At 42.9% G+C, this 60,948-nt stretch overlaps 1 protein-coding gene across 2 annotated transcripts; it reads left to right on the top strand.

The window, feature by feature from the left end:
• The first annotated feature begins 272 nt into the window (after nucleotides 1–272).
• ZC3H12B (zinc finger CCCH-type containing 12B) lies at nucleotides 273–59,798 on the top strand. 2 transcript variants are annotated; one of them, XM_072123340.1, is made up of 6 exons: nucleotides 273–595; nucleotides 53,624–54,439; nucleotides 54,688–54,827; nucleotides 55,168–55,402; nucleotides 57,074–57,180; nucleotides 57,431–59,798. In XM_072123340.1, exons 2-6 carry the CDS (start codon nucleotides 53,790–53,792, stop codon nucleotides 58,864–58,866), a joined length of 2,568 nt encoding a protein of 855 aa, XP_071979441.1. In that variant the 5' UTR covers nucleotides 273–595; nucleotides 53,624–53,789; the 3' UTR covers nucleotides 58,867–59,798. The 2 variants fall into 2 exon arrangements, with proteins under 2 accessions (XP_071979441.1, XP_071979442.1); XM_072123341.1 differs by lacking the exon at nucleotides 273–595 and adding an exon at nucleotides 37,788–37,912.
• Nucleotides 59,799–60,948: the final 1,150 nt, after the last annotated feature.

The following is a 60,948-nucleotide window of genomic DNA, read 5'->3' as shown; positions in this document are numbered from 1 at the left end:
CCTAGCTATATTTTACTGCAATAAATTCCACTTATTATCCATCATTTTCAAACATACCTCTTTCACACATCATTAATTCTCTTCTATTTCATATATGTCTCATAATTATAGTCTTAATCTCTTAGTTACTCGTGCATTTTTATAAATACTCAGAAAATGTTTATATTCCATGTATACAGGTATAACCTGTAGTGTATGTACGTTTGTATCCCGGTGCACTTCCCCCTCCGTCCAGTAGATGTCGCTGTGCTGCAGACTAGTCAGGCCCGGCTGCCGTTGCTAGGAGACTTGGAGCGGGCGGTGTGTGGGCAGCTGCAGGCAGCGCTGGGGAGCGGGTGCCGCGGGCTCGGGCTGCTCGGTGAGGAGGAGGAGGGAGCTGCGGGGCCTTGGGCCCGTACCTGGATGAAGGCCGGTTCCAGTGTGAGGCCACCTGTCCAGGGTCTGGCTGAGGCCTCTCCGGCCTGTGTCGTGCCTCTGCACCGGGGTATACGGTGTCGCAGCAGAATCCCCGGACTCTGTGATGTGCAGCCCCGGGGCGCACCGCACTTGTCTCCGTCATATGTCCACATCCAGCCCGGAGATGAAGAGCCTTGTGGTGAGTGTTACCCTCGTGCCCTGCTGCAGGGTGCCCACCCCCCACAATTGTATCCATCATAGTATCTGCCAGCCAGGGGGGCTCAGCCCCCTCCTCCATGGGGGTCCCCAGAAGACCCCTCAACTTAACTTTGCAGTGTTTTTCAGCCACCCCCAGGTCTTCCTCCTCCTGAGCTGTGGGGGCACTGGCATGTGCCATGCTGTGTGATGTGCAACCTGTAGCATGTCCCAGCATAACCTGCCGACACCAGTTGTCACTGTACTTTAGGAAGCCTCCTCTGGGGATGGAGATTCCCATAATCTCCTGCATACTTCGGGTGCCCTGCAATGTCGCTACCTGCTTGATTGTTAATGTGGTTGGAATAGGCTGTGCCTTTAAGAAGTCATGTGATGATCACCCCTCTCCTGCTTATTATAGTCATTACTGTGTCCTCCTCCTCCTCCCCCTGTTGATCAGCCATTCTTCTTAATGCTGTTATCTGTTCACTCTGCTCCTGTCATCTAAAATCTTCCCTCTAGTGCACAACATACATCTCACAGTAAATGCATTGTGCAAAGCTAAAATACCCGCTGTTCCAACTTTAAAACCTGCGTTCAAAGGGTTTGTCAAACTTGTAGGAAAATCTACTTTAGCTCAGAATGAAAAACCGCTCCATGTCCCTCTGTTCCAGCTCATTCTCCTGCAGCCCCTATGTTGTAGGAATTTTCTGTGCATCTCTTTTTTGAGGCCAATGTGCATGAGTATGGGAGACGGGCCTCAACAAACAGGTATTGTAGGAAGTTATCAGTATGGCTGTGCATCTCTCCATCCCACCCTACAGTTGCTATAGTGGTGGGGGTAGGTTACCACTGCAGCCAATCACAAGCTTCAGTAGTGTGTGTGTGATGGCCTGCAGTGGTCCTGTCGGAGGGAAACAACATGACAGCTGCAGTGTGAAATGGAACTGACCCTGGAATTGAGGCATAAGTCATGTTTTGTTTTTTTTAATTTAATTTAATGCAGAAAATAAGTTTATGCACAGAAGTTGTACCTAGCGTGGTGTACTGCTTACTACTATCAAACTGTATCAACTGTGACTTTTAGGAATGTACAGTTTATTTAAATTGCTTTTATGCATGTCATCATGTGGCGCTCCCTTGCAATGTCCTTCTTGGGTCCTATTAACTTATAGGGTCATGATATCTGTATCCTGGGTGGTTTTTGGTAGTAGAAAACAATAGGGTCTCACTGAAATGGGAAATTAAGAGTCCCTGTATCGCTGCATAGATAGTGGTGGAGATTTTCCAAGCTGAATGGAGAGCTTAGTGGGAAGAGGGGATGAAGGTGTTTTCCCACAAAAGGTGCTGATTGGTGGGGGTCTCATCGCTGATCACGGAAACTAGGGGTCTGAGGATGTCTTAGTTACCTCAATAGGCCCCTGCGTCGCTACGGGATGACCATTCTGCTCAATTCATTGCTATGGAGCTGACGGAGATTGCTGAACCTGTTGGACCCCTCGTTTTCTTTATTTGTGTAGGTCTCATCACTTTAGGCCCTATGCTATGGATAGGGCCTAATTTTGATTCATGGGAAAATCCCTTTAAGATAAGTGAACAAGAATCATCCACTGTGATAACTCTGGTGTACAAAGTCAGGACTAGTAAACCTTTGCTACAAAGTACACTCCACCTGAAGGATGCCCCTGAAGAGAATACGCACATTACATGAACAAACTGTGATGGGATTCAAACTCACAACCCTGCGCATTGTAGACAAGAGCTCTACCAGTAAGCTACAGTCTCAACACTGACCTCTGTATTGACAGGAAGAAGAGAGGTTAATATACCCCTCCCTGCACCACCTACCAGTGTTTTCCTGTCTCTACGGTCAGAAAGTAAGAGTCCTCCTTATGGAGACTGCCAATTAAGGCCTCCATGTGGGCGTGTGGAGTCTTATAGCCATGGATGCTCCACTAGGGGGATTCTGGGAAAATATGCAAAGTTTAACAGGAAAACCACTCCTCTTTTAGCTACCTTGTAGGGCAGCTCTCTTGACATCAAGCATGACCTACAAGAGGCCTTATGACATGATACAGGATTAAAACCAAACCAGTATATCTATTGCATATTTTCCCAGAATCCCCCTAGTGCAGCATCCATGGCTTTGACTCTACACAGTGGCCTTAATTGGCAGTCTCCGTAAGGAGAACTCTTGCTTCCCGACCCTAGTCACAAGCCTCGCACCCAGCCAAACCAGTTGCTGTACTGATGAGACCCAGTCAGGTTTAAACAGTGCTGCGGACAGTTGGGAGTTTGTTCCTTCTGGAATACATATACTGGTTTGGTTTAAATCCTACATCATGTCATATGGCCTCTTGTAGGTCATGCTTGATGTCAAGGGAGCTGCCTTATGACCTAGCTGAAAGAGGTGTGGTATTCCTTATCCCAACTGGAAAACTTTGCATATTATCCTGTCTCTACCTCAGTCAGATGAAGAAAGCATCCTCTCTCCCACTCACCAAGATGCAACAGGTGTTCTTACAGGCTGCTTGAAATTTAAAAACAGTATGCAAGAACTGCATTGATAAATTGATAACAGGGGAGAAAACGCCTTTCATGGATAAATTAAAGAATGTTATTAAGGCAGAGGTCCAAGGGGCTCCTACACACACATAAAAACTTGTCTGCACGATTCTCCTTTGGATTATGTATCCGACACCCCATCATGTTCATGTAGAGACTCATGTGACTAGGATCGGACAACTAACTGAAAAGAGTCTGAAACCAAGTACTTGTTCTTAAGCAAACATTTGAATACCTTTTTAAAGCTATGGAAGATACTTTGAATACAGAGGACGTTATTCCATAAACATGAATTCAAGATTATTAGGGGTGGTTAAAATCCAAGCAAAAACGGTATTTAATATTTTTGGTACACTGAAGGAAATTATCTTAGCTGATTGGTGTGATTTAGGGTGCGGTCACACGTCGCGTTTAACACATGCGTTTAAAAACGCATTGCAATAGCTGGAGAGTGATTTGCCTAATTAAACAGCTGCTAACACCTGTGTTTATAAAACGCAACCGTTAACGCATTGTTAACGCATGCGGTTGTTAACGCATGTGTTTTGTAAACACAAGTGTTAAGAGGTGTTTAATTAGGCAAATCACTCTTCAGCTATTCCAATGCGTTTTTAAACGCATGCGTTTAACACGACGTGTGACCGCACCCTTAGAGAAGAAACACAAAACAGCACTCTTTATAGTTGGGAACCTGTTCCTTATGAAATAAATAAATTGGGTTGGCTTTTATCTCACATAATGTCATTAGGCTTCCTGAAAGTCATGTTTGATGTCAATAGGACTGCCTTATAATTTATCTTGGAGGCAAATTTGCATATTTCCCAGAATACCCAAGCTGTAAGTCTCCAAATGAATGCAAGGCAACCTTAACTGGTTCACGACTGCCCGCCATGTATTCACGGCGGTGGTCATGTCCCGCTGCATGGAGAGGGCTCACCGGCTAAGCCCTCTCCATAGCTGGTAAGTATTTGCTGCATATTGCAGCAAAAGCTTACGGGTAACACCCGCGATCGGTGATAGCACCGATCGTGGGTGTTGTCACAGCGATCGCTGCCGGCAGCCTCAAAAAGATGGCGCTGCCATCTTGCCTAAGGCCGGCGCCACACAGGGCGCTTTGTCTGCGCTTGCAAACGCAGACAAAGTCTCGCCCACCGGGGCGGACCTCGGCCCGATCGCATCGGCGTTTCTATGGAAACGCCTGCGATCGGGAACGAGCTGCCGGTGTTTCGCGTTAATTTAACGCAAAACACCGGCGGCTCGTTCCCGATCGCAGGCGTTTCCATAGAAACGCCGATGCGATCGGGCCGAGGCCCGCCCCGGTGGGCGAGACTTTGTCTGCGTTTGCAAGCGCAGACAAAGCGCCCTGTGTGGCGCCGGCCTAAGATCGTCGCTCCCCGTGACGTCATCGGGGAGCGACGATCCGTTTCCATCTTCGGAAGACCCGAGGCTATTTCGTTTTAACCCCTTCATTACAATGTACTGATAGCACATTGTAATGAATGAGGAGGAAAATCCCCATAAACTGCCATACTGTAGTATGGCAGTATATGATAGGATCGATCAGACAACCTAGGGTTAACGTACCCTAGGGAGTCTGAAAAATAGTAAAAAGAAAAAAAAAGTAAAAAAAAAAATTATAATAAAAAACCCTAAAAATTCAAATCACCCTCCTTTCCCTAGAACTGATATAAACAAACAGTAAAAAACATAAACACATTAGATATCGACGTGTCCGAAAATGCCCAATCTATCAAAATATATTAACGTTTTTTCAATGCGTTTAACCCCGTAACGGAAAATAGCGCCCAAAGTCTAAAATGGCACTTTTTTGCCATTTTGAAAAATATAAAAAAAATCTATAAAAGTGATCAAAAGGTCGTACAGTCCTAAAAATGACATCATTGAAAATATTATCAAATGTTGCAAAAAAATGACACCAACCACAGCTCCGTACAACAAAGTATAAAAAAGTTATTAGCGCCAGAAGATGGCAAAATAAAAAAAAAAAAAATGTGTACAGGAGGTTTTAATTTTTGTAAATGTATGAAAACATTATAAAACCTATACAAATTTGGTATCCCCTTAATAGTACCAACCCAAAGAATAAAGTAGACATGTCATTTGGGGCGCTCAGTGAAAGACGTAATATCCAAGTCCACAAGAAAATAGCGCAAATGCGTTTTTTCACCATTTTCACTGCATTTGGATTTTTTTTCCCACTTTCGAGTACATGGCATGGAATATTTAATACCATCACTATGAAGTGCAATTTGTTACGCAGAAGGCAAGCCGTCACACAGCTCTTTACGTGTAAAAAATAAAAAAAGTTATAGATTTTTGAAGGTGGGGAGTGAAAAATGGACATGAAAAAACAGGAAAGGGCCCGGTCCTTAACTGGTTAATTGGCAATGTCTCTATAGAGAGCTCTTACTTCCCAATAAAGATATTGAGGGATATTTATCACAAGGGTCTGAAAGCTTTAATTTTTCCACAACAGTTTATAAATTATAAGCTGAACTCTAGTTGTTTTGAGCAACTAGAAAAGTTTTGTTCTCCGCCATTTCTGATAAATCTCTTCCCACTCTTCCATTGGGTCAACAGAGAGCATGCATCCACTGAGTATAATGACCCCAAAGGCATAGATGAGTACTACAATAGTGGTTCCTGTCATCATGAAACAAAGGCCTCAGGGCCTGGCTTTATTGAATGAGCATAAGTCAGAGTTACATACATTTCAACGGACATACAGCATATACATGACATATACAATAAATTAAGATTCACACGTAGTGTTGACAGCACACAGGAGTATAATCCTCAACTGTGCCATGAAAACACTATACTAGCACACAGCTCGCCCAATTGACCTAACTAAACACGCATTGCATCTCACTTACGGCGACGACAAAGTGTAAAAACGGAAAAGGGTGCGGGGGGGAAGGGGTGGGGGTAACACTTGCCCGAAGCTTTATTGAAAGACAGACACAGAAGGGGAAAAACAAGGAAGGGAACCTAGCAAAAGTCCACTTCCTGGTTTGGGTCGTTTGCATAATGTATGCGTGACCCAGAAACCCCTGTAAAAGTCCAAATCTGGTGGAAAGTGAGTGTTTTCTGGCCTTTGCCTGATAAACACAGCCTGCAATTCCTAAGACACCTAATCTAAGCAAAGTCCAGCATTTGATACAAACGTCCTGAACATGTGCAAAGTGTAGATGTCTTGCAAAGTCCAAAAAAGCGGCTTTCGCCTGGATTCTCCCTGAGGGAGGCGGTGGGCGCCTGGGGAGGCGATCCTAGCTCACAGCAGGGGGTCCAAATCCAGCTAGGCATTAGCCTGTCTTGCTCTTACTGTGTCCTCACAGATAAGACATTGACTCCTGCTGAGGCACTGCAGTGTCGTCGCTGTCGCTCAGTATACCTCAGCAGAGGGGGGAGGAGCTTCCTGTGAAGGGGGCTTCTCCTTCTTGTCAATGTCTCCCTGCTAGGGAGTAATCCAGCAGGCTGTTGAGGACAAGTCTGTAGCAATCTGGTGTCGACAAGGCTGTCTTGTGCTAAGTGAAGAGTCTCCTGGCGTACCAGATGGCGTCCTTATAGCAATTTATAAGGAGCCAGGCGGCCTGGATATCCTCAATCGCATGAGTGCCCTGGAACAGCCCATAAAGCACCGCGTGGTGGGTCATGGAGCTCCTTGGCACAGAGTCTTGGAAATGGGGCTCCAGGGTGTCCAACAGGCTCTGAGCAAAGGGGCACCCCCAAAACAGGTGCAGGGGAGTCTCCTCTGACCAGGGGCACCTGGGGCAATAGGGGGTGTTGCTCAGTCTCCGGGCATAGGTGAAGGCCCGCAGGGGCAGCCCCCCCTTGGATGGCCATCCACGAGATGTCCTTGTGCCTGTTGAGCAGTCGGGCCCAGGACATGTTGGCCCAGACCGCCTGGGCCGTGTCCTGGGTGACTCCTGGGACAAATTCCAACAAGTCTTTGGCTCGGATGAGCTTGTGCACGGTCTTTGGTTTCCACAGGTCGGGCTTGAGTCCCTCCAGTTGGTGCTCCCTCACAAAACGGACGGCCTGGCCGTAGTACCAGGGCGCGTCCCAGTTGTAAGGGATGGAGCTGTCCCACTTGTCCCAGCCCAGCCCCCTCCAGAGGGGCAGGAGGAAAAAACGGGACATGGACTTTCCCGCGGATCTTGCAGAGTTCCTCAGGGTCCTGCGCACGCAGTCGCAAACAAAGAAGATCCAGAGCAAAGTGGAGATGTCGGGGACACCTTTGCCCCCCTTGCTTGGCTCCTTGAACATGACCGCTCGCTTGACCCGGTCCATCTTTGAGCCCCAAACAAAATGAAAAACGGTCCTGGTAACGGCCTTGCAGACGGGGGCCGGGGGCGGCCACGCCTGAGCCGCGTACTGGAGTACGGGCAGCACCTCGTTACGCAGGACGAGCGTCTTCCCCTCCAAGGAGAGCTGTCTGAGGCTCCACAGGGTGACTCTGGTGTTGACTTTGGCCAAGCGTTCTTGCCAGGTCTTCAGGGCTGCGCCTTCCCTCCCGAACCAAACCCCCAGGACCTTCATGAAGTCCGGCTGAATGGTGAAGGGGAAGGGGGCAGAAGAAGCAAGCTGCCAGTCTCCGAAAAGCATGGCCTCCGACTTCCCGCAGTTGACTTTTGCCCCCGAAGCCTGTCCGAACTCCTCGCAGGTCTGGACGAGCGCCGTCACCGAGCTCCGGTCGGAGCAGAAGACGGTCACGTCGTCCATGTACAGCGAGCACTTGACCTCGTCGCGCCCTGGTCCCGGTGCGGTGATCCCTCTGATCCCTTGATTCTGCCGGATAGACTCTGCGAACAGCTCTATAACGCAAACAAAAAGAAGGGGTGAAAGAGGGCAGCCTTGCCTGACCCCCGAAAGCACAGGGAAGGGGTCAGTCTTCCAGCCGTTCACCAGCACCGAGCTGTGGATATCAAGGTACATTAGTTCGACATAGGAGCAGAACGTCTTACCCAACCCGAACCTGCGCAGGGCCTGGCTCATGAAGCGGTGAGAGACACGGTCGAAGGCCTTCTCCTGGTCCAGGCTGACCAGGGCCGCGCGGACGCGGCGGCTTCCGACGTAGTGCAAGGTGTCCCTCACCAGGGCCAGGTTGTCCGCGATCCGGCGGTCCGGGTGGACGATCCCTCCGATGACTCCCTTCAGCCTGTTGGCGAGCACCTTGGCCAGGATCTTGTAGTCCACGTTGAGCAGAGAGATGGGGCGCCAGTTCCGCAGGTCGCACCTCTCTCCCTTGTGCTTGTACAAGACCGTGATCAGTCCCTGCCTCAGGGACGGCGGCATCCTACCCTCCACCACCATCTCCTTGTAGAGCTCCAGCAGGTCCGGGCAGATTAGGTCCCCCAGCGCTACGTAGAGCTTGGCCGGGAGACCGTCACCGCCCGGGGTCCTGCCGGGTCTGAAGGATTTAGCGGCAGAGAGCAGCTCGGCCGCCGTCAGAGGGGCGTCCGTGGCCTCGGCACCTGCAGGATCGAGGGTGTTAGCGATACCTGACAGGAACCTCTCGGCGGCTTCGTCGTCCGTGGGCTTGCGGGAGTAGAGGTCGCCGTAGAAGTCGCTGACGACTCCCATGACGGCGTTCTTCCCCCTCTGCACGCATCCGCTTTCGTCACGTAGTTCGTTCAGGGGCGTGTGGCCGGCGTGGACTTTCCTGAAAAAGAAAGAGTTACACTTCTCACCCTTCTCCAGGTTGTCCACTTTGGCACGAAAGATGATTCGCTTGGATTCCTCCTCAAAGTGCCTCTTCAGGCCCTTCTTGGTGTCCTCCAGCTCCTCTCTGACGTCCCAGCCGCAGCGCTGGAGGTCCTGCAGGGATCTCAGCTGGCGCTGGAGGTCTCTGAGGCCCCTCTTGGCCGCGGCCGCCTGCCGCCTGCCTTTGTCCTGAAAGAAAGAACGGATTTCAACTTTAGCGTATTCCCACCATTCGCTTACAGTTTCAAACAAACATTTGTCGTTTCTCAGGACCATGTAGATGTCCCTCAGCTCCGCCTGCACTCCCTCCTCAGCCAGCAGGGCACAGTTCAGCTTCCAGGAGCCCGGGCCCGGCGGGAAGCCGTGGCCCAGGGCGCACCTTACCTGTACCGCCCTGTGGTCGGAGAAGAAGCAGGGGACCGTGGAGGACCCGCACTGCCTGATCGCCTTGGAGGTGAACACAAAGTCAATCCTAGAACGGGAAGCGCCGTCGGAGCTGCTCCAAGTGTAATTCACGGAGCCGGCCCCGACGGCGTCCCTCAGGGATGCTTCCGTCACTACCTCTATCAGCAGTTTGGACGTGGCGTCCAGCTTGCGCCACTCTTCCTCTATGACGCAGTTGAAGTGCCGGCCAACACCACTGCCCTAGTGGTGGCGAGTTGCGGCCTGAGGTTCTGGAAAAGCTCCAGTCGCTCACCCCTGTCAGGGGAAGCGTACACGCTGATGAGCCGCACGGGCTCACCCGCCCAGGAGCCGTCCACGACCAGAAGTCGGCCGCAGACTAGCTCCTGGACGGAATCAAGCGTGAAAGCGCTCCCCCTGAGAAGGATGGCGGTACCAGCAGACCTGCAATCGCCCCCACCGGACCAGTAGGAAGGACTGTGACTCCAGCCCCTGGCCAGATGGTCGTAGGACCTAGAGGAGGGGATACCACATTCCTGTAACATGTAAACATCACACGACTGGGAGGCAAGGTAAGTTAGTGCAGTCTGACAACGAAACTTATCTCTAATGCTTCTAACATTGATGGAAAAAACGGTTAGGTTAGCCATCATGAGGGAAGAAAAAGAGGGTTAGGTTGGGACGATACCGCCTTAGTTACCTGTCCGGTCGGGCGGCTTGCCTTCGGTTCCGTCCGGAACCTTTTTGAGGTTCTCCAGCACCTCGTCCAGGTGCTGCTCCTCCGCGGTCAGGTCGATGGAACTGGAGAGGGGGCAGTGTTCCCTGAAACCGGCTTCCATCTCCTCGAAGAACTCCTCCTTTTCTGCGTCCTGTTCGGCCGCCGCCTCCTCCAGCGGTTTCTTGCTGGTGGAGTCGCTGACGGGGCTGTCCCTCTGTTTCCTCTTCCGCCGACTTGGCTCTGGGGAGACAGGGTTGGAGACAAGGGCCTGGGAGAGGTAGGGGAAGTTTGTCTCTGTCATGGCAAGAGGAGAGGCGGCGGGGGAGGAGGTCATTAGTGCCGCCTCTCCAAAGGAGGTGGGGATGGACTGGGGCGGGAGTGTTGCCCTAGGGGCTGGTGACAGAATTTCTGAGATGCTGGCTAGGGAGGGGATGGCAATCTCAGCTGGGGAGAGGGGGGAGGGAGGGTTATGGGAGGTCAGGGAGGGCTGGGAGGTGGAAGGTGTCACCTTCTTTGTCTTACCAGACCTGGGTTTTGGCGCCTCCGACTGCTTGTTCGCATTCTTTGACGCCTTCTTCCTGGGCTGAGGTGTCGACACAGCGGGCGTCCGAGCTTCAAAGCCCTTGGCCGGAGCCAGTGCGGCGACGTCTGCCCAGGTCCTTTTCCTCTCTGGACAATCCTTGTAGAGATGTCCAGCTAGTCCGCAGAGGTTACAGGTTGTTCTCCTCGGGCAATCCTTAGAGACGTGGCCCGTCACCCGGCAGTTCTTGCACGCCTCCTCCTTGCAGGCCTTGATCACGTGCCCTTCTTGTCCGCATTTCCGGCAGGTCCGCGGCATGTCCGGGTAGAAAATCAGGCCGTAGGAGTTCCCCAGCGTGAAGGACTGGGGCAGGTGCTTGAGTCCGTCCTTGGCTTCCGGGTCCGGCAGGAGCCGGACGGTCGCCGTCCACTTACCCATCCAGAGGCCGTAGCAGTTCAGGATCTTGGACGGCTCCTTCACCACTATGCAGTACCTCGAGAGGAGGGTGTTGATGTCGCTTCCGGGGGTCCGGAGGTTCCACATGGACACCGTAATCTTCCTCTCTTCCCTCTGCAGCAAGCAGTTGCCGACAAAGTTGGAGAAGGGAGAGTCCGGGGCCGCCGCCTTGATCGCTTCCCAGTACCTTCTGCAGACGCTCACCGAGATGAACGTCACGTAGAAGAGACCGGTGACCATGGCCTGGATTCCGAAGATGTCCGAGGCTTTCACCCCCTGGTCCAGCAGCATTTTCTTGCAGAACACTTCCTTGGTCATGACCGGCACCCTTCCGTCTACCTCCTTCAGTCGCAGCGCCACCGTGTCCCTCATGTAGGGCGGGAGCTTGGGGGGCTCCTGGCTGGTCTGCTTAGCCGCTGGGGGCTGCTGCTCAGAGGAGGAGGCTTCAGGGGTAGAAGCAGCCGCTGGGGCCTGGGGCTCCTCTTCCATCCTTTCTTCCTGGGTGTGCTTGCTTTTCTTCTGTTTCTTTGTTCCGGTGGCTTTGCTTGAAGAGGCCATGGCTTCTTTCAGGCTTGCTCCGGAGGTGTGAAGAACTTCCAGGGAGGCTTGCTTTGCTCGGCTTCCAAGAAGGGGGCGGAGCTATGCAAATCTTCCCAGCAGAGTTTCTTCTCGAGGCGCTTGTTCTTCTCCGGTTCTCTTCAGGTGAATCTAGATCTAAGCGAGTGCTTGCTCTGTGTTCTTAAAAGAACAACACTGCGCTTAATCTGCAGAAATCCTCCAGTCTTCAAGGCGAAAGATTTTTGCGTTTTGAAGAAGAACCAGAGTTGGTGAAAGAAGAAGAACCAGGGCCTGGGAAAGAAGATAATAATACCTGCTTCTTTAAAATCTTCTTTTGTATGGAGGCTGCAGAAGAAGAATATGAAACAGGGAGTTCAAGGATTCGTTCTTCAAATTACAGAGAACTCAGAGCAGCATGGGAAATATTAAAATCTAATATTAACCTGCTGAAGAATCACCATATAAAGGTGTTTTTGGATAACACAACAAGTGTCATACATCAGAAGACAAGAGGGTACCTGGTCTCTAATGCTATCTCTCTCAGATTTTTAATTGGATAGAAAACAATTCTCCCTATCAGCTCTTCATTTAAAAGGTTCAGAAAACCAGGGAGCAGATTTCCTAAGCAGCAATAAACTGGACCAGAATGAGTGGTTTCTTAACCAGGAGGTCTTTCAGTATCTGACAGGACTCTGGTGTGCTCCTCAAATGGACCTGCTTGCAAGCAGGGAGAATGCAAAATATCTTCATTTCTTTTCTTTAGACGTTGGTGAACCAAAAAAAAAACTAAGACACGTGGCTAAGACAAGCCATTTCCGCATGTATGGACTTCAGAACAAGACAGTTTCTGTAAATCTCGGAATCCATTCGACTTGGGCAATGGTAACCTCTTGGGCTGAAACCAGAGGAGCTACACTAGATCAGATATGCAATGCGGCAACATTCATCAACATTCTCCAAACACTTTAGATTGGACAATCCAAAACATACTGACTTGGCCTTTCCTTGGAAGGCAAGTTCTACAAGCAATTATCCCACCCTTAAAGGGGTTATGCCACAAAACTATTTATTACAAAATTAAGGTTAAGATATTTCAAAAATCTATTTGTAATGGTTACCTGTAAGTAAAAATACCTTTCTATTTGTTATTATGATGCTTGTTCAGCCTCTATTCTGCTCCCCACAGAAGCAGATGTGGGAGGGGCCTAGCGATCAGCCTGCAGAGTCTCCTTCCACCTGCTGTGCTCAAATAGTCCCTGCATTTACTGATCCCCAGCACAGCAGGAATCTGCTATTGGTGCTGTGTGTCACCTACCAAAGCCCTGACACTGCTTCCTCTCCTTTTAATCATTGTCAATATATACTTGAATAAGAAATTACATGACAAATTAGGGGGCATTCCGGTGCTCAGTCTGACCGTGCGCCAGATTTAACATGCAAAGTCCAATAGAAATGTGTCACACGCCCCATGTTAAAAGTGCAAAAAAAGTTTGTGCACTCTGTTGGGGCAGTGCAGGGGGCACCAGATTCATGAAGAACATGCAACAAAAATCCTGAATCTGGCACCCCCTGCACACTACACAGGACACTGCACATAGTACACACTGCACTGTTTTTAGTAAATTTGCACCTATGTATTCGCACAGCATCATGGTCGGTCAGGCTGACATGCATGGCAGAAGTGTAGGTGGGTGCAGGGGAGGCAAACCCGACGTGTATCGTCACTCCAAAGTGACTTCGACGTGAGGATACGCATGGAGTTTGCCGTCCCTGCATTTTTCTAGACCTCCGACATATTTACACTTTACTGTCCGCCTGACCGACCATGATGCTGTGAGAATACATTGTTTTGCTCTACTTGTATGCACTGAATTAGGTGCATTAACATGAACCTTTTTAGTTGTTTTTATGACTTTTACTAATAAACTTTTGTATTTTTGTATTTTACTTTGGGGCCGTTAATTTCATCTCTTTCTGTGAAAGAGATAGATAGAGAGGGATGGATGGATAGACATGAGATAGATATGAAAGATAGATACATATGAGAAAGAGATAGATGGATATGAGAGAGAGAGATAGAGAGATAGATATGAGATAGATATAGGATAGATAGATAGATGGCAGGTGATGGATAGATAGAAGATATATATGAGATAGATTAATAGATGACAGGTGATGGATAGATAGATAGATAGATGACAGGTGATGGATAGATAAATAGATAGATATGAGATAGATGACAGGTGATAGATAATAGGACTTGGATAGATAAATAGGGTTCTCACATGTTACTGATCTTTAGCTACTTCCCTGCTAGTCAGTGACAGGGGCCCCTTTGCAGGACAGCAGTGTAGCATGGAGGGACAGTGCATGGTGGAGAGTACAGGAGGAGGACTGCAGGACAGCAGTGTAGCATGGAGGGACAGTGAATGGTGGAGAGTACAGGAGGAGGACAGCAGTGTAACATGGAGGGACAGTGAATGGCGGAGAGTACAGGAGGAGGACTGCATCAGGAGAGGTCAGAGCCCAGCCTGTTACTTGTGTTATCTCTGCAGCCTCCTGTGTGACCTGACTAATGGTGGAGGGAGGAGAGGGCTGCTACATTGCTATGATCCATGTTAGGGGAGGACTCCTCTGTGCAGCAGATAGTCATGTCTGGCTGCAGTTACCTTGTATCTGCTGCTGGAAGCACCTGTAGAGCTGGTAAGCAGTGGACATCACAGCACAATCTCTGCCCCTCCTCCTCTCTCACCTCCTATTGGCTGCAGTGTGTCAGCTGATCTCTCAGTGTGGAGAGGAGCTGTGAGCCCGTGGAGTGATCTGTAGTGTAGAGCAGCTGCTGGCTCCTTGTGCGCAGACTCGGCCAGATCAGCTGTAGCTCACGACGGGACACAGCTACCACTAGAGGGCGCCAGCAACCAGAACAAGAGGAGTTATCTCAGTAAGGCTGTGGATTTTGTAATAAGTGTAAATGGTGAAAGTACTTGTCACAATGCATTGGACCCAATTACAGCCATTTGCTATGGTGACACAACCCCTTTAACTATCTTATTGGTCACATTTCCATGTGCCTTACCCGTAATTTGGTTTCCGTTACTCTACTATGATCTATTTATTTCCCCTGCAATTGCTAGTACTTGGTGTGTGATATTAACGTGCTAATAAAATGGTGTGCTTTTTTGGTAGTCACTGGTAGATAATGGAGGGAGGGGCCTTATCTCTCTTCTTCTTGTCCCTTCAGAGGTTAAAGGGGTGGCCGTCATGGTGGACAAATGAAAACCAAATTACAGGTAGTTCCATATTCCAGGATTCCATATTTTTGTTACTGGTAGATGCATTCACTTTATTAGTTGTATACCTGTCTGTATAAATGGAAGGAGCGGAGTGTATTTTGAGCAGCTATGTGACTTTTCCACCATAATGCATTATACTTTAGAATTCACCATTATTGTAATTACCATACTATTTAAAATATTTTTTATTGCCTATTATTTCCATGACTCCATTTATTCACGAGTGTGAATATATATGTTTTCACACATATAATATAAATATTTTTTTTTTCTTGTGGCAAACAGGACTACTCGCCACCTCCACTATCTCTGTGCCCATCTTGCCCTTAACTCAAATAATACAAGCGCTGGAGAGTGAATCATAGTCACGCTCGCTGCATATGTAACCTAATTGTGCTAAGTCACAGATTCTCGTCCTCTTACAACTTATGTGGGTGGCAGGGAAGAGGAGGAAGCAGACAGAGAGAGAAAGAGGCAATAAGCTGCACAGTCTTGCGACCCGGGATGAGGCGATTAACTCAATCATTCCTGCAAGGTCAAGCTACTCAAAGAGTGGCAGACCTCTACATTGTTCTGAGTTATTTCATGGTATAGAATTATTGCCCTCAGTAGAAGAAACCAAATAGTCCAGCAGTTAATATCCCTTTTACAGGGGTTTTCACACTAATCACATTCACAGGGTAGAGGAAATGTGTCAGATGACTCGAAGAAAAGGAATTATCCAAGTTCCCTTTTTTGTTTCCGACAGACATGTAGCAATGTCAGACTACTACAATGTCAGTCGATACATGATAATTTCAGTTGTGACCGTAAATAGAAAGTTTGCTATATAGTGATGTAAATGCAACCAGATGTCTGTGACGTGTATATACTGCAGACTGTATGTGGGTTAGTACATGGAATCCCCTTCTCTCTTGGGGGATACTGATAATATCTCGGTGCACCTGTGCAATAGGCTCCAGAGGATGCCAGGGGCAGTCCCAATCTACAACGTATCATTGTGCCCTACACCAGTATCGGCAATTAACTCTCTTGGCCTTTGTTAAAGACTTCTATGCCCTGGCATCTGAACTGCTTGCAGGGTGGGGGAAGTTCAGTATCTCTGTATAATAGATATATTTTGTATGATGGTCCATTTGTAAGCTGAGCGTCTCTATACAGTGGATGTGTCACAATACGGTATATGTTTGTAGATACATTTTGGGCTAGATGCATTTTTTTACTTTTTCGAGGGCACATAATATAGTTTATCCCCTACATTCCTCTTCTAGCTGTCCTAATAGTTAAAATATATATGAAAAAAAAGCAAACAGATGTAATAAATGATACAAGGTATAAAACACAAATGGACATCAAAATGTGTATCAGATTACACATAACAGACGCGTATTGTATAACATTGTGCTGTCCTACTCTCAAAAGAACAGGGATATCTGTACTTTATATCTGACCTAGATTCTTTACTTTTTATGGAGATTATTTTGTGCATCTAGATGATGATATAAGATTTCCCTTGTTACACAAATTGCCAATTTTATGATGTGTCTTTATTTTATTCTAGGTTTTTCTTGAGAAATGTCAGATTGCAGATTAATGTGCGTCTCTACCTAGATAATTGTTTTTGCACTATTAGATAAAAAATCGTCATAAAATTCAGGCTTCTTGAGTTTTTTTTGTTTTATTTTTGTCCCAGATTTGTTACAAGGATAATGCTTCATCCACAAGCTGCAATTTTATGCTCATTTCCGAAATTTCTGCAGTGGATTTTTCTGCAATGTTTGTTTGGACAAAAATGTACAAAAATGCACTGTTTGTAGTATCAGGCTGAATCCTCAAGAAGCGCACCTATTGTCTATTTACATATCCATATCCTTTAAGGGTGCGGTCACACGTCGTGTTTAATGCATGCGTTTAAAAATGCATTGGAATAGCTGAAGAGTGATTTGCCTAATTAAACACCTCTTAACACTTGTGTTTACAAAACGCATGTGTTGACCGCAATGTTAACGCATGTGTTAACAACGCGTTAACATCCGCATGTGTTAACCGTGATGTTAACGCATGCGTTAACAATGCGTTAACGGTTGCGTTTTGTAAACACAGGTGTTAGCAGCTGTTTAATTAGACAAATCACTCTCCAGCTATTGCAATGCGTTTTTAAACGCATGCGTTAAACGCGACGTGTGACCGCACCCTGAGAATGCTCAGAGAGAATACACTGAGGCCTATAGTTCTGACATTTCCCTCACAAATACTCCTAATAAAGCAAAATAATTATGGGATGCATCGAGAGAGGAATAGATTCTCATGATAAAGACATAGTTTTGCCCTTATACAAATCCCTGGTCAGACCGCACATAGAATATTGTGTACAGTTTTTGGGCACCAGTGTATAAAAAGGAGATAGTAGAACTGAAACAGGTGTATAGGAGAGCAACCAGGATTATTAGGGGAATGGGGGGGGGATTAGAATACAATAACAGATTATTAATTTGGGGTTATTCAGTTTAGAAAAAAGACAGCTGAGGGGAGACCTCATTACAATGTACAAATACCTGAACGGACAGTACAAGGATCTCTCCAAAGATCGTTCTATACCAAGGCAAGAGGCCAAGAGGAGAGGCGGTTCTACCATAGCCTGGAATTCTTTACTGTGAGAATGAGACTGCAGGAGGTTGTTATGGTGGATACTTTGTACATGTTCAAGAGAGGTCTAGATACCTTTTATGGAGAGCAAAAATATCACGGGTTATGGGGAAAAATTTATGGGGTATTCCTACATGGACAGTGAATTAGAAAATGTGTTATTCTGTTATCCTGAGTATATTTATCCTGTTATTGACAAACATACAGCATTTTACAGATATAATTCCAACCTGTCTCTATGGGCCGTTTTTGGGCCGTTTTTACTAAGTGCGTTTTCAGATAGTAAAAAACGCATGCATTTTTGTCCGGTTTTCCGAATTTGCGCAATTAAAAACGTTTTTTACGATCTGAAAACGCACTTGGTAAAAACGGCCCAAAAACGCCATGTGTGTCTTCACCCTTAGGGCGCGTTCACACGTTGCGTTTTGACCTGCGTTTCCATTGCGTTTGAAACGCATATACAACAGCTGAGGAGAGGTGATTTGCCTAATTACATCACTGTAAACGTTTTCATTTACAAAACGCATCGTAAACGCGATGTTAACGCATGCGTTGACAAAGCATTAACGCATGCGTTTTGTTAAACGGTAATGTAATTAGGCAAATTACCTCACATCAGCTGTTGTATATGCGTTTCAAACGCAATGAAAACGCAACCAAAACGCAACGTGTGAACGCGCCCTCAGGGTTGCAGCAATACCAGAATTTTGAGTGTGACAATTGAAAAGAAAAAAATTATTCGGGTGCGGTCACATGGGGCGTTCACATTGCGTTTAGAAATGCAATGCAAATGTCTGGGGGCAGGACTCAGTCTGATCACATTTGCATTTCCTTTGAAACACATGTGATCAGTAACGGCCACCAGTGATCTGCCAGGAGAAGCTAAAGTGCTTTATGACACTGTAGTATATATATTGTAAAGGGTATCCTGGTAATGTTAATATAAAATAGTATACTAAATCGTATAATTCAGCTCTCATGTAGACGGGCGTTTTTGATGTACGCATGCTATCCTTTTTTTTACGGATGGCAAACGAACCCACTGTTTCCTATGGGACTGTTCACATGTCCATTTTTTTCATGGATGTGCAGACAGTGAGGAAAAAAATTCAGCATGCATTATTTTGTCTCGCATGCTGACCACGTACATCCATAGAAGTCAATGGATCGGCATATGCATGATACCCATATGCAGAGTGATTTTTATTTTCTTCAAATGTTGCAACCAACTGGGCAGGAAAAGAAGTAGATTAGAAACCCATCACCCTTTTTTGCATATGTGGAAAAAACGTATGGCGTATGGACGTGAAAAAAACCTAAACAATATGGTCTGAACACAGACATCACGTCCGCATTTTTTTGCAAATGAGCAGCAGACAATGTCTGAATGACTATGCTTAACCGGTTAAGGACCGGGCCATTTCCCGTATTTTTACACGTAAAAAGCTGTGTGACGGCTCATTTTTTGCGTAACAAATTGCACTTCATAGTGATTGCATTGAATATTCCATGCCATGTACTGGGAAGCGAAAAAAAAATTCCAAATGCAGTGAAAATGGTGAAAAAACGTCACGGGGAGCGGCGATCCTCGGAAAGATGGCGGCGATCAGCAAGAAAACACCCGCGATCGGTGCCGGCACCGATCGCGGGTTTTACCGGTAAGCCTTTGCTGCAATATGCAGCAGAGACTTACCGGCTATGGAGAGGGCTCGGCCCGCGAGCCCTCTCCATGCATCGGAACGCGACCGCCGCCGTGAATACACGGCAGGCGGTCGCGAACCGGTTAAAATTATTATAATCTCCATAATAATAATAATAGTAATAATAATCATCATCATCTCTATAATAATAATGATCTCCTTAATAATAATAATAATAGTAATAATAATAATCATCATCTATAATAATAATAATCTCCTTAATAATAAAAATCTGAATGATAATCATTCATAATCAGGCTCTGTCTCTATGGGAGGTGGAGTGTGGAGGTTGTGGGTTCAAATCCCGGCTGGGCAAAATAAATTATTTAACGGGTTATTATTATTGTTATTACCTTCCCGTTTTTTCATTTCCATTTTTCACACCCCACCTACAAAAATCTAGAATTTTTTTTTATTTTTACATGTACAGAGCTGTGTGATGGCTTGTTTTCTGCGTAACAAATTGCACTTCATAGTGATGGTATTAAATATTCCATGCCATGTACTCGGAAGCGGGAAAAAAATTCCAAATGCAGTGAAAATGGTGAAAAACGCATTTGCGACGTATTTCACTTCACGCCCCAAATGACATGTCTACTTTGTTCTTTGGGTCAATACAATTACAGGGATACCAAATTTGTATAGGTTTTATGTTTTCATACATTTACAAACATTAACCCCTTAAGGACGCAGGGTTTTTCCGCTCATTTCTCTCTCTCCAACTTCAAAAATCCATAACTTTTTCATTTTTACGTGTACAGACCTGTGTGAGGGCTTATTTTGTGTGTAACAAATTTTACTTACCCGTAATGTTATTTATTTTAACATGCCGTGTACTGCGAAGCTGAAAAAAAAATTCCAAATGTGGAAAAATTGAAAAAAAAATGTGTCACGTTCTTGTGGGCTCAGTTTTTTCGACTTTGTGCACTCAAAATAGCACCTCAGCTTTATTCTTTGGTTCGGTGCGATCGCGGTGATACCAAATTTATATAGGTTTTATTGTGTTTTAATACATTTTCAAAAATTAAACGAATGTGTACAAAAAAGAAAAAAAATTTTTTTGCCATCTTCTGACGCTAATAACTTTTTCATACTTTGGTGCACGGAGATCTGTGAGGTGTAATTTTTTGCAAAATGAGCCGACGTTACCATTTTGAGGATTGTGCGACATTTTGATCATTTTTTATTTCATTTTTTATGTGATGTAAAAAGGTGTAAAAGTCGCATTTCGGACATTTGGGCGCCATTTCCCGCCTCCGTAACCGTTTTGATATTTTGATCGGGCATTTTGGGTCGCGGCAATACCTAATATGTTTGATTTTTACGGTTTATTATGTTTTATATCAGTTCTAGGGAAAGGGGGGTGATTTGAATTTTTAATATTTTATTAATTTTTTTTATTTTTTAAACTTTTTTTTTTCTTTTTCTTTTTTTCCACTATTTCTTAGACCATCTAGGGTAAATTAACCCTAGATGGTCAGATCGCTCCTACCATATACTGCAATACTTCTGTATTGCAATATATGGCATTTTTGCAGGTCATTCATTACAATGAGCCACTGGCTCATTGTAACGAATCTGCAGAAGCCATGTAGCCTCGTGTCAAAAGAAGACCCGAAACTACCATGGCAACCGACGTTCGGGGGCGCGGCGATCGTAAAAAAGATGGCGGCGCCCGTGCGCCGCCTTCTTTTAAACGCCATCGACGACTTTGCCGGCGGCAATGACAGGGTTAATAGCTGTGATTGGTGCAAGCACCGACCGCAGTTATTAGCGGTGGGGGTTTTCTGCAAAATGCAAAAACCCCCACCTTTGTATGAAGAGGACTCAGCCCGTGAGCCCTCTTCATACACTCCTTATACCTCTGCGGCGTAGAGCTAACTTAGGCCAAAATAAAAACTAAGTACATACTAAATGGCAGCCCTGTAAAGCCACATTCACGTTTTGGGTTATCCCTCTATCGTAAGGATATGTTGGGTAATATACCAATGTCTCCTTAGGCCGCAGTCACATGTTCCGCTAGCGATGCGTTCATAACGCGTCGCTAACTCACAGGGGCCGGGCCTTGGTCCCATCGCATATGCGTTTCTAGGGAAATGCATTTGATAGGTAACCAGGCCCCATTGTCTTGTATTGTTTAAACACAAGATACCGGGTCCTGGTTACCTGTTGCATGTGTTTCCCTGGAAACGCATATGCTTCCGGGCCCAGGTCGCCTTGGGCGCTAGCGTTGCAACGTTGCATTATGAACGCAGCGTTAACCGAACGTGTGACTGCGGCCTAACAACGAAAAGCTAGGACATGTGTGCTCATACAGTGGGATATGTTCTCTGTTCCAGCCCTGCAACATGTTCTGAAGTTCTAGATGTCTCACTAGTGACATAACTGTGAATGAGCTGTCACTGTAGCCTAATACTGATCAAATGCCCATGATTAATTGATCATCAGTAATTGTGATCTGGTCTGGAGGAAAGATATAGCAATAATTGCTGCCATTCATTCAGGAAAGAGTTACAAGGCAATTTCCAAACAATTGGAGAGACACAAGGGTCCGAACGCCGCACTTTTGTTGGGTTTCGTCGAATACTTCTGGTTTGCGCTGAATTGCCCCGGGATTTTGGCGCACGCGATCAGATTTTGGTGCATCGGCACCGGCTTGCACGCGCAACCCGACAGATTCAGACAAACCGCAGAATTTAAAAAAGGATTTGTGTCGCAAGATCAAGCACTCACATGCACCAGGAAGAAGCAGGTGAACTCCGGTGGACCTCGGCGCAGCAGCAACACATGCAAGACCCGAATCCTCGTTGGACAAGGCACTGCGGGATCGCGACGGGACCGGGTAAGTTAATCTGCCCCATTGGTCTAACAGATCTGTAATACACAATGCAAAGCGTTCTGTTTGGTGAAAAGCCAACACAGGAGGCCAGCACTAGGCTCGTGGTAAAACCTATCATCTACTTTAGTAAACGCTGTTGGTGCAAGTTTATTACATGTATACATATTAAATCTATTGAAAACAAAAATCCATAGTTTTTGTGATAATTTGTGACATGATGGGGGACATTTACTTAAAGTGTCGGTGTCTGCATTGGCTTTGTTACCGACCTGCTCTCGGAAAGAAGATACACATTTAATATTGTAGAGCTGTGCAGATAAATTTCTGGCGCCGAGACCATTTTCTGTCCCTGGGACCAAAATCTGTCCCGAGCACCAGAAATGTGTCCAACAGTCCCTGCTAGACCAGTTTTCTTTTGGTCTACTTTCCGCCAGTTTACAGCGCCCAAAAATGGCTGCGACACATATTAATTGTGTCTGAGTTTCCACTCCGCCAAAGCCACGCCCCTTTTTGGAGAAGAGTCGGAGCAGGCGGAAAAAGTAATTTTTTTCTGGCGCCGCCAGCTAATAAATAGGTCTGAGAGCAGAACATGTGGTGAGACCGCCACAAAACTGGCGGAAACGCCATAGTAAATGTCCCCCTATGGCTTTTGTTTTCTTTCCTTCACATTTGTTCTTGATTGCTGCTTAGACAGTTTTCTCCTTTCTCTTTGTGACTAAAGAGCAGGAAATGGATCCCCAGCACCCCACACATAGGAGAAAGCTCTCTGGATGCAGATAATATTGTGAGTCATCCCTGTGCTCCCATAGTTCTTACTACCTGACAGATGAGTCACTTCTGCATCTGCCTGGCACACAGGATATGCCACATGTACTTAGCACCACTACACTACACCTCTATAACACCTCCTTATACTTCAAGCCAAATCATACATGTGCCCCAGGGAGTCAAGCTAGATTCTGACATGTGTCTAATGTATAAGTAAGGACCTGCTGATGCCAAGCTCTAATCTACAATATAGCACTTTACTTGCCATTTGTTTCCTTCAAGTTACATGGAACGCAACCTTGACCTGAAACAATATATTTTTTTTCAGTGCAGTTTGCACTTTATCTTACACATTTTCCTTTCAGGGTGGTAGATTGGATTAACAGCTGATTCTAGGCTTGTGAATCCTGTAATGATTACGAGTAGCCACAAGGTTGTGCTTCAGACTCGCCTCTCTAGGAGAAGGCACTCTCTTTTGGTTGCTGTGTCTCTGATTTGTGAGGGATTTTTTTGCACATTGTTCATTTATTGTTTTCTCTTTATTTAATAACTACAATGTAAAATAATAGATGAACGGTTAATATTTTCATCATCTGATGCTCGTAGTGATTTTGTGACCAATAACATTCTGCACATTTTTTACATATTTTAGGGTCTCTAGTACATTATAAACATATAATGCATGGTCTTGTAGGTTACGTTCCAGTGTCTTTGTTTTGACAGACCAGGTGAGTTATGTATGATGTTTTATGCGTGCATATATGTCAGTGGTAGCGAACCTATGGCACGGGTGCCAGAGGTGGGCACCCAGGCCTTCACACCAACACATAGTTTGCCAGATACAACTCAAGTCTTTCTCCTCCGGTCCAAAACAGCCGAGGACGGGCCTTGCTCAGCGCTATTTTAACCCCTTATCACCGACACTAGTTTTCAGCTCAATGACCAGACTCGATTTTTCAAATCTGACATGTCTCACGATAATTGGTTATAACTTCGGAACGCTTTAACATATCCTGGTGATTTTGAGAATGTTTTCTCGTGACACATTGTACTTCATGTTAGTTATAAAATTTAAGTGATAAGTTTTGCGTTTCGTTCTGAAAAAAAGTGAAAATTTGGCAAAAGTTTGTAAAAATTCTTCATTTTCCAAGTTTGAAATGTTCTGGTTTCCAGACAGGAAGTAAAACTACCCAAAAAGTTTGATAATTAACATTTACAGAATATCTGCTTTATGTTGGGATGATATTTTATGCTTCCGGTCATTTTTCTAGGATGTTATGAGGCGCAGAACTTTAGGTGCGATTTTCTTATTTTCATGAAAATTGCCAAAACTCACATTTTGAGGGACAACTCGGCTTCCAAGTGACTTTGAGAGGCCTAAGTAATAGTAAAACCCCATAAATTACCCCAATATAGAAACTTCACCCCTCAACGTATGTAAAACAACTTCTATTAAGTCCATTAACCCTTTAAGTGTTTCACATGGGTTAAAAAATATGGACCTGCGATTTAGAAACTATGGAATTTTTTTGGAAATACATTCATTTAGGCCAAAACTGACATTTTCAGAATAAATTAAATGATGAAACGCACTGCAACGCTTGATGCCCAATTCCTCCCGAGTGTACTGATACCACATATGTGGTGGTAAACTGCTGTACGGGCGCACGGCCGAGTATAGAATGAATGGAGGCGCCGTCCACAGCAGATTTGTATTGTCACATTGTACGACCTATAAATTTTTATTTTTTTTGGTAATGCGATCATATGAGGGCTTATTTTTTATGGGATGAGATACAATGTATAAATAATTTATTTTGGGAGTCTAAAGCTTATTCATGAGATTTTATTAACTATTTCAAGGGGGACACAAACAAAATCATCAATTTTTATTTTGGATTGTGAGCATTTCCCCCCCCCCCCCCCCCCGCTCACCGTAACGTAAAAATAATATTTTATCTTTATTCTCTGGTTCACTACGATTGCGGTGATACCTCATTTATATAGTTTTTCTTATTTTGCTCAATTTTCCTGAGCAAAACCAATATTGGAGAAAATCGCATTGTTTTTACTATTGACAACTTTTCAGGGCCATAACTTCTGTATTTTTCTGTTGTCAGATCTGGTTGAGGGCTTATTTTTTGCGAAAACAGTTGTTCTTTTCAGTCGTATCATATTAGGTACCGTAACTTTTTTTGATCACTTTTTAGAACATTTTTTGTGATGGTGTTTGATGAAAAATTGTACATTATGGGGAGTTTTTCGAGTTTTTTTTTTACGTAGTTCACCGAGCGGGTTCAATATTGATTTAGATTTATTGTACAGATTAATACGGACGCGGTGATACCAAATATGTACGTATTTTGTGTTTTATATACTTTATTTGCATTTTATGTGTTACTGGGGAGATTATGGGACTTTTATTTTATTTATTTAATTATATTATAAAAAGATTTAATTTTTTTTTTTTAACTTTTTTACATTTTCTACTTCTTGGCTTGAATAAGCGATCATCCGATCGCTTATTCAAGCCTTTACACTGCAATACACTTGTATTGCAGTGTATAGTGAAAGTAACTGAGCATGCTGCGCATGCTCAGTTACTTACAGCCGGGTCCTGCCAGGAAGGCAGGACCCGGTGAGAAGAGGAGCCGACAGCCCCGGGTCACTCGTCGGAACCCGGGGCAGTGGCAGGAGGGATCGGATCCCCCGGTAAGCACACCGGGGGGGTCCGATCCACGGGGGACACACCTGCACGCCGCGGTCATGCTTGACCGCGGCGTGCAAGGGGTTAAACACCCGGGATCGGAGTTTTTCCGATCCCGGGTGTTAGTGCCGGGTCTGGGCTGTGATATCACAGCCCGACACCGGCACCAGCGAGACCCGGTGTCCCGAAAACTTCTTCTGATGCGCCGCCGTAGAAAGGCGTCGCATCAGAAGAAGTACCCGATAGGGTGGTCATTAAGGGGTTAAAGCAACATCCTTGGCTGCCAGGACTACAGGGGGGAAGGTGTGGATAGAGATGGATTGTCATTTGAGTTTCTTCTCTGGGTCTCCTGATACTTCCTCTTCATGGCACCCTGGAGGGAAGCTACAATCCAAATTTTTCCATCATCTTTCTATTGTATTGGTGAACTCAGGACACCAATACGATTAAAACCTGTGATACAGCAGGGATAAATAAGTTACTGCTTAAATTGTCATGATGGCACTTTGCAACATACAAGTGGGTTTTGGTTGTAGTTTGGGCACTCTGTCTCCAAAAGGTTCGCCATCACTGATATATGTGGAATAATTAGATTAGGGAGGGGGGGTTAGATAAGAGGAGGTGTAAATGTATAAACTCACACCACTTTCTATCTTACTCCCTTCCCTAATCTAATTTTACTTGTCTAATAAAGAGATTTAAAAGGTTTAGGACTTTTTTTGTGCAACTAATTCCTAAGTATTTCCTATGTAAGTATTGAATTTGTGCCTTTTTGAAAAGTCACATTTCATAAATCTGTCCAGCATATCTGTATCCACTTGGTGAGGCCTCATGCAGACAAATGTGCACAGCTGTGCTCAGGTGAGAGGAAGAGTGGGCACTCTCCATAGAGAAGCGAGTGGCCAGCGCAATATAGGACATGTCCCATATTTCTCAGTGCACAGTCATGGTGCGGTAGGACAACATATGTTCACCATACCATGACTGGGCGGCAATAGGGACCGATTTGCAGCTGCAAATGGTGCAGCCGGATATCAGTCCCCATTGTGTTTTTGTAACCTGGCATAAGTAGGCTAGAGTGAAAAGTGGAGCAGTTTGGCAAATGTCCCAAAAAGTGGCAATTTTTTTGTGAAAATCATGCGATGAGAAGATTGAGACATTTGTATGCCAGAAAAATGACATTACTACAATGATAAATCCTCCTTGATGTCAGTGATATGCAGTGGAAGCTATCATTATGTTGGCTGAGCCAATCATTAGACCTTATTTTGCTGCAGTACATAGGAATTTCTGGGGCAGATTCTTCTGCAAGTAGAAAATCCTCCAGAAAATGTAATGACCGCAGACAAAGCTAGATTATATATTTCTCTACTCTTTGGTAGTTTACGCTACTCTTTCTCTTTCTACTCTTTCTTACTCTCTTACTTACTTTCTTACTCTCTCTACTCTTTGATAGTTGATAGAATAATCCAGCTCTGGGACATCCTGCATAGTGAATGAAAAGAAATTCGATTTGATGTATTTAGAATTCTTTGATACTGAATGACAAATGTACAAATACCTTTCACAGAAAAATAATTGCAGTGTGATTTATTGACCAAGTTTCAGTTATTGGAGTCAAAATATGGCAAAACTAAAAAATGTTTTGTATGAACATATAATAAAACCTATTTACATCTTGTATATCTGTGATCTTATCGACCAAAAGAATAAAAGGAGAGGTATCATTTGGACTGCGTGGGAAAGCTGTAAATACAATGCCCCTAAGACAATGCTGGATCTCTCTCTCGAGACAGATCTCTCTCTCTCTCTCTCTCTCTCTCTCTCTCGAGACAGATCTCTCTCTCTCTCTCTCTCTCTCTCTCTCTCTCTCTCTCTCTCTCTCTCTCTCTCTCTCTCTCGATCTCTCTCGATCTCTCTCTCTCTCTCGATCTCTCTCTCTCTCTCGATCTCTCTCTCTCGATCTCTCTCTCGATCTCTCTCTCTCTCTCTCGATCTCTCTCTCTCTCTCTCTCTCGAGACAGATCTCTCTCTCTCTCTCTCTCTCGAGACAGAGAGAGAGAGAGATCTCGAGAGAGAGAGATCTCTCGATCTCTGCATAGAAAAAATGAAAATGTTATAGCTTTTGGAAGGTGGGGAGTGAGAAACAGAAATGGGTCAGCTCACTAAGGGGTTAAGGTCACACTTTACATTAATGCATGCGTTTTCAGATGCATCAGAAGAGATTTTCTTAATTACATTGCTGTCAAGATTGCGCTTACAAAACGCATGTGTTAACGTTTTTATTAGTTTATTATCATGCGTTTGGCTGCTATCACACATTGCGTTCTTAGACCGTTTTTAAACTCACTGAAAACGCATGTGCTTTTGTATGTTTACCATTCTGTTTGGCTGGTTTGAATCTGTTTTTGGAAGTGTAAGCAGCTGTGAAACATTTGAAAACCAGCCAAACGCATGGTAAACATTCAAAAGCACATGCGTTTTCAGTGCGTTTAAAACCAGTCCAAGAACTGTCCAAGAGCACACCATGTGACAGCACCCTCAGGGCATAAGAGCGGGCATTGTCTTCATATATTTGTACACAGACCTTTAGGAGTGTCTGTACAGCCTGACTATTGATCTCGGGCCTCTCTAGAATAGGGTGAAGTGACTTACAGTATTGTATTAAGTGCAGATTTCCATGTGATGATCGCTACCGAGGATTGTAAGGTTAATAATTGATGGGGTCAGTATAGCCGCCAAAGGATTTTTCTGGCTGAATCTAGTTTTCTAGAAGAGATGTTCCTGGTGGAAATGTTTCCAATATGTAAATCTAGTTGGTGCTGATTGATTATAGTGAGATTGTGGCCTTGATTGGATTTCAGTGTTGGCTGCTAAGAGCAGAAATATGAGATGTTATTGAATTCTTCAACTACAGAACCTGTGAATATGTGATATCAATATATGTTTGCATACATTTATATTTAATAGTGTTTGCTGCTTTCACACAGCCGTTTGCTTTCCCGGCCATAGCACAGGTGAGCATACAGCCCCGCGTTGGAAAGGAGGAGGTGTGAGCACTAAATACAGGAAAAGACAATGCATGCCCTTTCTTTTTCCCGTGTACGGTATGGTGGCACATGTGAGTGTGCAGCGTACCACGGCCAGGTGCCATAGTCGTCTATAGGGACGTATTGCTGCCAGATATACGGTAACTTCCCACAATAGCTGTGTGAAAGCAGCCTAAGTGATATGACCTCGGATAACAATCTTGGTGATATCTTGGAAACACTGCATTCATCCAGACTTGCAAGTATTGTACTTCACTGTAGCAGAAGCAATTTAGCTGCATCTGGCCACATGTGTAGTGTTTCGGCATATACTACCTTTTGCAGTGCCCTGTCAGGCTCTGGTAGATATTTGACTGTCCATTGAGTCCATTAGCTTAAAATATTAACATGGAGGACAATATCTGTGTTTTACCTGTATTCCCTGCGACAATACACAATTTTCTTCTCCTTACTGATAACTTATAGATGAACACCTGGGTTTTGCTGTTTTCATTGTCATAGAGGTGTGTCCCTGCATAGAATGTACAGGGATAAAAACTGTATGGACACTTTGTCAACTATTGGTGATGTTAGTAGAAACCGTGTAATAGAATGTTCTAAAAAAGGGTGCTCAAAGGGTGGATCTAGTACTCACTATATAATGTATATGTAGCTTTTAGATTACATTTTATCATTTCCTTTATGATATTTGGTAGATTTTACTGTATATGGTGCAGCAAAAAATAACCCCTGAAAAAACTTTTGGTTGGTAAGAATGTGGCAAAACAATGCAAGTATCTGTTTTTATGTTATTTTCCTCAGTAAGGACTTGGATGGGGGGGGGTTGCTTTTTATTTTTTTATTAACTGTATGAGGGCCTGATTTTTGCATGTTGGTTTGCATTTTTTGTGTATAATTTTAGACTTTTACTGTTTAATTTTTGACTGAAGAAATAAATATTGGTTCTGAAAATCGTAGTGATTCTGACTTTGTCATTCCAAGATGATGCACAACTTTATTCTATTGGTCTTTACAGTTGTGAACCTGAGAAGTATGTGTGTATTATATAGTGAAGCTTTGAAGCAAATTTAAAGTGAAACTAATAATGTGGGGCCCCACACCTTTTTAACCCAAAAAAGCCACAATATCCCAGACAATTTCTGTATGTGAATCCAGTAGATTGTCTCCTACCCATTAAAAGCAGGACAAGGTCATTCACTATGTGAGATGTACGTTGCACATTCTTAGTGCTTTACAATATGTTTTTACAATATGCAGTGTTTTAAGCAGATAATTTTGCTGGCCTCCGCGGCGTGATTTGTTTTTCTTCCGTTGCAAATAATTTTATGAAGCGCGCTGATTTTATTGATGTAAAGTTTGGACTTTAGTAAGAAAAATGATGTACTCTGCATGATGTTATCTGTCCTGAGAGTCAGTCGTGACTCTCATGAAAAGAAGTATTTAGGTAGAAAGGTTTGGTTGCTAAGCGCTTGGGCATCTGTGGCTTCCCCCTCCCTGCTCCCAGCCAGTAGTATCTATTATTGAGATAACGCTACTTTCATAGAGATCGCGAGCCGGCTGCTTTGCCATAGCTGTGCCATTCATCTTTTTCTGCAGAATAAAATGTGATTTTTGGAAATATTGTGTTTGTGTACGTCACTGCTGCATTCATGGCTTCAGATGTTGACCTTCTTTTAAACATTGTTCCTTTGGAGACTATGTTGTTGGTTTTGATGTTTATTGCTACAGTTACACCTCAGCATATGATAAGGAAATAGTCATGATAAATATATTAAATAATATCTAACATTTTGTGGTGAAAACTACAAATAAACGTTACACTAGTTTTTTTTTTTGTTTTTTTTTCATGACAACTCTGAAATTGCACATTTTCTGGTTAGTCATATGCAGCTGACCATAGACATATGACATAAACTTGTATAATATAATACCAGACAGTAAGCACAATAAGTCTCACAAAAACTTTACATTAAATGAAAAAAAATTCTAAACATAAACATAAAGCTATGTTTGGGTGCTTGCACGCACACTCAAATGTATTAATTCTTGGGCATCATAAAGAAAATCCACCACCAGGATAAAGGATTGTAAGCCAAGTACACTTACATACTGGTGGTGTGTGCCACCTCTGGTAGGATCCGCTCTTCTTTTAGCTTATTATGACCTTGTTTTATTGCTGTTATTTTGAAGTCTTGCCGCTCTATTCAATAATATAGTAGTGTGGGATATTGCCCAGTGCTCAGATATCTCCTGCACTCCCATTTATTGTCTGTGCAAGTACAGTAAATAGCAGAGAGCTGTGCTGGGCAATGTCCAACACTACTATACTACTGAATGGAGTGGCAGGACTGCTCAACCGGCTCTTCATCCCTTTAGTCAGAATGGGACTTCTGTTCGCTTGATTGCGGGGGGTCCCACAAGTCGAATCCTCACTGATCTAATCGTACCCAATGCTGTGGATATGGGAAAACGTGCAAACTTGGTAAAACCCCTTTACTAGGAGAGTCTAACAATTAACTAACTTTACTACTCCATCCTACGTCTGTTATCCGGCAAACACAAGATAGATACCAAGATCCAGGCTTCTCTGCAGTCACATTGTGTAAAAGATGGCGGCTGATGGCTGGTTCAAGCAGAAGCAGAAGCATTTTTATTTATTCAATTATTTATTCTGTTCCCTTATAAAGAATAGCTAGGCCCTCCCTCCTATTGTTCCATATGACTGTTTGTATTTGTTAATGTAGTATTTTATTTGTACATGTCCCCTATGATATGTAGAGCGCAACGCCACTATATAAAGATTATTATTATTACTACGTATAATGGGAATAAAACTAGAACAGAACCCTGGTGCCTCTGTTGCACATTAGGCTCTGCCATTTAGTTATCTAATAAGAGTTAATGGGGTTGTCTGTGGCCTGAGAAACATGGCTAGTTGATTCCAGAGATCAAACCTGCCCATGGCCACCAATTGTCAAATGTTGCCGTGGATCAGCCCAGGTGCTTTACTATTTATCAGACATGAGTATTGGTGACATTCTGGATGTGCAAGAAAGGCACCTATCTGACTCATTGCTTTTATGGGCATTGATTTTGTTGTTGGATTTCAGTTTTAACTTTCAGATCCAGTCAAGTTCTTAGAACCATTTTTAATAATCTATCTGCAGAAGTTGTGCCACGTTGTTACCTAGTCACCTAAAAGAAAAATTCTCAAAAAATTCCCAGTAGTTAAGGGACTCTGTGTTGTTGTGGTGTCTCCAAGGCAGTTTTGCTTTCATTGACTGACTGAGAACAAGATAAGAGAAGTTGTCCTCTTTCAGTAAACTAAGAATGAATAGCTTGGTCTTACGGTGCCAGCTCCCCCTCCCTACTGGTGCGAGAGATACCTCTCGCCTGAAACTAAGATGGTGAATATGTTGTAGAAATGCCAAAAAGGAGCCATTGAAAAACATTAAAGCCTTCAAACAGTTACGTTGAGCAAAGAAATTGAAAAATTACCTCATTCTGAATCACCCAAAGGGGTTTTCTAGTTTTCCTGGAAACCCTTGTGGGTGGTTGGGCTAGAATGAAGAAATAAAAGTGTGTAGCCTGCTCCCGGTTTAAGAGTCACATCAGTCTTCAGCACGGAGTGCTCTGTGGGAAGTGCTAGAATAGAGATCACTTCATACATCGGTTATTACATCTGATCTTTTCATCAATTGATGAAATAAACGAGGTGTGAACTGGCCTTTAGAGAAGTAGAAGGCTTTTGTGAGTAGATCTGCTAACGGGGCTCCGTAGAATAGTATAAAGGGGTACAGTTTATTACTGATCACAGGTCTCACAGCCTTTTCTCCTGCGCAAAATTTAAACATTAACTTGCTTTCTACCTGGCGTCACCACTAGGGGGTGTTTTACGTATACGTTCATACAATGACCTTGATATATATATGTGTATATATATATTAATGTATGTTACTGTAGTAACTTGAGAAGTTTTATTTGATAGCCATCAGGTTTTGCCAGCATATCTGTGCACATGTAAGCATTTAGCAATGTTGGACAGATCTGGTTGCCATGGTCACTTTAATCCCATCCCTAGAGACCGATCAGCCATTGCTGCATGCCGTGTCCTGTTCTATGATATCTAGGCAAGAATAGGACGCTACATGTGTATGCATATCGCTGATGGAAACGGGGAACATTGATTTATTAGGGTGTATTCACACATGACAGGATTACGGCTTTATATGCCCAGATTTATGTAAAGTTACAACATAAATTATGTCAGAAGAAGAAAAATGCACTCATGTTGTACTGATCAGGGGATTGCTTGTCGTCAGGTTGTAATCCATTATGGACGATTGCTGCAAAGAATTGATGTCAAATTAAAACTACTATAAATGTAAAGGGGTTGACCATAAATTGACCCAGTAATAATATAAAATATGCAAATGGAAGAAGTTGGCTCCGTGCCTTCAGTAGTGGCCATAGGCTGTAACTGCGGTCACGGCTTCTGACTTTTTCAATGAACCCCATACCGGTCAGACATTGGATAGGCCATCAATATGAATTTCCAAACTGGTCCCCCCATTGGGGGCTCAAAATCTAATCAACCAGCCAGTAAGTTTTGGCGTGTGGGAGGAAACCGGAGGAAACCCACACAAACACAGAGAAAACCATAATATATGATTAGCATAGGATAATTTTCTATTGGCATCAATACTGATTTCTCCAAGTAATGCAGCTATTCTTTGTGACAAAGGATAGGTCAGTATTCTAAAAAACCCCCTACCCCCTATTCACACCTCAGTCCTATAAATGTGAAAGTATGTGAAGACACACACAACTTCCTCATTAGTGTCTTTCTGGACCAACAATAGATTTCTATATTATTTTACCATTTTGAGGTTTAAATGAGAGCTATGACATTTCTGTATTTGCTCTTTCATATTTATAGGAAAATTATACAGCCTAGTTGATTTATTAGAAAACTATGTCTGCTAAATGGTTTCTGAAATGGGTCAGGTTATTGAACAGATAAGGATGCGCAATTAATTTTTTTATTAAAATGGTACATGCCTTTTTAAAGGGGGTTTTTGCCTTAAAACTTCTCAATGGGTCATCATTATCTAAATGGTGGAGACCCTCCCTCAGAACCCCACCAATAAACATAGTGCTAAACCAGATCGCAGACTGGCCGGATGTTACGAACCAATCACATTGCAGAGGACAGGACTCTGTGCACCAGAGTCATGGAGACCCTGATTCCTTGCACAGCACAGGACTGGTAGAGAAAGAAGAGGCTGGTGATTGCTTTACTCAGCATTATTTGTATATTTAATTCCTTTTGAAGAACATGCTGGACCCATTATACAATCTCTGTCATCCTCATAGACCTTAAGCTCTTGCGGGCAGAGCCCTCATATTGTTTCATGTGACCATGCTATTGCTCTCTAATGTCTTATTTTATTTATATATGTCCCCCATGATTTGTAAATCGCCTTGAAATATGTAGGCACTATATAAATAAATATTTATAATTATTACTCCTTGTCACTTACATCATGATGATGCTTGGAGTCCCTGTCTCTACGCTGTGGTTGGTGAGTCAAATCCACCCAGCGTATGGTCTGTGATTCATGGATTGATCCTTCTGGCTTTGGACACAGCGCTTAGAACAGTGATGGGCAACCTTTTGAGCTTGGCGTGTCAAAATTTAAATAAAAAATATGTATAATTATTTAACTTCTAGGGTACTTTAACCCTAGGTTGTCTGATTGATCCTACCATGTACTGCCATACTACATTATGGCAATATATGGGGATTTTCCACATCATATATTACTATGTGCAAAGCGCACAATGTAATAGATCGGTTACAATCCGACACGTGTGGAATTGCTTAGTAACCTGCAAACTTTCAGTCATGAAAGTTCACAGTTTATAGTGAGGGTGCAGGTGCCGCTGTCTGGCATGGAAAAGGTGTGAGGAGCAAAATAATCACAATGTCTGGCGATTTGCAACCGAGCATGTATGTCACAAAACTGACACACAAGCCCTGATGACTGTCTTCTATCATACAATGCATTGACCTTACTTATTGTATGATGAGAGTAGTTGTCCTCCCTGGTCCCTGCTGTGGATATGATCAGTGTAGAGGTGGCAGCTGCTGGGACATCACAGAAGGCAGCAGTGATGTAGCCTCTGTCTGTGCTGCCACCCACCCCTCTCCACAACTATCAGGAGCTGCAGAGGAGTCTCCTTGGTGTATGGCCGGGTCACCTCTCCTGGTGCTGAGCCCCGGGATGATACCTGTGCTGACTGGAGACATGAGGCACAGCTCACACAGGGGGGAGGGGCAGGCCCCGAGGAGGAGGAGGAAGTGCTGGGAGCTCAGTGCAATCTCTCAGCCTCCCGGCTACTGTACCTGGCCGTTTAGGATGAAACTTAACTTTCGGGCAGCCGCGTGTCAGTGAAAATGGCTACGTGTGTCAGCACTGACACGCGTGTCATAGGTTCGCCATCACTGGCTTAGAAGCTCTTGTTTGTGTAATGTCCAAACCAGGTGTGCTCCTATCAGTTTGCATCGTTTTTATGTTTTTCCATAATTTTGGCACACATCCCTATTCTGAGGCTACACTTCTTTTGTCCTACTAATCATAAGTGCATAAAACCCTTGATAAATGTCGCTCTAATTTGTCTTCTTGTATTAATCCACTATGTAGTCTATTAGGGGGATTGGCTTCTAACAGGGATTTCATGGACCGTTGTTTCCCTAATTTGTATTAAATGAAACTTTTTTAATCGGAAAGTTTCACGCAGTTTAGAATCCAGAAATGCCAATCATTACAATGCTAAATGCATTGCCAATACAAGTCATAGTGCTACCCCATGTGATAGCCTCCTCCGAAGGTCAGAGCAATACACATACTGACACATGCTGGACAATCACCACATCACTTATTCACAGAAAGGGTAATGTTTATGACAATGATGTAACAATGTGTTAAAGGGATTATGGCCAGCACAAAGGTAAAAAGGGGTTAAAATTAACTGCCACTAGTGCAGATTTGTATCTGTAGCTGCCAATGACCTGTACTCTTTGAAATGTTAGGAAATGTTGCCCTAAAGACCAGGCCTGGAGTTGTGATAAAATGTATGTATAACATATTATTAAAATTATGAAATTTCCTTTAAATGTCTGTTCTGTTTCTGATCTTAGGATTTAAGACAGGTGAGAACAACATTTATTGGATCAAAGGCCATACTGTCTCAACTTTAAGGGGCCTCATCATTAACTAGCACCCTATATGCACCAACATCTACAGTACAGCACAAAATGCCAACAAAGAGCAGACAGATAAAAAAATAAATCCTCTCCTTTCCTGGCTCCTCTGCTTGCTGCACCACACTTGGGGGTTTTTTTTAATTGCCCTATTGCATCTTTGTAAGACGCATCAGTTTTACATATTGGCTTTTTAAATGGGTTTTTGGATGAAGTGTCTTTTCTCCCGTGTGTTTTCACAGAGTTTTTTAAAATGCATGCATTTGTGGTCTGCTTTTTGAAACGCATGCAATTACATGCACAAACAGCAGGGAGAATAAGATCACTGTGTTTTTCTGAGAGACACAGCTACATACAAATAACGCACACCAAGCATTGCGTTTTTTTAAAACACAAGCAAACATTTGAAAAATGCATGTGTGAACAGCCTAAAAGGTGGATTCCTGATTCTAGGTTTCTATTTAAAGGGGTTTTCCCTCGGATCCCTCCTCGCTCCGTCAGATTAATGTAGGAGGCGTCCGTTCTGCTCCCTTAATCTCTATGGAGCTGACGGAGATCAGTGAGTGCAGCGCTCAACTCCATAGAGATTAATGGAGCAGAACAGTCATGCACAGCCGTCTGCTCCATTAGTCTGACAGTGCGATGAGGGGTCCAACGGACCACACGTTTTCGCGATCTACGGGGGTCTGAAACCCCCACTGATCAGCGAGTTAGGCCCTAAGCACAGAAGAGTCATATTTGCCTGAGAAGAGTCAACTTTAGAGGATATAGGGGGAGTGTACCATCAGACACTCCTAACTTTTGTTCTATAGTACCTAAACATAGTTTTGGTGTCATAATAAATATGAGAATTTTGTCTTTCAGATCACGTCAGACTTGTGGTTGTGCGCTCTACATTAGTGGAAATACACACAGTTAGGGTACATGCACACAGCCTTATATGGCCGGGCGGACATACCGCTTTGTGCTGGAGAGGAGGAGGTGCTCCCTGTCTAGCCTCTGAGCCTGACCCATCTTTGGCAAAATTTGACTCTTCTCAGCTTATTATAGTTAAATGGGCGAAATTTTTCACAAAAGAGGGACATCTATAAGGAACATAGTTTGAGGGGACAATCTGGTGATTACCTCCCACACCCAAATAAATGTGAATATATTCCATTTTAAACGAATTTGACTGGACCTTTCCCAGTGCACACTGCAGTCATATATACCCTGTTTCCCCGAAAATAAGACAGTGTCTTATATAAATTTTTGCTCCTAAACAGGCACTAGGTCTTATTTTCAAGGGATGTCTTATATTTCCATGAAAAATAATTCACATTTATTATTGGACAAAAAAAATCTACTTCTCTAACATCCTTATAAGTCTCCAAACTTATTTCATGCAGAATTTCTTGTCACTGCATTTCTATTGGAATCGCACATGTTTAGCAATAGCACTTTCCTTAAATGATCCCCTTCTTGTCTGGGTAGATGCTTGTATCACATTTGCAGCGCAACAGTCAGGGATTTTATCCCACTATTTCTTCCCGCATGTCACAACCTCTTGTGGTATCTAAATGATCTACTGATACTAATGTACAACATGGGGGGGGGGGGGGGGGGGGACTGCAGCAATGGCTGCCGCTAGGTCTTATTTTCAGGGGAGGCCTTATATTTGTAAGCTTGAACAAAGTTCTATTAGGTCTTATGTTCGGGGGATGTCCTATTTTAGGGGAAATAGGGTAACTGACTACAGCTTTTCTGGATAACAAATCCTGAGCGATTCCCAGTAAGATCTGTCCATGCCCCAGTAGTTCGGATTGCACAGAATATTATATTCATTAGGTTAATTAAAAACTAGTAGCTACTAAAACAGATGTGAACGGAAGCCTAGCGGTGCCGTTGTATGCCAGTAACGAGTGTGATGCCGGTGTGTGTGTGTGGGCTCCGGCGGTGGTCACGTGCGGCGGCGCCCGGGTCACATGACCGTGTATTTCCCCGGCGCTGCCTGTAGGGGGCGGGGCCGGGAGCTGATACTACACTGATGTCACCCGGCACTGGGAGACAGCTCCGGACACCCACATCACAGGCAGGACACGGATACTGACGGGCTGGAGGGGACGGTAGGTGACCCTGCTGTGTGTCTGTCACCAGCAGGAAATGCGATGTTTTCCATGCACCAGGTACAAGCCTGAGTAATGTGTGACGTCTTGTAATGGCTGTGCTGGGTATACAGGGAGCCCAGTACCGGGTACCAGTAGTAGCACAGGAGCCATCACTAGTTCGGATCCTACTTGGCATTGTCCTGACCTTATACAGATGCGTTTACGTGGGCCAGTTGGTAGCTGTAAATGTTAATCCACAGGTCTTACTGTACATTGGCACCACATTGAAAACATGTTATATGAGTAGAAGGTTTCCGGACAGAAACTGCATCACTACATGGCAAGAAGGTGAGAGCAGAGCCAGGGCGTGAGGAAGACCCCTGTTAAATAGCTTGTGGTGGGAAACTCCACTTTTTGGTTTTGCCTTTAGTGTTCTCCACCTCTTATAGGCGCTACCTTCCCCAAAATAAACAGCAGTTTTCACTTGCCCGCTTTTCTGTGACCCTCTCCCCATGTAAAGAATCAGGGACACCAACAGAGCTAAAAAGTGATGAAAGGTCTATGGTTTTTGGGAGAATTTGCAATGAAGAAGTCTTTGTGCCAACCTGTCCTTTCAATAGGACATCTGTATCAGGTTGGTGCGGTCAAGAATCCTAATATTCAGATATTAGGAGGTGCTGTTGTATTATTAGCAACCACTAGGAGTTAATATTTGCTACAACTTTGTCTTATTCAAGAGGTGATTAATAATGAAGGGGACATAGCTATTACTATGAGTGCTGAGAATTGGACTGTCACCAACCTAATATTAATAGGAAAAGCCATTTAGCACAAGCTATCTAGTGTTAAAGGAAATCTAACAACAAAATCCAGCATGATAAACCAGGGGCACGTACTCGTAGACCCAGGCACTGTGATTGTGGTAATCAGCTTATATTTGTTATTTGGGCCTCCTTCCTTCTAAAATAAATCTTAAATGATGCCATTGTAATGGGTGCCAATAAAGAGCCCCTGCTGTATTTTCACAGGCTGTTGCACTGTGTGAGATTACAGCTGGCAGAGGAAGGGGGAAGTCCTTAAGGGAGCAGGGGAGGGTGAGCCTGTGTAACAGCCTGTGAAGCTGCAGCATGGAGGGGCTCTGGTAACTCCACCCAGAGCTCTTCTGGTTCATTATCATAATTTTATGAGTTGATGTTAGAAGGAAGGATAATAAGAAGATCACCACAGTCTAGAGAAGCTTCCTATAAACACAGTACACTGCTAATGTTGGATGATATGTATGTATATTCATTCATGTCCAGATTTTACAGATTAACCTTAGTGTCAGGAACAGGACTTCCGGCATCATAGTAATATGTGATGTACGGAGTCCCTTCCTACTGCAAAACAGCAGCGTTACACTGTAATCTTGAGTAGAAGAAGACGGCTCTGTACACTGTGTGCTGCAGCTTTAACTAGTAGTTAACTTTTCAACAAACTTTACATTTAATACAATAATCTTTTTAATATATGGTGCTCCTTGCTCCAGTTACTTTGGCTCTTATCCTCCCTCCTATCATTTTCAGTCTGTCAGTAGTTGTAATCCGCTGTATGTACATCTCACTTGTCATCTATTTGAATAGGCTAAAGGGGTTAAAGGCATCTTCCCACCATAACCTATATCTAATATGCTGTCGGTGTATCATCTGGTCCAGTCACTACAGTGTGACCTCTAGTCACAACGTTTTTCTTTTTATTTCCATTGGTTTGTAACTAATAATGTTTTATCACTAAACTTCTGTAAAAGTTTGTTTTTTATGTGATACATTTTAGTGTAATGAAGTGAGACTTTCTGATCTCACCTCTTCCTTATTACTAACAAGTACACATAGTAAACCCAGCTGAAAATTCAGTGTAAAGGTCCTTAAGTGCATATGGGAGAGAAGACTGTATCCATAATAACAGAAGTAAACACCCAGACTGATCAGCCAAATAAGACTTGTGACTTCCTCAACCCTGCCCTCATAATTGTCTTATGTAGCCCTGAGTGGCCTACCTCCTTCATGTCAGCTCCAAGTGCCTGCCTCGGCAGATGACACAATAAGGAAGCAATTCTCATTGTGACCTGCATTGCTGAAACTTTGATGGGCATATCATATACCATTTTTTTTTCTAATGTTTTTCTTCAATGCCTTTTTTTTTTTTTTTTTGCTTTTTTGCCGATTTATGTCATCATGTTCTCGCCATTTTCAGGGAATGAATATACAAACTGTATGTATTATTATTTATTTATAGAGCACCATTATTTCCATGGTGCGGTAAAATCACTAAGGGGTTCACATAGACCAGAACTGCAGATACAAAACTACAGTGATCGGAAGGCAAGTGGTAGGAGGGCTCACAATCTATGTGGGAGGGTAGATGGAGACACGAGGTGAGGGAGCAGAGCAGTGCAGTTATTGTGTATTGTAGGCAATTCTGAACAAATGGGCTTTTAGATTATGTTTGAAGGTTTGGCAAGTGGGGGACATTCTGACACATTTTGGTAGAAAGTTCCAGAGTATGGAGGATGCACAGGAGAAGTCCTGGATAAGGTTGTGAGAAGAGCAGATGGTAATGGAGTGAAGCTGACGGTCCTCTTAAATGGTATTGGCTGATGTGGTCCTGACTAAGGATGCTACAGAATTCATATATTTTAGGGAATCTACTTAAATGGAGATTCCGACAGAGCTCACTGGAATCTGTAAATGTCCCTATAAAAGTATTATTTATGGGGATGTGGGTAGCAGAAAATCCTGAAAAGAAAAATGGTTCCCATTCTCAGTTTTAAAGCAAAGAAAAGTGACCGAGCATCCAAAACATAGGACACTTCTTGAGATGTCCTTACATCCACAAAGAGTTATACAGTGGGTACAGAAAGTGTTCAGAATCCTTTACATTTTCCACTCTTTGTTTCATTTTGGTAAGATCAACAAAAGGTGTTTTTTTTTTTTTTTTGCTCATTAAGGTACACCTTGCGGTTCCTAGGGACTACTTTCAACATCTCTATGCTGGGGTTCAATTGCTTGGATGTCTTGACCAGGCATTGTGATGGGTGGGGGTCTTAGGCTAGAGACACCCGACCGTTGTCAGTCCAAGAATCCCATACTGTGCACAGGCCTGATTTCATGGACCGAGCAGTGAGCCAATTACTCCAGACATTGTAGTTTTATTTGATGCGAGGAGTCCCTTCTTCAAATCGCTATGATGGTTGGAGTCTGATCCTCTGCACTGTGTTCATTCCATGTGCCAGCCTTTGCCATGTGCTGCCGGCCTTAGCAATTAGATCTTCAACATTCAAATCCTTTTATGCAACCATTTGATTATTTTTTTCTTCTTCTCATTCCTTCTCCTTGCATGTGAATTGCTGAGCCCTTGGTAAACAGTCATTTTAAAGCATAAGAGATCCTTTCATTTATTGTTTTATTTTCTTATTTTCTTTTCCTGATATGTTTTTTGCTGAATATTATAGAGTTTTATGGCTTTTTACCATTTATGTTTCTGAGGATTTTCAGCTTTGCTGCATGTCTTATCCATATTTTTAAGCGCTGGGGTTCTGGGCTCAAGTCCCAGGTCAACATCTGCAAAGAGTTTGTATGTTCTTTCTGTGTTTGTGTGGGTTTCCTCCAGGTCCTCTGGTTTCCTCCCACACTCCAAAACATACTGGTAGGTTGATTAGATTGTGGGCCCCATGGGGAAAGGGACTCATTTGGCAATCTTTGTGCAGCGCTACGGAATCTGTGTGCACTATATAAATAAAGGAATTTATTTAAGGAGTTATTAGTAAGTATTACTTATTGTTTAAATTGAACCTGACACCAGTAATGTCATTTTTACCTTGTGAAAGGTTACAATAGCCTATGCTATGCTGAATTTAAAAATGCCTTTTTCAGCATTCTGTAACTTGTGAGTAGTTTTATGAGTTTAAATTATGTTACCTGACTCCCTGGCAGCAGCGTGTGGTGAGTCCAAGGGGAAAGGCAACCTGTTTGTGCCTGTGTCTCCTCATGCATTCTTTCTTTCCTCCACGGAGGGGTGAGGGAGCTGCATGAGTTTGGAAAAGATAAGACTGCTACAGCTACCCCACATTTCTCCCAGGGACTCGCCACCTTACTGGCAGGGAGTCAGGTAATGGGAAATAACCTTATATAAACTGCTGAAATGATTTAGAATGCTGAAAAGGTATTTTTAAAATCAGCACAGCATAGACTATTGTAATTTGTCATCGGCTAAAAATGACATTCTTAGTAACAGGTTCCCTTGAGTGAAGGTCAGTATTGATGTGTCTCGTGTGTTTTATGCAGAAGGATTATGCTTTACTTCTTCCCCATACAAACAAAAACGCAGAATGTAACTGCATTTTAGGTTGTGTTGCCTTTCTACAAATTAGCTGGGGATGCCTACACTTATGTTTTTTGTATGCAAACTAGATTTTCATTGACTTGCTTGTAACGTATGCCATAACCGTGCACTTCCATCACTAAGCTATATCGGACACTAAAGGTTATCAGATGTATAATACAAATCATGTAAATAAATGAATGAGACACTTACAAAAATCTAAGCAAAAACAAATAGTGATTCAGCCCATAGCAGACCAGGTCTGCAAGTCAGAAACTTGTCTTCATCGCTGCCTGTGAATGAAAAGCTTTGACCAAAATGAAGTTATTGCAGTCATTTAAATCTGGATACTGAAACCTGATGGTTATTTCTAAATGAATAGTTCTTGCCAGGGAAAATCACACCTTCATAGGAAAATGTGCTCATCTCCACAAGCATAGCTTCTAGAAGATTGTAAATACTATGGCCTCATTCACATGACCACGGGTTGCAATCGAAAACTAAAAAAAATTAACACAAAGTGGCCAACCGCTTTAAATGTAAAAAAATTTATTAATGGATTCACTTTCAACTATTTTAAGCATTTGCATAAAAACTGATGCCACACATATGTTTTTTGTGCGAGGTTACTACGGACTAAGGATACCTATACACGAGTGTGTAAATTCATTGAGCACAAATATGTTATTAGTATGTCAAGTCTGATCACACACCGATGACAGTAGAAATGTCTTCCCAAGCTACAAAGGACTAGGACCTTCTCTAAAATGTGCTACCTGGTCAGTCGGTCCACATAGGAAAGATGTGGAAAGTCCTTGGAAAAGTCTTTCCTAGAATAGAGCATTTTTCCATGTGCTAGCTATTGAATCAATGGTTAGCACATGCACAAATTCTATTCTGGAGATCAAAATTAGAAAACAATGTATGATCGATATTTTCAGAAATAATGTAATCTCCATTAATCAACATTTGAAGGATTTTTTTTGTAAGGGTTCATTTACACAGGCGTCTGGGGTGGGGGGCGCATATACATCCCCACAGACGGCAATGGCGCCTTTGTGGCGGTATGGTGCTAACGATGGAGAATGCTCTATCTTTTTCCGGGTGTGCGGCTGTGCGCCACTGTTCTCCATGGACGGAGGAGGGGCCAAGCAATGACTGTTGCACAGAGAAATATTATTACAACATTTTTCGAGGGTTACAACAGTCACCAATCAGTAGGCAGTAGACTTCAGCTCATCTGCGGCCAAAGGACATCACTAGTCTCTCACATGGCTCTGCTGGGATTTTGGTCCACTTTTCTTCCAGCCTCCTCCACAGTTCTGTGACTTGTGTGGGTTTCTTGGCCATAAATTTGTCTCCTAAAATTTTGAAAAGGTTTTCTATTGGGATTAGATCAGATTAGTCTGTGGGCTGGTCATTTCATTTTGTTTCAATGTTTTATGTTTGAAGGAACTGCTTCACCCATTTTGCTGTGTGACAGGGGGCACTGTCCTGAATGAAAATTGCTGGCTGATTGAGTGATGAACACAAGAAGGTACTACATGTTGCTGAACAAGGCTCTGAAACACATTTGCATTCACTGCCATGTGACTGTAGGAGATGTGCAGAAAATATTTCCCAAACCATGACGCTTCCTCCACCACCTTTCACACACTTTGGGGCATAAACTGCAGAAATGTCGCATGGAGCATAGTGCACACATGTGCCACGGGCACTTCTTAAATACCTCTGCAAGCAGTTTGCACCTTAAAGAATGTGCAAATTCTGACCAAAAAACTGATAATTTTTAACAGATAATTTATCCATTGAGCATTCTACTTGTTTCTATACACAATCAATCCTTGTACATGAACAATATGCTTGCCCAAGTATTCAGCTCTGCTCACCCCTCAACATAGAGAGGCCAGCGACCGACGCCACACCGTGAGCGGGCACCATATGCATCTATGGATATCAGTGTTTGGCCGCAAATTGTGTGGGAACATATGGCCCCCCCCTCACATTTGGGTGCAAGGTGCCTGGCCTTGACTTTTAAGAAACTATGTGTCGTTTTTTAATTTTGATCTCCAGTGTGTGTTCGTCTACAAGTAGCCCGAGGCTGTATATTTCTCTACTAGCCATATAGTATGGTATATTTTTCTACTAGTTTAGATAAAAAGTAATGGAATAAATATTGCTTCCTAGTTTTAAAAAAACTTGCAAATATGAATGCAGGGTTTTTTTTACCTTTACCTTTGTTTATAAGCTCTCATCTTTTTATGTCCTTCCTCTATCTAGTTTCTTCAGCTCTGTTTCATCACATGTTGATACCTATAAATATGACATGCCTATTTATGGAGCAATATCTAGGGATGAAAAATCAGAACTTGATCATTTCCTTGTTGGAAGTTCCAAAAAAGCAACCATGCTGTGATCTGACTTTGAGTCATACCGGATAAGGAAACATTGAACATCATGTGCCCTGTGCTATCTGTTCCATACTTGATTTGGCAAAATGACCAATTTTCCACCTTTCCACAGCTCCCATTTTGACAAAACCTATGTCTCCAATGGCCCTTACTTCTTGGTGGCTCTCTACACCCTGGCTGAGCAGACAATTTTCTTCAATTCTTCCCTACAGGAATCTGTGAGATCCTCAGCCCGCGGTATAAGGGTACATTCACACGCGGGCATACCTCCATGTGCTGGAGAGGAGGAGGAGGCGGCCCCTCCTCCCTCCATAGAGAATAGCAGCGCACGGCCGCACACATGCCGAAAGATAGAGCATGCTCTATCTTTTTGCGGTGTGCGGGCCGGATCGGTGCCACACATGTGTGGCACTGTATCTGCGCCGCGCCGCTATTGCCGTCTATGGGGATGTACATGCGGCCGCAAATTTGCGGCCGCATGTACGTCCCCGCAGACGGCCATGTGAATGTGCCCTAAACTTCATTTGTATTGGTCAGACTTGAACATCACATGTTACAAAGTAGTTTAGTGCATATTTAGGTGCCCATGCTACATACTGTATATAAATACAAGTACAGGCGGTCCCCTACTTAAGGACACCCGACTTACAGACAACCCATAGTTACAGACGGACCCCTCTGCCCACTGTGACCTCTGGTGAAGCTCTCTGGATGCTTTACTATAGTCCCAGACTGCAATGATCAGCTGTAAGGTGTCTGTAATGAAGCTTTATTGATAATTATTGGTCCAATTACACCAAAAATTTTGAAACTCCAATTGTCACTGGGGCCAAAGAAAAAAAATTGTCTAGAACTTCCATTATAAAATATACAGTTTCGACTTACATACAAATTCAACTTAAGAACAAACCTCCAGACCCTATCTTGTATGTAACCCGGGGACTGACTGTAAAAGCCTTTTGTCCATAGTGCCTCTTATCCTAGAATTACAATTGCATTCACAACATTTATATGCAAAGTGCACTTCTCTTTCAACATAGTCAGATTACAACATGCGCAGACGAGGCCCGGCCCAGGAAAATGAATGAGTCAAATGCAAAAGAAAAAATCTGCTGTGTTGACATAATTGCTGGTTTTATTAATGATGTGACATATACCTAGACTAGTAAAATAAAGTTTCCATGTTCGAGCTTGCAAGTGTCAAAGTTAGTGGCTTGTACGGTCCCTGTAATGTCCATAGTGTGTAATACATAATTTGCAATACCCTTTCCACTAGGACTCTATGGTTATATAACAAGTAGGTGTAGACTGCATATGATGTCAGTCCTTTTACTGTTTCTTGAACCCCTTATCCTGTCTTATTATTGTAATTGAAGTTTTGAAGGGTCCTTTAAGTGTTTATAGGCAGATTCTTGGGCAAACGATAATGGATCGCAGGTTGTTAATGCCAAGTGGTTAATGGCCAAATGAGAGAGCCCCAGCTTTGTTCCAATAATGTCTCTTGTAATACATCATGGCACTGAATGTCAAGTGGTTCAATATCTTAATTGCTGCTAAAAAAGGATTGTTCACCAAGACAATGACACTAAAGATTTGCTTCATTAAAAGGAATCATCAGTTTGTATATCTAGGACCTGGTTCCCGTCTACTGAAGCTTGCATTTATATAACTTTTTGTGCGTCATCTGACTTTGTTATGGAACCTGGAGAACATTTAAAAAATAAATCTTTTTTTTTTTTTTTCAATTACCTTTATTGAATTTTGGGGAAAGAAATGGTGGAAAATCTAAGCATCAGCAGTCTTCATGTACATCTGAAATAACTCTTGATGTCTGCACCACATTACCGGGCACATAATGTACTGAGATGAGCAGCCTAAGGTATATAATGGCACATTCTGAATGCCAAAACAGGCCGTTCTTGACTTTGCAACAGATGCAGATGTATTGTACTATGCAAAGCTGTCAAATTTTACTTTTCTTTAGTTTCAGAATTAGAATGGCTTGAACAAAGTTCTCAATTATAGCAAAGACTTGGTTCATCCCCTTCTTAAAATCTATCCAAAATGGTACATTGAATAGCATATGCAACTTTATGGGACATTGGCATGGCAAGCATGTGCCCCCACCCCAGCCAATAACACAAGGCTTGGATTTTGTCCGCTGAGGATTTAGTATGCCACTTCTGCTAACTTAAGAGCTTCCATATCCAATATCTAAGTTAGGGGAGTGAATTATATACCTCCTGAAAGGGATAACCTCCTGGTGTTCCATTATAACAAAAAGCCTCATAGGTTGTAGTAAAGATGGATAGTAGTAAGTGGTTGGTAGTAGAAAATGCACGTGTACTTTGTAAGGCCTCTTTAACACAAATGTATGCAAATAGCCGCATGCAAGCCGTACTGTTTTGATACGGGTAGCATAAGTGTTGTAAAAAAAAAAATACTGCTTGTCCTATTATCCCCGTATGCCCCATAGAAGTCTATGAAAAAGTTTAAAGAGTAACTTTAATGGGTTTTTGTTTTTTTTTTTTCCCAAAAATCATTAGCTCTTGGGATGTAAAACAACTTTGCATATTATCTTTGTTACCTATATTCAGTAGTTTCTTTGTTATCCCCCTGAGATTACCTCAGTGCTGCAATAGCTGCCTCCTCTCCATGTGCTGATAAGTCCTATGAATCCATATCTTGTTTACATTTTATTTCTGGTTGGATTCATTGGAGGGGAGGAGCTGCTGCTCCCTGCTCACATGGGAGGAGGTCATGTGAAGGTGTATGAAGCAGAGCTGGAAGTACAGAAGTACAGAAGTACAGAACAGTGAATGCAGATGTCTCCTGCACAGAATAGTGAGGTACAAGATCTTTTTGTTCCCTATCAGTCCCTCCATCCCAGTCTGTGATTCTACAGAACTTTATCTGTCTGTCTTATCTTCTCGCTGCTCACTTCCCCCACCTTGTCATTGGCAGTTTCGGCTCTGTGCTGATAAGCTATTAACCCTTAGCGCTCACACAGCACAGGCATTGCATGTTACTGTTTACTAATGATTTCTACCACTTATTACAATGTTCCCATCTCCTCCATGTGATTGAAGCTGCTAGGCTATCACCATATACATCCTGTATATCCTGTGCAGTGTTCACTGGATTTACTTGTGGGAAACTAAATAGATTTATTGCTAAATAACTTTGAGGGAGAACACGAGGCATCATAGGATCTGTGGGCAAGCTAACTGGCCTCAGCTTGAGGGCATAGACTGACAGATATTAGTCAACGCCCACTTCACCTCTGGTGAGAAAGAATTTTGTCAAACACGTTCAGAACAGAAAATGCCATAACTTTGGAAAGAAAAGGATGAGCAGCACATAGTAGGCATAATTGTGTTTGTTTGTTTTTTAAAAGGGGAATCACATATAATCATTTGGTAAAATCACCATTGCTTTACAGTTATGCTCTAAAACATGTGTTGCATATGATTCTACACCGCATGCTACCGTACATGTACGAGAGACCAGAACCAGAAGGCGTATTCTGTCAGTCAGCCATCAATTGTCAGCCCATCGTATTTTCTATGTATATGGTATGGATACAGTGACATACGGATGGAAAATATCAGATGAATTTTCGGCACACACAATGAATTTTCTTTGCTTAATCAATTTTTATTTATTTATAGTGAAATAAATCATAATATTCGGCCTTCACCTTAAAATGGCTTTGTATCATGACATAATACATAAATTGATCAAAATATACGACGTTTTGGTCATCTCGACCTTTGTCAAGTGTGATCTATTTGTATAGTGGAGGCATGTGAGGCTTTTGGAGACAGTGCCCAAGCTACAACCAAAAACCACTTATATGTGCCAACAATGTAATAGAAAGATGATTGAAAAATTTGGATTGTAGCTTCCCTCCAGGGTCCCCTGAAGAGGAAGAATAAGGGGACCCAGAGCAGGAGCTCCAATGACAATCCGTCTATAGCCACTCCTTCTCACTCCTCCTGTAGTCCTGCAGCCAAGGATGTTGCTTTAAAATAGTGCTGAGCATGGCACGTCCTGGGCTGTATTGGATCACAGGAGAAAGTCTTAGCTGGCACTAACTATTTGTTGGGGTGAAGGCCTGGGTGCCCACAGAAAGGTCTCTGAGTGCCACCTCAGGCACCCGTGCCATAGGTTCGCCACCACCGGTATATAAGGCCAGAAAAAGACGCAAGTCCAACCTTTAAGAATTAAATGTTTTATCCCCATAACCTGTGATATTTTTTCTCTCCAGAAAGGCATCCAGGCCTCTCTTGAACATGTACATAGAGTCCGCCATAACAACCTCCTGCGGCAGAGAGTTCCACAGTCTCACTGCTCTTACAGTAAAGAACCTTTGTCTATGTTGATGGTAAAATCGCCTCTCCTCTAGGCGCAGAGGATGCCCCCTTGTCCTGGTCACAGGCATAGGTATAAAAAGATCTTTGGAGAGATCCTTGTACTGTCCGTTCAGGTATTTGTACATTGTAATGAGGTCTCCCCTCAGCCGTCTTTTTTGTAAACTGAATTATCCCAAATTTTGTAATCTGTCATTGTATTCTAATCCCTCCATTCCCCTAATAATCCTGGTTGTACTCCTCTGCACCTGTTCCAGCTCTACTATATCCTTTTTATACACTGGTGCCCACAACTGTACACAATATTCCATGTGTGGTCTGACCAGGGATTTGTATAAGGGCAAAACTATGTCTTTATGATGAGAATCTATTCCTCTCTTGATACATCCCATAATTTTATTTGCTTTAGCAGCAACCACCTGGCTCTGGTCACTAAATTTAAGCTTACCATCCACCAGTACCCCCAAGTCCTTTTCGGCTCCAGTTTTACCAAGTAATTGACTGTTTAGAACATAATTATACGTTTTGTTTCCATGGCCCAAGTGCATAACTGGACATTTATCTACATTAAACCTCATCAACCTTCGTGTGAATGAAGCCTAAAAGAAGATGAGTCTGGGGGGAATGGAGACCTGCTCATTACCTGCTTTGGCTACCATAAAGCTATAAAGGCACTAGTCACTAATTTATATTGCACTGCAAAATCTTTGCATGGTCGGCTGATTTACTAGTTAGCACTGTTTAGGCTTTTATAATCCTCTTGTTCTATACATTCCAAGTAGCTTCACCTAGAACATACACGTCATGAACTTCTCTGACACGTCTATTTTTGTAAAACAATATTTTTATAATTACTTCCTCGTATAGTTTTTAAGAACAGAAGAGATGTGACGCACTAGTTGGCAGTCCCAGCTATTACCCATCCGTCTACTAACTGCCTTGTCTTTCATGATCAGAAAAGCAGGTTTGCAACCAGTGATGTAAAGATAGTTCTTACACACTTAAAGAGAACCCGTCATGCAAAATAACCCCCCTAAACTAAATATATTTTCATAAACTGCCATTAGAGAGCATTACCTCTATCCCTTCATTGTCCCTCTACATGCCTGTAAACCTAAGCAATGAGGTCCTAAAGCTGTATGCAAATGACCTGTGAAATGTCCAATGAAGCATTAGCATATTCAAGCTGTCCACTCTATTCATGAGTGGGAGGCACAGCCACACCCCTAGTGCATGACTGACAGCCTGTATAATGATGTGCTTCCTGGTGCTGGCGCCTCCTGCAGCCTGTGTGTGTGTGTATAGGAGAGATACAGCAGCTCCATGCAGCCATGTTATAGCAGAACATGTCAGATTCATGTGTAGCTGATGTCTGTGTCTCTCACCTGTATATTAGGAGGATGCAGCATGTCAGCAGATGCAGCACACACACTAGCCATGCTTTACTATACATTACACACAGACATGAGCAGGGGGAGGAGAGGGGAGGGGTAACAGAGGTGACATCACTGCCTCTGACCATGTGACCAGCCTCATTTACATGATAAAAAAATAGATGATTTTACAATGAATAATGTATGAAATAACTAGATAAAGGCTGGGATGGGATCCTTGTGAGCTGCCCCAACAGGTAGTAGTGACAGGACTAGTGACACAGACCTGATGACAGGTGTCCTTTAAGAAAGGAGCATGTAGCTTGGATTAGGCTTTGTTCACATTGACATTAAGTCTTCGTTTTTTTGTGACACAGCTGTTCAGTTGTGTCTTATTACATCGGTTGATCTAAGTAGGCTGATGGTTTTTGGATAAAATGGTGTTATGGGCTTCAGATGTTCCCATTCTTATTGAGACTTAGTGTCTTGCTGGAAAAAAACAGTAATCAGCCTTTCGTCATACCATAAAATCGTGTGTTATACAACTGGTCAAGTATAGCACTTTTCTGTGTAAAAATAGAACCTGATTTGTTTCTATATTCCTGTTGCGTGTACAGCTGTGTCATACCACAGTATAGGCATTGCCTTTACAGACATCTGTCTTCGGGTTCACAGTATAGAGGACCTTCTGGTGACGTTATAGGACAATGTGGTACCAGTATAAGGATAATGGACCGAATGTGAATAATTTAGGGTTAAATTTAGTAGGTTGATCAGTGTGCACATACAAGAATAGTAGCAGTAACCTTCTCCTCATACAGTTGTTTTATGTTTTTCTTTTGTCCTCTGTCCTTTAACCCCTTAAGGACGCAGCCATTTTACAGCTTAAGGCTCAGCCCGATTTTTTGGATTCTGACTTGCTTCGCTTTATATGGTTATAACTTTTGAACACTGTTACTTATCAAAACGATTCTGAGATTGTTTTTTCCCCACATGTTGTACTTCATTTTAGTGGTAAATTTTGGCAGATAAGTTTTGCGTTTATTTACAAAAAAAAGAAAATGTGATGAATTTTTTGAAAAATTTGCCATTTTCGAAATTCTAAATCATCACGTTTTCAGGCAGATAGATTTACCACCTAAATAAGTTGCTGAATAACATTTCCCATTTGTCTACTTTACATTTTCATAATTTCTGAAATATCTGGATAATTTATTTTGACGTCACGCGGCTTACAAATGGAATATCGCTTTTCCGGATTTTCAGAATTGACTATTTTGGGGATAAATACAGTTTTGAATGAAATTTTACATATTTAGCATCAAAACCCCCTATATAACCAACCCATTTTCAAATCTGCACCCCTCAAGCTATCAGAAACAGCTTTTACGAAGATTGTTAACCCCTTGAGATCTTCATAGTAATTGAATCAAAATGGAGGTGAAATTTAGAATGGTCATATTGTTCCCTTATACGTTCATTTAGCACCAAAATTTACACATTTCCAAAATATAAAAAGAGAAAACCCACCATACAATTTGTTCTGCAATTTCTCCTGAGTACAAAGACCCCCCACATGTGGCCGTTACTTGTTTTATGGGGGCACAGCGAGGCGCAGAAGGGAAGGAGGGCGCTGCAGCTGCCAGGAATTTAGTTTCCTCATTGGCCCCTTTTGAAGGCTATAAAATTTTCGCTTTTTCGTTATTGGGGCCATGTGACGGCATTTTTTTTGCGGGATGAGATGCTTTTTCCATTGTTACCATTTTGGGGTTGGTATCACCTATTGTTGAAAATTTAGGAACTTTTTTTGAGGGCAGGAGTAGAAAAGCATCAATTCTGTACTGGATTTTTGACTTTTTTTTTTTTGGTGTTCACCGTATAGACTAATAGTCATGTTATCTTTATTCTATGGGTTGATACGATTACGGGGATACCAGACATGAATATATTTTCTTACGTTTTACTAAATTTGTCAAACAAAACCCTAATGTGGGGAAAAATCTATAATTTTTGTATTGCCATCTTCCAAGTGGCATAACTTTGTTACGTTTTTGGCTACGGAGCTGGTTGATGGCTTATTTTTTGCGGGACATGTTGTACTTTGCACCAGTATCATGTCTGAGTACATATGGTTTTTTGGTCGCATTTTATATCATTTTTTGTGGGATTGAAAAGGTAAAAATCATAATTTTTGGAGGGTTTATAACAGTTTTTTTTTACGGCGTTTATCGTGGGGGTTCAATAATGATTTACTTTTATTCTACGGGTTGTTACGGACGCGGTGATACTATATATGTGGGGTTTGTGTTATGATTTAGACTTTTTTTTTGAGTTATATGTCTCTTTATATGTTTTGGGGGTTTGGGGCATTTTTAGTGATTTATGACTTTATTTTTTTATTGAATAACTTTTTTTTTTACTTTTTCACTTTTATACCATGGGACATGAAGAAGCAATCTTCTGATTGCTTCTTCATGATAATATTCTGCAATACTCATGTATTGCAGAGTATTATCAGTGTCAGCCTATGCACTTGCATAGGCTGGCACTTTGCCAGTAAGATGACGTCACAGACGCCATCTTACTGGCAATTCTTGCTAGTAACTCTGGGGTCCAGATCGGACCCCAGAGTTACTATAGCAACGATCGGCGCCCCCCGAAAACGGTTCGGGGGGGCCGATCGTGGGGGAAAGACCCCCCAGATACTTGTTAGATGCCGCGGTCGCGCTGACCGCGGCATCTAACGGGTTAAGCACCCGCGATCGGAGACAACTCCGATCGCGGGTGTTACACTGGGGTGCCGGCTATTAGTTACAGCCGGCACCCCGTGTTTCCCGATGCCGGTTCGGCTCTGATCCAGAGCCGAGCCGGCATAGGAGCCGTGGCGGATATATCCGCCACTGAGCGCTAAGTCACTGCGCTCCGTGGCGGATATATCCGCCGCGGAGCGCGAAGGGGTTAACCTACTATGTGGTTCAGATCCTCCTAACTATGTTAGTGTGGCCTACAAAATGTTGGGTCATCTCTAATATAGGAATAGTACACCGTAAACTTCCCCCATTTATATTAGAAAGTGGTCCTGCAAAGAGCCCCGTAAGATTTTTACACTATTTTACTGTGTCACATGCTTCGTTTTTCTTGACTGACTAAACTCATCACTGCAGGATGCGATTATTTATCCTTTGCTCTAATCCTGTTTGCTTTCTTGTACAGGAATACGTTATCTCTGTGGGAGTCTCAGAAAATGACTTGCAAGAAACTTGCATCCCAAAGCTGAGACTGGTGTCACACAGCCTTGAAGATGCCATAAATGACACATCATCGAATCGGCATTAAGTGAGGGAGGAAGGATTGAAGATCTGTTCGTTTGCTAAACGTGATGACGGCCTGGTCCATGGTCAGAAAACTGGAAATGGAAAAGAAGAGGCCGTCCAAAGAAGAAAGGGCGGCTGTAATTGAGATGGACTACTCACAAGACCTTGGAGACTGCAGTGAATCTGATGAATGGACCAGCTCGGAAAGTGAAGCAGAACAGCAAGGTGGCCGGAGTGGAATTGGAAGTTATGTCAATACGCTTTTTCAAGGCAAGGACATTGCAAGTAAACCACATAGACAACTTTGTAGATCACCGTGTTTGGACCGTCCAAGCTTCTCACAGGGCAGCATTCAAGTTCTGCCTGACCAGCTAGCAAAGCGGGAAGAATCGAAAAGTAACCTGGACAAGGAGTATCAGGCCAAGATGGACTTTGCCCTAAAGTTAGGATATAGCGGGGATCAAATCCAAGCTGTCCTGAACAAGCTTGGTTCAGAAGCTCTTATCAATGACATCTTGGCGGAGCTGGTGAGACTGGGAAATAAGGGAGATTCGGAAGCACAGAGCAGCGGAGACGTTGTCAGTAACAGCCTTGTATCCAGGGGGCCCTGTACCAAAGAGATTGCAAGTCCAGAACTATCTCTAGAAGATGAACTTGTTGACAACACTGATAACCTCAGACCAATTGTCATTGATGGAAGTAATGTGGCCATGAGGTTAGTTGACATAAGTCTTTGCCTTTGTAGGGTGCACCTCTATATTGGGGCTCATTAAAGTGTACATTTGGTGGTCTGTAATACAGAGGTGCATTTTTTAGGAACTCAAAATCTTTTGATGTAACCCTATTCTCATTTTATTGAAGGGTGTTTTTTAAACTGATGATTTGTGTGGAAAGTATAGAACTGCTTCAATAAAGTGATGTTATCTGTTTTATTAATTATCTTTATCTTCATTTATTTTTCAGCCATGACAATAAGGATGTCTTTTCTTGTCGAGGTATACAGCTGGCTGTGGAGTGGTTTCTTGAGAAAGGGCATAAAGATATTACTGTGTTTGTGCCGGCATGGAGGAAAGAGCAGTCTCGGCCCGATGCACCAATAACAGGTACTTATCTTTGTTCCATCTCTGCATACATGTAATGCATTTGTCATATAGGTAGTTCACAATATTAACAAAGACCCCTTTTGACGATCTATAAAGACACGTACAAAGTACTTGTATGACAAATCTGTATGAGGGAGATGAGAAGCGTCATAGATGCAGAAGAAGATGTGGAGGCTTCATTGCCTATATTTCCCCAAATCCTTGGTAGAATGTTAACATTTAACACACAGATTTGTGCAGAGAATATGAATATAGCATAGTGAGTGGCTTGTTATGTCCATACAGAACAAAGTACAGTGGTTGCTCTTACATGAATTTGTATTTAATTTTTTTCCCTAAGATCAAGAGATTCTCCGCAAACTAGAAAAGGAGAAGATTTTAGTCTTCACTCCATCCCGCAGGGTGCAGGGCCGCAGAGTGGTCTGCTATGATGACCGCTTCATAGTTAAGCTGGCCTTTGATTCTGATGGCATCATCGTGTCCAATGACAACTACAGAGATCTCCAGAATGAGAAACCAGAATGGAAGAAGTTCATTGAGGAAAGACTTTTGATGTATTCCTTTGTCAATGACAAGTAAGTATGTAAATAAAATGTTGATGACAATCACATCCTTGCTAACAATCAAATCTGTGAGATTTGGGGATTTGATTACTCTAATAAGTCACAGATAGGAACAACTGATGCAAACTGCTTCCAGGGCATCAGTTTTATACCTTGAGTGTAGATTAGTTGGAGTGCAAAAAAAAGGAAACCCAAAAAACAGTTTTGCAAATAACATTAAAAGTGTAACTAAATGTTTAACAAAATTGCATAAATTAGTAGTAAAGTTGATGATAACCTTTGCAATATACTTTAAGAAATCTGCTCATGTGTTCTTTTTCCCCAGCCTTTCTAACTTGTTTAAGCAGTTTGTGTAAATCAGCTTTTTGTCCTGTATCCACTGACAGTTGAGCAGTAAAGGAACCTGGTAATGTGTCTAATGATTTAAATATTGACTGACAGTCCCTGGAGTGTCTAATCTCCTTACAGCAGAATCATCAAGTTAATATTAAGACTCTTCCCTGTCTATGTGCTATGTATAGGACAACAGATACAGTGCTCACTATTGGAGAAAGGAAGAGCAAATAAAAGGCAAAGAGAAGCTGCTTTACGTAACTGGAACTTTACTTAACGGGAACCAGATTTAAAGGGGTCTTTCTATCTGGGAATTTACATTTTATTTAATCCATTTTCCTCATGTAAACATTTCTTCAATTGGATGTTATTTAAAAAAAAATGTTCCTGAGTGAAGATAATTTCTCATAAATGTAACCATGTTGTCCCTTAGAAACGAGATAGCTTCTTCGGATACGACCACCTCACTTTTTGGCAGTGGTGGCCAGACATGCACTATTGAGCCCTGCCTGACCCCCTGGCTCCAACGTTCATTACCACAGGACGGCTGTAGGACCTGCAGTAACTCCCGGACATTTCATATACAATAAACCTTTTGTTTCTTTGTGCAATCACTCCAGCAGAGGTGGCCATATCTAAGGAGTCAGTCTTGTTTCTAAGAGACCATATGACTACATTTATGAGAAATTATCTTCACACAGGTTAGAATTTTTTAATAACACATAGGAGACATGAAAAAATGTATATATGTATGGCAGATTAATGAAACTGAATGGGAATGCCCATACGAGAATACCCCTTTAACCCAACTAACCTTGCAACAACCTCAGATGTGGTATGATATGTCCTTTCTAGAATTCCCTCTTTTATGTTCCATCCATTTATTTTTACAAAATTTCCTCCAAACTTATGTGAAAATGAGCAAAAAATAAATATCTTTTGCTAGAGATGAGTCTAGCTAAGACATTGTAGGGAACATTTCCCCTGAACCTGACTCATCTGTGACTCATCTGATAATTTTCATATGACATTGGAGGAGATTTTTATAGCTAAATGAGTACGTTATCACGTAAAAAAGGGGATTCTAGAAAGGACATTTCTAGTAATTTAGTGAGGTTGCTGGTTCCTTTTTAATAAAGTATATAACAAAGTGTACTTTAATCACCTATACTATTCTTTTTAAAAAATAAAAAATAAAATTGGAAGATTATTTGAAAGGTTTAGTTACGCTTTAATGTAGCATCAGGTCACTTTGGCAAGAATTCTTTATTCGTGGCTATTTATTAATTTTATTGTATATTGACAATATTAAAAAAAAATGCGTTGTAACCAGATCCCATTTGTTTCTAGGTTTATGCCTCCTGATGATCCACTTGGAAGGCATGGTCCTAGTTTGGAAAATTTCCTGCGTAAAAAGCCTGTTGTGCCGGAACATAAGAAGCAACCTTGCCCATATGGTAAGCATGTGTCCTATGTGTGCTAATCCGCAATAAAAAATGACTTCTCTGAAGTAGAACCACTCACTATGACCAAATATTTCTGTTCGCCTAAAAAACCTAGATAGGTTTTATTTATGAAAGCTGGCTGACTATTGTAAAAATAATCAGAACAGTAATATGTTGAATATTACCTGAGAAAAAAACTAAACAATGTAAATAAGACCCTTATGCTGTACAGAGTTGCAAATCTGTTCCTTTTACCTTTCAGGAAAAAAGTGCACCTATGGTCACAAATGCAAGTACTACCATCCTGAGCGAGCAAACCAACCTCTTAGGTCAGTGGCAGATGAGCTCCGTATAAGTGCTAAGCTGTCAGCGGTAAAGACAATGAGTGAAGGCGCTTTGGTTAAATGCGGAACTGGACCATCTAGTTCCAAGGCAGACGGGTCCATTGAACCTAAGCGCATAGCCCCCAAAAGACAGTCCGACCCAAGCATTCGTTCTGCAGCGGTAGAACCGGAGCAGAGACTATCAGCAGCCCGCAAATCAGAGGCCAACTCTGTACCGTCGCTTGTGTCTGCATTGAGTGTACCAACCCTACCACCTCCCAAGAGTCATGCTGTAAGTGCTTTGAACACTCGCTCAGCAAGTAGTCCGGTACCCGGATCATCCCAGTTCTCCCACCAGAAATCCTCACTAGAGCACATGACAAGTGTACACTACCCACCAATTTTGGTTACCAACAGTCATGGCAATTCTGTAAGTTACACTGAGGATTATCCAAAATATGAGTCTCTCGGAGACCATGGTTATTACTCCATGCTTAGTGACTTTTCTAACTTAAGCATAAGTAGTATGCACAGCTCAGACTACTACACCTCTGAGCAAGACCGAGCAGGTTTTTCTAGGAACTCCAGCCCATGCCCTGACAGCTGCATGAGCCACACTAGTAGCGATTCATACTCTTCTTACAGTGACCTCTATTTGGGTATTGCTGAACAGGGCCATGAAGATACTATGAAGCCTCAAAGGCCTCCACAGACCAGGCTGCAACCATTTGTACATGGTTATCATGAAGCACTTACCCGAGTGCAAAGTTATGGACAAGAAGAACCCATGCAGACACCTCGTAAACAGTCATCATCTTCGCATTTGGCTCTACACATACAGCATCCTTTGATTGGGGCGAGGTCCAGTTGTCCAGGGGATTACCCAGTTCCGGAGAGTATGCACGCTGCTGCCAATGCGCAACCAGGTAGAGCTTTAGTGATGACCCGAATGGATAGCATCTCTGATTCTCGTCTTTATGAAAGTAACCCTATGCGGCAAAGACGGCCACCATTGTGCCGTGAACAGCATGCCAGTTGGGATCCTTTACCATGCCCCACAGACTCTTATGGCTACCACTCATACCCTCTGAGCAATAGTCTGATGCAGCCCTGCTATGAACCTGTGATGGTAAGGAGTATGCCAGAGAAGATGGAACAGCTCTGGAGATCACCGCACTGGCCGGTTATGGGAAGTGAACACAGAGAACAGCACATCATTCCTGAGCATCAGTATCAAACATACAAGAACTTGTGCAACATCTTTCCACAAGGGGTGGTGCTTTCAGTCATGGAGAAAAACCCACACATGACAGATGCCCAGCAACTGGCAGCCGTCATTGTTTCCAAGTTGCGATCAGGTCATCAACACTGTTAATGCCCACCTATATTGTCTGGACAATAGTATCTATTGATCAAGTTGCCTGAATAAAACCTGGCAGTGTTCTACACATTTTTGCTTACTTGGATGACCCTAGCGAGTAGTTTTCTGCCACCAAGTAATCTATATATGAACTCGACAGACTTTTACTGTATTTATTTTTTTTAAAGCTACACTTTGTGATCTTTACAGCATTCCCGAAGGAGTGCATATTTTATTGTATAGGTATATTTATCCCTGCTAAACCTGCATGACAGGTTAAATCTCAGTTCCTAAGGGGGTACGGTCACTCGTTCCTATTCTTAATGAAGAGGATGGGAGGGTCGGTTAAGCTCTCTGATGCTGGAGTTCCCAGCAGATCATCGAAGCACATGAGTTGCTTGCATTATGTTGTCTCTTCAGCTGTTCATAGAAGCACCTATTCACGTTGTCAGCAATTATATTGCATGCCTACTCGTGTACTTGCAGTTAAATTCAATATAAATGTGTGTAGAGATAGATGTCTCAATCTATCTGTGTATAGTTTTATCTCGACCTAGTGATTTGCAGACAAAAGTAGAATGTCTTTTTTGACTGCACAAAGACACTGTATTCCTGGCCACTTGGGTTTTATTTTATTTTTTATGGAGATCACACTACATCTTCACAGATCCTGTATGTACAGTAGGTATTTGTATGATTTGTTGTGTCCCTTAAGTTTGTGCGATGACAAATCAGTCTGTCGTACCTCAGTTATAGCCATTTGCCTCTAAATGCAACCACTAATAGTTATTATATTTAGTAAAATAAATTCTAAATATATATCAAAATGGGACAAACAAGTTTTAAAGGGGACCTTCCATCCGTTTTGACCATATAAAGCTAGGCAGACTAAATAGCAGCCCTGGAAATCTGCGTAATCTTTTTGTGTGTTGTTAGTAACAGCAGGACTGTGAAAATACATTTATGTTCCAAGATTGTATCTGGATTTGGAACACTCTGTCCACCAGAGTGTTCTGAATCCAGATACAATCTTGGAACATAAATGCATTTTTCACAGTCCTGCTGATACTAACACCGCAATTAAAAGCTATGGTTACATAGCTCTCCAGGGCCAACCCCTAAAGTTGCATGCCCAAAGCACATAGGTAACATGGCCAGAAAACAATGGATTTGTGTCCTGTTTTCTTCCCCGTTTTTAAACAAATACCGACCGTGTGTCACAAATATTTCCAATGTATTAATGGTCCATTAAGAATACAGAAGGCTGGCAGTTGATGTCATTGGCTTGTTCCAGTCACTTGATTTTGTGTCTCCTAGCAACTGTTCCGGGTGGGTAGGCACCCGGTGCAAATACAGACAGGAATAGGACCTGCTTCAACAACTATGTTGCAGATGTGGCACACAGATACGGACATGCAAGCGAAACTGTGGTGTGCATGTCTTCATTGATAAACACGTGAGACTGCTGTATAAAATCAGAAGTGTCTGAGAGAAGAACTGTCTACTCTGATTGGTTTTCATGGGCAATTAGAACAGTTTTACCTCAGACACTTGTGATAAATCTCCCCCATAGTGTGCGTGTAGCCTAACGCTGGCTACAGGTTTGTATGGTCAAAACTGCAAACGTATTCCCTTTAAGGTGTAAAAGCCTTACATACTGGAAGCATACCTTGATCTTGTCTACATCATGAGAGTATCCACCACTGTGGAGAATAGGCTTTCGGGTGGTTATTTTAGTCTGTTTTGTTGCATTCTTTGCAAGTTATTATATTGACACGTATCTAGGGGTTTACTTTTCTCATAGTCATTAGATAGCAGTGGCAGGAGGTGTGCAGCTGATGCTGAGGATGTACAATATTCACGTTTTTTCTGTCATAATATAATCTAATTTAATTTTTTGTGATAGTTTCTGAAATAGATTGGTAAATGTCAGTGATGTTCGGTATGAGTCACCGTAGAGAGAGATGGCACTGCCATTCAGTGACAGCCCTCAGTGTTATAAAAGGTGTAACTCTTACTCCCCCTTCTTTCCAGCTGGTACTGGATTACTAGGAAGAATTCGGCTTCACTCTCTCTCTTGTATAGGCTTAGATTTAG

Source organism: Engystomops pustulosus, chromosome 9, assembly GCF_040894005.1.
Source record: "Engystomops pustulosus chromosome 9, aEngPut4.maternal, whole genome shotgun sequence".
Classification (NCBI taxonomy): Eukaryota; Metazoa; Chordata; class Amphibia; order Anura; family Leptodactylidae; genus Engystomops; species Engystomops pustulosus.
This window is presented reverse-complemented; position numbering and strand designations above follow the sequence as displayed.

Excerpts from the sequence above, each read along its gene's own strand:
- ZC3H12B (XM_072123340.1), top strand. The coding sequence starts at position 53,790 with ATGACGGCCTGGTCCATGGTCAGAAAACTGGAAATGGAAAAGAAGAGG. Across the intron at positions 55,403-57,073 it reads TATTCCTTTGTCAATGACAA|GTTTATGCCTCCTGATGATC; the intron begins GTAAGTATGTAA and ends ATTTGTTTCTAG. Across the intron at positions 57,181-57,430 it reads GAAGCAACCTTGCCCATATG|GAAAAAAGTGCACCTATGGT; the intron begins GTAAGCATGTGT and ends TTTACCTTTCAG.